Here is a 72,089-nt window from a genome sequence, read left to right on the forward strand (position 1 = left end):
TTTGGAAGTGTTCGATCATTTGTTTAAAAACTGAAGTATTGATATCCCATGGCACAGGATTACGTAAATATTTATCTTTCTCGCCACAAACTGGGACAGTACCAAAAAAAAAACTCTGCTCCAAGTCAGTTTGATAGACCACAACTTTAGCTGTGGAAATTAGTCCCTTAACAACTTTGATTCCACTGGACGCTAGAATTTTTCGTAACTAATATACCCCCTACACTTTCTACACACCTCCAATTCCTCTACTGCTTTCAGAGCTCTGAATCTGCAATACGCCTATTGTTGGAGAATTTTCCTGAACTTTGCTAATTGTCATGCAACTTTGCAGAAGCAGGAAAACAGGACACAGCTTGTATCTAATTTTAACCAATGGTCATAAAATGTAGACAGGGCAGCTAACCACAATCAACTGTCACAAGATGTACACAGAGTTCATGGCGAATGTGGGGAAGTGGGCAAAGAATATTCTGCTGAACCTTCTGCTTTGCAAATTGCTTGGGCAACCCAGACAGACGTTAGCAACGGGCGGATGTGGTACCTGGAGTGTGCATTGACTTGCAGCCTTATGCGAAGCTGACCTCGTACTGTGCATGGTGTATAGTCACGTAGGCAGTCCTGTGGTTATCTTGTGGTTTTATGTCTGATTGAGAAACAGTCTGCTCTGCCTCTGTTATACTATATAAGTCCACGGCGATCTGTAGCTCTTGGGAGTAGCACTAGACCACCTTCATGAAAGGTGTGCTTCCCATGATATCATGCAATAAAGTGTTTGTTCTCAACGTCTGAGTCCGGAGAATTTGTTCAACAATTTGGGTGGCACACTGGCGCAGTGGTTAGCACCGCAGCCTCACAGCTCCAGTGACCCGGGTTCAATTCTGGGTCCTGCCTGTATGTAGTTTGCAAGTTCTCCCTGTGTCTGCGTGGGTTTTCTCCGGGTGCTCTGGTTTCCTCCCACATGCCAAAGACTTGCAGGTTGATAGGTTAATTAGCCATTATAAATTGCCCCAAGTATAGGTAGGTGGTAGGGAAATAGAAGGACAGGTGGGGATGTGTTAGGAATATGGAATTAGTGTAGGATTAGTATATTTGGGTGGTTGATGGTCGGCACAGACTCGGTAGGCCGAAAGGCCGGTTTCAGTGCTGTATCTCTAAACTAAACTAAATTTGGCACAATCTGGATTTTCTCCAACAGATTTGGCGTAGTCGGCAGGATCCCTGAGTTCACGGGATCCAAAAGAACCTAGTGAAAAAACTAATTGACAGGATCAGAGGTAAGTCAACTTTTCTGCGACCCTAATGTCTCAATCACCCAGCCTGAGCCGGAAGTAAGAGGGCGACTGTGCCCCACGTGAAGGCCTGATAACTGGGAGAGGGGGACTAGAGGGGTCAAGGAAGAATTGGCTGAAACCTGATCAGAAAAGGCCTAAAATTGAGTAAGTTAAATCTCACACATGGGAAGTGTGTAATTCCGCGAAGGGAAGTTGAAAAAGGAGATCAGTGGAAACTCCAGTAAATTTAGGAATCTGGCATAGTCGGCTGGGCCGAATACCTGATCCCGTTGAGTATACGAAGGTAAGTCTCACAAATGGGAAGTGAGTAAAATACGGTGACAAGATATGGGAGGGAGATGCCTGGGGCTGTAACTAAATTACCAAATTGACCCAACAGGCACGTTTTCGGGGCTCCTGAGTACACCCGCTGATCTGCACCTCGAGAAAGACGCGGGTGACAAGAGTTGGAGAACGAAAATATCGTTGACCTGAGGAGCCAGGGGTGATCCGGTTAGCTGACCTTGAGAATTTAACATTAACTGCGCATGTTCTTCTCCTTGTGTGTGGTTCGTCTTTTGTTTGTGTTAATGTTGTTTACTCCATAGAAAGAACTCGTAAAATTAGAAGGTTTTGAGAAAGAAGAAGTAAGAATGGACTCAACAGCTTCCAAGAAGGAAGGGTTTCCCCCGGGGACAAGTAAACCATGTCCTCTGGAGAAAGGCGACCCACGTCCGTTTGCCCCATCGAAGGAGACGCAAAAGCGCCATGGTAAATACATGTTTTAAAGATATGTATGTTTTAGAGTAAAAACAAGTAACTGTGTCTTCGATTCGACTGTGAGAATGTCGGAAGCTTCCACAAATGAATTGAATATCTCGGATGTACAACTTGTGTTCTGTACAACTTGTGTTCTTTACAACTTGTGTTCTGCACAACTGACTGTCGTTAACTCTTTGTTGTCTGGCTTTAATGTTGAAAATTGAATTCTATTAAGTTCTTTGGAAATGAGTGAGTGTGAAAAGGGATTGTTGAGTGTGTTCATTTCGATTTAAGATAGTGCACCCAGGAATGGGATATAAAATTGAATTATATTTAAAGTTAAAGTTTTAATTTTAATTAGTTTTGCAACTGTGAAAAGGCAATGAACAATTTTCTAAGAGATAAGCTTCAGCCTTGAAGGTTTGAAGATGTCTGGCAGAAATCCAATTTGAAGTATACAACTCCTGCTTTAATTGGAGTTCCAGTTTAAAATCTGTTCTAGTTTTTGGAGTCTAAATTTGAAGACGTGTTTTACTGACTGTTATATTGTTTTAAGGGAAAGAAAGGATAGAAAAGGAGATAACGGGAAAGATTAAAGTTTGTGTAAGGACCTGGTGTTAAATCTTTTGTTGTAAGAATGTTAAATAACTTTTTCTTTAGTTTTTGGTTTTATTACAGTCATTTGAAAAGGCGCCTGAAGAAGGAGCAAGAAAATGACGTAATTTACTAATCTTTTAAAATAAGCACGTGCTATTCTGTTCTGTTGTGTGTAGTTGGTAATCATTATAAGTTAATAAGTCTGAATTGAATTAATACTGGTTAGGTTAATTGACCTGTTTAAGTTGAAGAACTGGAAATTTCATTTGTTGCAACAATGAACTTTCAAGTTTATTATGTCATGTTTTGGAGGAGTCTTAAGTTCCAGACAGAAGACTCACTCAAAGAACAAAGAACAAAGAACAAAGAAAATTACAGCACAGGAACAGGCCCTTCGGCCCACCAAGCCTACGCCGATCCAAATCCTCTATCTAAGCCTGTCGCCTATTATCTAAGGGTCTGTATCTCTGTACTTCCTGCCCATTCATGTATCTGTCCAGATACATCTTAAAAGATGCTATCGTGCCCGCGTCTACCACCTCCGCTGGCAATGCGTTCCATGCACCCCACCACCCTCTGCGTAAAGAATTCATATCACATCGGCAGTTTTGATTTTTAAATATTATTGCAGTGAATTGGAATTGGAATCATCTTTGTTGTAAAAATCCTTGGAATAGGAACCTCTTACAAAAGATACTAAAAAAAAAGCTTGGAAACAATTGGAGTTTAATTTTAAAATGCTGTCTTTCCTGAAGGAGATGCTTTCCTTTGAAGTTGAAAATGTTACACATGATTTTGTTGTTTTTTTTAAAACCCTAAGGATACCAAAAGGATTGAAAAAAAATTAAAATGGATAGTTCTTTTCGATCAGAAATAAAAAGGTTTCGTAAAGTGACCTAGCTGAGAATGTTTTGCTCCGCCCCCTTGGAGACAAACAAAGAACTTAACTCACTGCAGCTTTTTGCATTGCTGAGAGTCAAATTTATACATATTGGACATTGTTAAATTTTACATTTCTACATTGACAGATAGAATTGGACAAATTAACTCATTGGGCTCAGGGGCAGAGCCACAATGGATTCTTTTAAGCAGGTGACGGCAGGTCCCAAGGGCACATGAGAACTGATGCCACAACAAGAAATCCAGCAGCTTTGAGAATTTAAAACTTAATTTCAGACATCAAATATCATAGCATCTTTATCAATGAGACAAAATGCTTGAGAAGGAAAGATAGTTGCAAGCATTTCTGTCCTGAAAGTACAAAAAGTACAACCAAGTCTGGGCATAAGAAATTGGAATCAATAAACAAAATGTAACTGATATGAGTGGTTATTTAAAGCACTCAAAGGGAAATTTATCTGATATTTAAGAGGACAATCAAAGTTTTAGAAAATAACCAATCAGTGGTTTACTGTCTTGGACATTAGTAATGAGATCTGGTCCATACAGTTGGCACAAGAGTGTCAACATAAATTTGTGTTTAGGTTCAAGGGACAACAGTACATCTGGACGTGTCTCTCCCAGGGATTTAATAATAATCCATCGATATTCCACCTTTCTTCAGAAGATTAGAGTGAAAGTTAAGCTGAAAAGGTCACCGATAATGAAGGAAAAGGTTTCTTATTTGGGAATAGTAATAACACCGGGAAAGCATGAGACAGAACAAAAGTGAGTGCAGATAATCCTCGAACTCCCACTAGCGCAAGATATTAAAGCTCTAAGATAAAAAAAGGACAGTTCCTATTTAGGGTTGTGAGATTAAACAGACAAGAAGCACCAACCCCACGGTTCACCCCACATCCGAATTACCGACAAGTAAGGTTACAACCCAACAGCCACAAGTGACTGGTCTCCCTTGCCTTGCATTGACTACAGGACCAGAAAATGGACTTGCGATAATAAAAAAGTAATAAAATTACATATGTTAATGTAAGGCTTGAGTTGGTACCGGTAATATTGATTTTCTCAGATATCCAGCTACCTGACTGGTGCCCTGAGAAGACCCGAGAGTTGTACAGGGTATTACTATAACAATTGTTGAGACAGGTATTTGGTAATGAGAAAATGATAAGGGGAAAAGATTACATAAAATATAATGATATTTTACTCTATGTTATGGAAATTGGGAAAAGAGGTAATTGGAATAACATTGTCCATTGCCTGAGTGTAGTCCTGGAAAACCAGGTGATCATATGTCCTCATCCTATATATAAAACGGCTGAATCAAAATGTGGATTTAATGCCACTGTAAATTGCATGAGGGAAGCTAGGAAAGAATTGTCAGGACGAACCCATGTGGCCTATATGGGAAAGGGGAGATATTGCTTAACCACCACAGCGAAGGAATACCAGTATGGACATAAACGGACTTGTCTGGTGAGCAACAGTACATTTTGATTCAATCCACAAATACCAACCCGAGTAGGGAAGATGGAGTTGGTACAGATACATGAGCAAAAGACAGAAGCGATAACTGTGACAGAAAGTATTAAGGAAGATTTGACAAATTACCTCCGATAATATGAATATACTATTCAGCCATTGCCCACACGCTTGAGTAAAGAGAGATAGCAGCTGGAAGCCATTGCAATCTGGAACAACAGTCGAAGAAGCTACAAAATGAGATTGACGAGATTAATGATTCTACCTGGCAGGAGGACTTATGGAACTGGGGGTCAGACCTGCAGATACACCCCTGGTTTAGAATTATCTCCCATGTCCTGATAGTGGTTCTGGGTATCATGGTGTTAGATGTGACATACTTAATTTGGCAATTTAGAAAATTAATTAGGCAATGCAAGAGGATGTATGAACACAGGTTGGACAGCTACCCGAAAAGCAATTAGTGTTCGAACTTGCTCTGTAAAAGGAGCGACAATTAGTTATGCCATGAAAGGGTAATTGTATAACATTTTATATATTCTTAAAGTGAGCAAATGAATGATCAATGTAATTTATGAAATTTTATTATGTTTATACAATCGATTATGTGACAGTGATGCTTAACTGAGATGGTAATTGTACAAGCGTACCACCTTTTATGTTGTAAACAAGTATTTGAAGCCCCTGAAAAACTTATGCCTTTACAGAGCTCCCGCTGCCCCCTTGTGATATTCGCAGGCAACGTATTGAGTGCGACCCCTCCGGGTGTTGAAGGCTGTTTCTCGACAAATAGACCATTAAAGGCACCGAGGTGGGATCAAGGGAAGGATTCTTGGGTTGTAAAAGAGTCACGAGGGGACTGTGAGAACAGAATTTTAGACTTTTAAGAACAGAATATTATGGGGACATTTAAGCTGAGATTAATCAATCATGTATTGCCAGCTTGGCCTTGCGGCTGGTACAGCGCGATGGCAGGAAAATATATTATGCTTCAATGATTACTATAAGCCCCATACCTCTCCCCTCTTCTCATGATGATGCTGTGTTATCATGGTATGATAAAAGGAGGGATTGTTGGACAATGTACCTGAACTTTGCTGATTGTCATGCAACTTTGTAGAAGCAGAAAAACAGGACACAGCTTGTATCTAATTTTAACCAATGGTCATAAAATGTAGACAGAGCAGATAACCACAATCAACTTTCACAAGGTGTGGACAGAGTTCATGGCGAATGTGGGGAAGTGGGCAAAGAATATTCTGCTCAACCTTCTGCTTTGCAAATTGCTTGTGCAACCCAGACAGACGTTAGCAACGGGCGGATGTGGTACCTGGAGTGTGCATTGACTTGCAGCCTTATGCGGAGTTGACCTCGGACTGTGCATGGTGTATAGTCTCGTAGGCAGTCCTGTGGTTATCTTGTGGTTTTATGTGTGATTGAGAAACAGTCTGCTCTGCCTCTGTTATACTATATAAGTCATCGGCGATCTGTAGCTCTTGGGAGTAGCACTCGACCGCCTTTAGGAAAGGTGTGCTTCCCATGATATCATGCAATAAAGTGTTTGTTCTCAACGTCTGAGTCCGGAGAATTTGTTCAACAATTGGGCACAATCTGGATTTTCTCCAACACCTATTTTATTTCCTTATCCATTCCTCTATATCCCTTCACATCCAGGGTTCCCTGGAACTTTGCTCCAACCCTTCACCTTAACGGAAACATGTTGGCTCTGAACTCTCACTATTTCCTCTTTGAATGAATCCCACTAGTCTGATGTAGGATTTCCTACAAGTAGCTGCTCCCAGTCCCCTTTGGCCAGGTGCTGTTTTATCGGATTGAAATCGGCCTTTCCCCAATTCAGTACCTTTATTTCCAGTCCATCTTTGTCTTTTTCCATAACTACCTTAAATCTTGCAGAGTTAAGGTCACTATCCCTGAAATACTCCCCCACCGATACTTCTACCACTTGTTCGGCCTCATTGCCAAAGATTAGGTCCAGCACTGCCCCATGTCTTGGAGGACTTTCTTCGTACTGGCACAACAAGCTCTCCTGTATGCATTTTAAGTATTCGACCCACTTTGAGCCTTTGCACTAAGACTATCCCATTTGATATTGGGGAATTTGAAATCCCCTCCTATTATTACTCTATTATTTCACTCCTCTCTGAGATTTGCCTACATATCTGCTCCTCTGTCTCTCCCTGTTTATTTGGAGATCTGTAGTACACTCCCAGCCAGGTGATTGCCCCCTTTTCATTTTTAAGTTCTACCCACATGGCCTTATTTGAGGAACCTTCTAAGATATCATCCCTCCTTACCGCAGTAATTGACGCCTTGATCAAGTGTGCAATGCAAACTCTTCTTTTATTCCCTCATGTATCAGGCCTGAAGATTCTATACCCTGGAATATTGAGCTCCTAGTCCTGGCCCTCCCTCAACCATGTCTCTGAGACAGCAATAATACCATATTCTCATGTGTTAATTAACGCCCTCAATTCATCTGCCTTACTAGTCAGACTCCTTGTATTTAAATAGATGCAATCCAGCCTTGTCTTTTTCACTTGTGCCTTACCAGGTCTATATTTGCTGTGCCATCCAGTCTGATTCATTTTCTCTACTATATTTGACTGTGCATCACCCCTTACTGTACTTCCACTCTGTATCCCATTCAACTGCCAAATTAGTTTAACCAACACCGCCACCACACCACCCCCTCCCCCCGCCCCCATCACCACCACCACCACCACAAAAACCACTAGCAAACCTCCCAGCAAGGAAGTTGGTCCCATTCCGGTTCAGGTGCTACCTGAACTTGTCGAGGTCCCACTTTTGCCAGAAACAGACCCAGTGATTGAGGAAACTAAAGCCCTCCCTCTTGCCATGCATTCATCTGCTTTATCTTCTTATTCCTATACTCACTTGCACGTGGCACTGGGAATAATCCAGAGATTAGAACGTTTGAGTTTCTTTTTTTTAATCTGCTACGTAGTAGCCTAAATACTTGTTGCAGGACCTCATCCCTCTTTCTACCTATTTCGTTGGTACCAATGTGTACCACAACCTTTGACTGTTCACCCTTCCCCTTCAGAATTTCCTGCAGCCGTTCCATGACATCCTTGACGCTAGCACAAGGCAGGCAACATACCATCCTGGAGTCACGTTTGTGGCCACATAAACGACTGACTGTACCCCTTACGATAGAACCCCCTATGACTATAGTTCTCCTACTCCTTTTCCTCCATTCCTGTGCAGCTGAGCCACCCATGCTGCCATAGACCTGGCTCTTGCCTCTTTCCCCTGAGATGTTATCTCCTCCAACAGTATCCAAAGTGGGACATCTGTTAGATATGGAGATGGACCAAGGGGACTCCTGCACTACCTGACTAGTTCTTCTACCCTGCCTGGCGGTCACCCATTCCCTTTCTGGGTGAGCAGTCTTTGCCTGCAGTGTGACCACCTCCCCGTACGTGCTGTCCACGATGATCTCAGCCTCGCGGATGCTCCACAGTGTCCCCAGCAGCCGCTCCAGATCCGAAACGCAGATTTCCAGTAGCTGCAGCTGGAGACACTTGCAGCACACGTGTTCGCCCTGGGCAATGGAAGTGTCCCTGATTTCTCACATTGCACAGGAGGAGCACTCCAGGCTGCCGAGCTACATTGCCAAGACTTAGTCTTAATTTATACCCTTAAATTACCCAAAAATTAGAATATTTACTCGATGGACCTTGATTCCCTAAAAAAAACCGACCTACTATATTAAAAAAAACTGTAGACCTTTTCCTTTACCTTTACTTACGAACCCATCTATTTGAGGTTATTCTCTAACAACTGTTACTCACCAACTGTTGAGCATTGAAGAAACATTATTATCCAATACAATATTTAAAATGTGTTTTATTTTGGTTCAAGAATCAACATTCCACTTGATTCCAGGCCTTACCATATTTTGTTTGTCTATTCATTTGATTCCTCCAATAATCATCCCTCTGCCTTTGCCTCAGCTGTTGTTGCATTTTTAAATCCCCGCGGCCATACTCAAATATTTTCTCTCCTATTTGCTTGATATACGTCAGGTTAAAACAGTAACTGGATTCTCTTGCAACTCAAAGGAACTATTGCTAGTTGCGACAAAATTGTTGCCTATTTAAAGATAAATGCTGCTGAACTGATTTTACCCCACCTTTGCACATTTATATTGCAGATGGATGTTTAATTATGAATCCAAGGAAACGTTACAATCATGTTATTATTCCCAAACTATGAAATTGGCTAATTCCTTTCTTAATGAGTCCACTCATTAATTATTATGAGGATTAAGTAACGTTAGTCATTTTAAAATACGTCGCAAGAACCTCAAATTCCGCACAGGACAAAATCTGCCTCCTCCTTAATCTGATTATTGTTGTTGACCACTCTTTCTATTCTCTAGCTCATGAGTGGTGCGATCTGCACAAATTTTACATTTTCTTACCTTCTAAAATATCATAACCCCAAGTGACTACTGATGCTGAAGAATGTTATTATCTGTTAAAACTTCATTGACAATCCTCAGATTGAAAACTGACACCCCACCTGCTGATCACCTCACTCGATGACAGTTATTATCCTTTCACAGGTGAGCTGTTAATTCCTAAACTATTATCATGTCAGTACATACAATTAAAACAGCAGATTATGCACGCTGGCTTATTATTTGCCTCAGACACCCCTTTACTGTTGATAGGAAATGCACCGAATTATACTGATGTTTTTAAAATCTAAGTTTCCCAAATTCAAATAATGGTGTCATCAGTTGACAATATCTTCCATTTATTTATCTTAAAAAAAATGTTTTTCCTTAATATTCAGCAACCGCCTAGACGGTATTTCCATTAACATTTTTGAAAATTATGTAAGTTTGCATCCATTTAAACTCAGGGTGATTTTCATTTGAGTGCTTGGAATAGCAACTCATGTTAATTTATTTATTATTGATTTAAATGTCATAAACAATTATTTCCATGTTTCGTGGCTTCAGATGAATTCATCAGAGACACTAATGTCTACAGTTGTTATGGAACTGTCTGCAAATAATTACAAAGACTGTCTCTAGAAAGATAATAAATGGAAACAAATGTATGAATGAATTAATGACAATTCCTGAACTTTTTTTAAATAAATAAGGCCAAGCCTTCAGATCAAGATATCACCATGCTGTCATAAATGTTGCAAAAGTCTTGGAGTGCTGTAGTTGATTAATCTCTGTGACCATGTTGTCCCCTTATTACGAGAAACAAAGAACAAAAGGTCCATTCGGCTTGGAGCCAGATTAATTCATTCAATCCAGATATCTGTTGCAATTTAGAAACAGTAATTATCACAAAATCCTATTTATATTTCACAAAAAATGCCATACAGCAAATTGTTAAGTTGCTCGCAGAAAGGGTTAACTCTATTAGTTTAAAAGTGGTGAAGCAAATATTCTCTGGATGTAATGACATCCCACCTCTCTTTTAAAAGCAAACGACAAAGAAACACAAGTTCAAACCAATTCGAACCACTTTCTAATGAGGCAGAATCCTTAAAGGACAACATGCTTTATCCTTGAAAAATCCGCTCTGAGACATCCTTGACCCGAGCACCACGGAGGCAGCACACAATTCTGGAGCCTCGTTTGTGGCCACAGAAACGCCTGTCTGCACCCCTTACAATTGAATCTCTTATCACTATGACTCTCCCATTCTTTTTCCTGCCCTGCTGGACAGTAGAGCCTTCCGTGGTGCCACTAACTTGGCTGTTGCTGCTTTCCCCTGAGAGACCATGCCCCCAACAGTATCCAAAGTGGTATATCAGTTTGACAGGGGATGGCCACAGGGGACTCCTGTGCAACCTGCCTGCGCCTACGACTCCTCCTGGTGGACAGCCATTCCTCTTCTGCCTGTGCAGCCATCTCGCTAAACATGCTATCCCCTGCGTCCTCAGCACCATGGTCTTCACTGGATACAGGGGTGCGGTGTTTAAGGATTGGAGAATTACCAACGTTGTATCTCTGATTAAAATGGGAGCAAAGGATAGATTTAATAATCACAGGCCAGTCAGCCTAACCTCAGTAGGGGGCAAAATATTGGAAGCTATTCAGAGAGACAGGATAAACTGTCACTCAGATAGGCACAGGTTAATCAAGGATATTCATTATGGATTTGTTAAGCGAAGATCTTGCTTGACCAACTTGATCACATGTTTTGAAGCAGCAAGAAGGGAATGGAGGGATATGGGCCCCGGAAGTGCAGAAGCTGTTAGTTTAGGCGGGCATCAAGATCGGCGCACGCTTGGAGGGCCGAATGGCCTGTTCCTGTGCTGCACTGTTCTTTGTTCTTGTTTGTTCTTTGTTCAGTAACAAGGGTAGAGCAGCTGATGTGGTCAACATAGAATTTAGCAAGGCTTTTGACAAGGTGGCACATGGCAGACTGGTTTAAAAAAAATAAAAATCCACATGAGATTCAGGGAAATGCAGCAAGGTGGATACAAAATTGGTTCAGTGGCAGGAAACAAAGGGTAATTGTTGACGGGTGTTTAAGCGACAGGAAGGCTCTTTCCAGTGGCGTCCCGCAGAGCTCAGTACTGCGTCCCCTTCTTTTTGTGGTGTGTATTAATGATTTGGACGTTAATGTACGGATTATGATCTGTAAGTTTGCGGACGACATGAAGATTCGCCCTGTGTTAGATAGCGAGGTGAGTAACTTTAGGCTGCTGGAAGATAAAGATGGTCTGCTCAGATGGTCAGAAAAAGTGGTAAATGGAGTTCAACTTGGAGAAGTGTGAGGTGATGTATTTAGTGTGGTCAAACAAGGCAAAGGAATAGATGATTAATGAGAAAATACTGAGAAGTGAAAAGGAACTGTGGGACCTTGGAGTCAATGTCCACAGATCCCTGAAGGTAGCAGGACAGATCAATGAGGTGGTTCAGAAGGCATATGGAATCCTTTCCTTTATTAGCTGTGGTGCACTATATAAGAGCAGGGAGGTTATCCTGGAACTGTCTAACTCATTGGTTAAGCCATAACTTGAGTAACTGTGTGCAGTTCCAGTCACTTCATTACAGAAAGGATGTAATTGCTCTCGAGAGGGTACAAAGGAGATTTACGAGGATGTTGCCAGGACTGGAAAAATGCAGGTTAGAGGAAAGATTGGATAGACTGTGGTTATTCTCCTTGGAACAGAGAAGGCTGAGAGGAGATCTGATTGAAATGTAAAAATCTTGAGGAGCCTGGATAGAGCGGAGGTGAAGGATTTATTCACCAAAGCAGAGAGGTCAGTGACGAGGGGGTATAGCTTTAAACTGTTTGCTAGAAAAATAGAGGGGAGATGAGGAAAAAATCTTTTCACCCAGAGGGTGGTAGGGATCTGGACCTCACTGCCTGAAAGGGCAGTTGAGGCAGAGTCGCTCAACTCACTGAAAAGGAGTCTGGATATGCACCTCAGCTACCATAATCTGCAGGGCGAACTAAATGTTGGAAGGTGGGATTGGAATAGGTGGATCCTTTTTTGGCTGGCACAGACACGATGGGTCAAAGCGGCCTCTTTCTGTGCCTTAAACACTTTATGTTTCTATGATTCTATGGTTCTTGGAAGCTTAAAATAATAAATTATTCCTCTTTTCTGCTGATATTCGTTCTATGCTTTTGACCAATCTTTTACATCGTAATTCAAATGACATTTCATTCACAGGTCTTGTAGATCTATGTCCGGTTGTTCTCCTTAGGAATTCCCTTCCTTGAATGAAAAAAAGTTGGTCAGACTAATCAGAGCAAGATTCCACTCAACTTCACAACCAATCATTTCGTTTTAGCCTTTTTCAACGTCTGGCCCAAGTTACACTGTTGTATGATTTGGGGTTTTGAGGCTGAAAACACTTTTATTGAAAAATTCTCAGTTCTGAATTTTCAATTTATTACAATCGGGTCCTCAGTTGTGCCTGACCTAACAAGTTACAAATAACGGCTACTTATGAATCCAGTATAATTTATGAAACAAGATGCTATAAATACTGAACAAAAAAAGCACTGAAGACAACATGGAAGTTTCTTATCCTTCAAGGCCAGGATTCCTTGAATGTTGTCAGCACAGGCGCTCGCTTTGTTCTCCTGTCTCTGAATTAACAATACGTTGAGCTGTGTTTCAGAATAATTGCACCACAGACACCATTGTAAACTGTGCGAGCAAAAACTCTGAGTTTCCAACTTATGGGATTCCGATTCCATATTATGAAATCCTTTGAATTACCTCTTCCATTCATTTAACGTGAGTTTCATCTGCTGTTACTGCACCTCTGTAATTAGAGTGGTGTACGCTAAAAGCATGTCCATCTCTTATTTCCTAGGCTCCTAGAGTTAACATTTCATTGTGTGAACAAATATTACATCCTTGTAGATACAAAGCAGTTGTACAAGCAACGTTTCATCTTCTCATCAACAATGTCAACTATCATAAACAATTCACCTCAAAATTCCCAGGGTGCCAAAGCAATTAAGAATAAATGTGTCTCGTGAAATATCAGGAAAAATTTTGTTTTTAAATATAAATGTTTTCTTCTGCAGATATATTTAATTATTCAAGTCAGTCAGCATACTTATTAAAACTACATGGTTCTTGTTTAATGATAGGTATCATATCCATTTCAAGCCTCTTTCACAGCAGTTCCTTTAGGGAGCGCAATCACTCTCCGTCTGACCCCTTAACGAAGGTCCTCTCTTTCCCTTTGCTCACTACTCGTTATCTTTTTTGATTTCTGCTAATTTACATCCGATCCTCTTGCTCTCGACCCTCCTCTTCCCGTCAATGACAGCTCTATTGTTTGTCTTTACTCCTACAGGCCATTCTCATCTGGATCTCCAGCAGTTACCTCTTGGCCAGTAACCACTGAATCTTTAAGATGGTCTCAGTTCCATTGTTTATTAATTAATTTAATAATTGATGTAACTGCATATTTCACCACACTCTTTAACTGCTCTCTGAACTCGGACTGAGTGACCACATAAATAAATGTGTTTGTACAGCAATTTAAATTCCGCAGCATATATGCAACTTTTGCAAAAATATCGTAAGAATCATAATCCAAGAAATCACCAATACCAAAAATATACAACATATAAAGCAACCACAGAAATATGAAACTGCCAGATATGGTGAAGAGTAAAATCATAGAATTCCTTCTTCTCTCCATTTCAGAGTCACTGTGATGATCTTTCTTTCTCTGACCCCTCAGTCTCTGACGAACTCGACTGGTCACTAAAATGTGTCTTATAGTCAGAGCGTTCAGCAACAGAATTAAAATGAATGGCAATAATGGTGTTAAAGCTTTTTCAAACATTCTAAATCCAATCCATCGAGGGTCAGTAAAATAGCTTGGCTTATTCGAGCAGTGCCATTCGACATTGTCGATTACCCGTCTCGGTTTATATCTTAAGTAGGTGGGAATATTTTTTAGACAGAGCAGAATGCTGGTTGTTGTTAGAACCACATTCGCAGTTTTCTTCGTGCAATATTTTGATTTCAGCTTCTGGCAACAAATGGCGACAAATCGATCAAATGTGAAAGCGATGGTGAACCAGACGGAACAGTCGATGGCTGCACGGATCAGGACATAACGAGAGCGACACACAGAGGTGAGGTCCAGGAAATTTAATGGGAAATAATAATCATTCATTTTCCGGAGTATGATGTCAGCGATAATAACCAGTAGATCTGCCGTTGACATGGCCACCATGTAGCGGGTGGTGCAGCTGGAGAGTCCGCAATTTCCCTTCGACAGGATCACAATTGTCACTAAATTAACTGAAAGGAGAGAAGGGAAAATTGGTTGTAAATTACTGAAAAATATTCTCCGCTTCTCAACCTCGGCAGTTCCAGATTTAACAAATCCTGGACGGGGAGGTCCGGCACCCCGCTCAGCGAATGCTGGCCAGCAAGTTAAACATCGCAATGAGGAGCTAAAAAAGGGTAGATTGGAGACCTGCACACGGTCTCGAACCACTGCCACTGTAGAACCCATCCCGGACTCGAATCACTCCCTGGGGTCGAAGAAATTCCTCCCTTACTCGAACCAGTCCCTCGGATTGGAGGCACACATACGTCTTGGACCACTCCCTCTGATGTATAAATGAGTTATGTTAAAAAGGGAATTTACTGAGTCAATGCAAATGTGATCACAGTTTCGATTAGTTTAGAGTTTACAGATACAGCACTGAAACAGGCCCTTCAGTCCACCGAGTCTGTGCCGACCATCAACCACCCATTTATACTAATCCTACATTCCTACCACATCCCCACCTGTCCCTATATTTCCCTGCCACCTACCTATACTAGGGGAAGTTTATAATGGCCAATTAACCTATCAACCTGCAAGTCTTTGGCATTTGGTAGGAAACAGGAGCACCCAGAGGAAACCCACGCAGACACAGAGAGAACTTGCAGACTCCACACAGGCAGTACCCAGAATTGAACCCGGGTCGCTGGAGCTGTGAGGCGTCGGTGCTAACCACTGCACCGCTATGCCACCCTTATGAAAGCATCGGCTTTCATCTCTACAGGAATATCATTAAAATAAAAGTTTTATAATCACCTATTATAAAGGTGAACACATAAATAATGTGTACTCTTCTGGACTACACATGATAACAATATCCAGGGTAACCAGCAGGTTCACATATTCTTCACAAAAATAATACCATAACTGAGAGCTAATAGTTATTAAGATATGCTGTGGCTCTATTCTGCCGTTAAGAGAATGATGCGTGTTGAACTAATAGAGGCCTTCAACATTATATAGGGGTTAGAGAGGGAAAACGTAGATCCGATATTTCCACCTTTGCTCAGACAGAGAAGGAAGATAGTCGTGATCTAGTTGTGCCGAATGCCCAGTTTCTGTGCTGTAGAATCGGTAACATGTTTAATAACAAGTCATAGCCATCAGTGTTTCTCGTAATATTGAAGAGCATTATTTATTATTGCAGTCACTCATGACCAAAGGCCTCTCAGGGCCGTGCTCGGGAAGGAAATGAATCAGCACCTGATAGTGCTGGCAACAACTCAACTTAGAGTAAGAGTAAGATGGGGACCTGCATTGAATATAATGACAGATACTCCAGGAAATACATTGTCCCTAGTTTTGCGTGGTCCACACCATTTAGTCAGCCACAATCAGTGCAATTCTGGAGTGACAGAGACTCCCAGTTATGCATGAACGCTGAGGTCAGGTGCTCCACTCCAGTTAGTGTCCACACACAGTATAGTTCTACATTAACAGATAACTGCTGTAATCCTTCCCCTCTGAGATTTTCCTGCTTTGAGCTCTGATTCTACAGAACACAACATTCAACACAATACAATAACTTTACAATGCACAGTGCCTTGAGCTAGAAACAATTGAGACAACAGATTAAAACTGCACAGCTAATTCAGGAAAATGATGCAATTAAATTATTGAATGTGTGTCTGTGTAACTGTAACCGTTCGATCTCATGTAATATTATTATTCCCATGGTAAGGGAAGAAACCAGCTCATACGCAGATTTACAAAACTTCATTGGTTATAGATCCTTACCAAGAACACCAATTATAGCAAGGATCACAGAGAATATGTTCCGCACCCATTGCATTGGTCGGTGCATTTTCTGCTTGGAATGATCGGTCTGTTCGTGCTGCAGGTGATATCTTTGAAGTACATTCTGAGCTGACACATTCCCAGGGCATTAACTTTATAGCCTCCCGGATCGCCAAGGGCATACTGACGTTGCAACATTGTTCAAACAGTTTTTCTTAATCTTGAACAAACAGATGACGACAGTTCGGTTAATTCCCTCTTGATGGAATGTATTTTCCACGAAAATTGAATTGGACCCATCCCCACCCCCAAGACTGGACAAATCTGATCACAATAAGCAAATAATCATAACTGGAAGCTGTGTTAAACAGAAATCGAGGAAGTCCTACATAAATCTTCAGCCCGATCTTTAGATCTCATGTTGTTTTAGTGATTGCCTTCATTCTGCACGACTGTTCAGAAATTAAGTTCCTAACGTCAGAGAAGCCTGTAACGGATGTTCGTCTATACTTTGGATGCTCTCTTTATCTGTGCAATTCCGTTCAACAATTCATATATTCAAACAAAAAGGAACATGGAAAGGTTGCAATACAGCAGTTGGCCATTTGGTCTGTCTTGTCCGTGTCAGCTCTCTGCACGGGAAGCTCAGCTAATCTCACTCCCACATCTCCTCATCACTGACCTGCATTGTTTTTCTCTTCAGTTTTTTATTCAATTCACTTCTGATTGAATCTGTCTTCACCACTCTCTCGGCCACTTCATTTCATATCCTAAACACGTGCTGTGTAGAAATACGTTTCCCTCATGTCGCCATGAATTCTATTGCCAATCCGTACAACCTGTGTCCTTCGGTTTTCGGCACTTCTGCCAATGAGAGCAATTTCTCTGTGTCTACTCCGTTTAAACCGCCATGGTTTGGAAAAACTCTATCAAGCTTTCTCTCAATTTCCTCTTTAAGGAGAACAACCCGATTTTCTAATCTATCGGCATAAAATATCTGTTAGCCCTGGGATTTTCTCTTTGAACATTTTCGACACCCGCTGTGAAGACTACACATTGTTCCTCAAAGTTCGGTGCCTAGAACTGGACACAATGGTAGGAATGTCAATATCGTTCTGTCCCTCACACAGTCCAAGCTCCTCTGTTTCCCTTTTCAATCTCTTTATCTGATACATCGATGATTGTTTTTGTGTCAAACCCTTCTTTCACATTGAGTTTGAAACTTTAATCATAATGGAATTTAAATCTGTACCTCTTTCGCCTGAAAACGGTCCACCTGTGACAGTTCACTTCTCTTCCACGAATTCCCTCTCTCATTTTCAGTGGACGGATACTGCATAAATATTTACTATAATCCGCCAACTTCCACAGTTATCTTGACCACACTTCCTCCAACTCCACTTTGCATAAATAATAGCTTCCGTTCTCGCAGTTTCCTCATCCTTCTGTTTATCCCAACGATGCCATCTTCCATACGAGAGCTTCTGTAGCCTCTTCATTTCACATTAACCGTGCATTCCTCACATTAATTTTGCAGAGGCCTCAGCTGTAGCTGTTCCATCACCCGAGTGACTGTCCTCACCGCTTCCCTGCCTTCTAGAACCATGATATTAATTCACTTATTCTCACTTTCCATACCAACTTCCTCCACCTTCAACACATCATCCTCCTCCATTTCCACCATGTCCAACTAAAATCGCGAACAAAATATCTGCATTCACTCTTCAATCACACCCAAGCTGTCGTATGCTTGCCCGCAGCTCCTTTTTATGCAAGTGCAAGAGATGCAACAGTTTCCCTTTCACCTATGAAGATACAGTCTTTAGGAATAAAAGTGGGAGTAGGTCATTCAGCCCATAGATCATGTTCTGCATTCAATACCATAATGGCTGACCTGACCATGGCTGTAATTCCAATTTCCCGTCAGAGAACAGTAAATCTTCACTCCCTCTCAAATGAAAAGTCAGTCTAAACCAGCCTTGAATATATTCAATGGCCCAGACTCCACTGACTTCTGGGAAAATGAATTCCAAATGCGATGGAACTTTCAAGAGAAGCAATTCCTCCTCATCACGATTTTAATTGAGAGACCGCTTATTCATAAATGGTGGAGAATGTGCTGAGTTCAGAGCCGGGCAGGGCACCAATGTACCACAACGGTACATTAGACTGAGTTAGCAAGGTGAAGAGTGTTCCTTCTTGCTCCTTGGATGTGGGTATTGCTGGCGAGGCTGGGATTTGTTATCCATCTTTTGTTTTCCTTGGAAACGAGGTGGGGAGCCGCTTTCTTGAAACGCTGGACTCCATCAGCTTTCGGTACACCCGCAGTGCTACTAAAAAGGAAGTTACAGGATTTTGACACATAATGAAGAAAATGAAGACAATGAAGAAATGGCGATGTCGTTCCGACTCAGGATGTCTGTGGCATGGAGGGAACCTTCAGGTGTTCATGTTTCCATGCATCTGCCTCCTTTATCCTTTTAGGTGTTAGAGGTCTCATGCTTGAAAGGAGCTGTCAAAGACATTTTAGTAACTTCCTGCGGTGTGATATTGTATATGGTACACACAGCAGCCACTGTGTGCTGGTGGTGGAAGCAGTTAAGTGTTAGTATGGTGCATCAGATGTACATCAAGCAAACCCCTTTGCTTGGATCTTGCTGAGGCGCTTGAGTGTTTTTGGTGGTGGCACAGATCCAGGAAAGTGGAGTGCATTCCATTATTCCTGACTTATGCCTTGTAGATTGCGATGTAAATGTCAGTGGAGGAGTTATTTGCTGCATAAATCCCAGCGTCTGATCTTCTCTTGGAGCAACAACATTTATTTGTCTGGCCCAGTTATGATCAATGGCAACGCCTATGATATTGATAATGTGGCAACTCGGGAGTGACCACGATGATGAATATCAAGGGGTGGTGGTTATATTCTCTCTTGTTGGACATGGCCATTTCCTGGAAAATGTGTGATGCTATTTTTAGCTTCCTTTTATCAGCACAAGCCGGATGCAAACAATGCAAAAAATGTGATGTGCTTTTGCGTGAGTGAAGGAAGAAAGGTTCAATTTGTCCACCATTCAACCAGAGTAGACTTCATCTCATCCTGGCCTCAGTGTTTGACCGAATAATTGCAAGAGGCAAATTATAGGGTAGATGGAGGAAGTATAAACTGTCGTTGATTTATTTGTTGAAGCAAGCACGAGCTTCTTGATTGGCTTTGCTAATTTCGAATAGATACATTGTAATAATCAGGTGGGCGGCACAGTGGTGCAGTGGTTAGCACCGCAGCCTCACAGCTCCAGCGACCCGGGTTCAATCCTGGGTACTGCCTGTGTGGAGTTTGCAAGTTCTACCTATGTCTGCCTGGATTTCCTCCGGGTGCTCTGGTTTCCTCCCCCATGCCAAAGACTTGCAGGTTGATCGGTAACTTGGCCATTAGCAATTGCCCCCAATATAGGTAGGTGGTAGGGAAGTATAGGGACAGGTGGGGATGTGACAGGGATATGGAATTCGAGTAGGATTAGTATAAATGGGTGGTTGATGGTCGGCACAGACTCGGTGAGCCGAAGGGCCTGTTTCAGTGCTGTATCTCTAAACTAAGCTAAAACTAAACTAAAAACGAGGACAATTCGCAGGGTTGTATCATATATGGACAGGCGGAGGGGTCATTGGATCTGATACATGCTCTTTTATTCCCCGTTAATACTTCGTCAGATGTTGTCAAGGGGAGTACACAATATGGAGAGTTATGCTGCTATCCATCGAACCATTGGGCTTGCAAACCTTACTTTGGGGTATTAGATGGACCGTCTCTTCCCACCACATGGCGGGACGTCGTAGTAACAGTGGGAAATGCGGTGGTGCAGGGTCGGGGTAATGGGAGGCCTATCGTTACCTTCTTGTATATGGATCTGTAGCTTGAGGGTCCAGTTGGGAGGTGATGGAGGAAGATGCTAACAGCACAGCTCTGGCTCAGAGTTCTGAATGTGATTGACAACAGGTTGAAGGTGTTCCACGGAAAGTAAGTAATACAACTCCAGCCCGAGGAATTCATTGTATCTTCTGGGTTAGCTAAACACAGGAACAAGAAACCTTTAATCCCGAGGTCTATTCCAGTTGTCCATAAAGGCAAAGCTGCCACAGATTTCACATTCATGTCAAGCAGGAATCAAACACATGGACTCTCTGGTAAATCAGATTCAATCCTTTGTAAATACAAGCATTTGCCTGTTTCAATAATTTCGTTTCCATTGTTGGGAAGATCGATTTCTCCCTGACACCCTAATTTTACATTTTGTTCCCAAATATTTACGTGATTGCATGTTCCATTTCTCACAATATCAGGATGGATCAGTTCTACACTTACTAACTTGACATTCAACAAACCCCCACAAATCTACAATGCAAATCTACCAACAAAAGCATGTCCACCTCCTTCTGCCTCTCCTTCACATAAATTGCAATTATTGCAGATTTTTACTTTGTGGTGAGGAAGTTCCGTGTTGGTTTGAATTACCCTGAAGGCGTGACTGACAGCCTCATAGAATATTTCGTTCACCTGCCCTGCACAGGCCTGAAACCAGGTAAATCCCACGCCCTGACAGAGATCAACGAAGGAGCATAAAACATCCCAATTACAAGATCAGATCCTGGGAAGGCGCAAAATGCAGGACCATTCTGTTAATTTGGTAAACATGCCAAAGGACAAAGCAGGAGCCTGTCTTTCTTCCACATCGGTTTATTCACAGTGCTCCATGTGTACTCTGCTCTTTCCACAATTAGTATCAGCTGCTCTTAATCACAGTTAGAGCATACTCAATTGACAAATCATTTGCAACATTGGCTCATTCGCAGCATTTTGTTCGCAGTCCATCAATGTGTCCATTGTACATTATTATTTTTCTTGTGATTCCTGTTCGAATATACAAGCCACATGTGAGCGTTTCAGCTCCGTTTGTAGAACAGAACTGCTCTTCACATGTCCCGCATTGCATGAATGCACAACCTCTGAACTGTTGATTCAACTCTCACCCCGACATCTAACGCTGCGGCACTCACTCACATAGCGACACACAGAAACACACTTAAGGAAAGTACAGTTGAAAAGAATAGTGAACTTTTACAGCTTAGAAGCAAAATAATGCTTCATAATTCACATGGCTCATTCTCGAAAAGACATGTTGCAGACCTTATGAAAAATACGTCTTCACTCCTGAAGTGTAGCTTCGCTAATTTCAACAGCCAGATTCAGGTGCTGAAGTGGCTTTAAAGATTCTATTAAAGGGATAGAATTTCTGCAGGCCACAAACTTGGTTGCTTGTCGTCTCGTTACCACGTGGTCAGTTTACAGTACTTGTGGACTCGAAATGGAACAGGCTTGGAATCCTCACCATGTTACAGTCTCCAATTATTACGGCATATATTTTGCTGCCCTTTCTGCTGCCCTTTCTGCTGTTGCTGTCGTGTCTTTCTTCAGACAGCACTTAAAGAATAAAAAGAAACCAATATGGCTACCTTACTATGTGCATTATCACATTTCCCTTTCCCAAACATGATGTTGGAATTAGGCATATTATTTATTATCTGGCTTATTGCTTGATTACGGTCTTTGTTTCAGAAAGACCCATTCAGTTCAGGATTGCCTTTTGGATTGTCTCAGGATACGTGGAGGCGCCACTTCTTAATCTGGGATGTATCATATTGTCCTTGCGAGACAGTATGGCTGTTTAAAAATTCACTGATCAGGTCAGATGACCTTTGGTGGCCATCATTTGCGGCTCGTATGGTCCACTTTAAAAGAAAGGTCAGTTACAAAATGCGACACACTCAGTGAAATTCTATTTTAAAAGATATGAATTTGACATGGCTCTGCTGGGCATGGCAATAATATTAAAGTAATTCTGTCAAATTATATTAGTGCTAAAATATATTGAAAAAAAAAGAGACACAAATCCCATTGCACAGATCCTCCAATCTAAGCATGCTCCTGCAGTTATAGGACAGCTCACCAGTATCACTCGACTTGTGATGGTTCCTCTCCTCCTTTACGTATGCACTTTGCAGCATGCATTCCACTGCAATGAGGAAAGAAGTGGGTGAACCCAGACCGTACAGTATGGGGTGGTGGTGACCTGCAGCGAAATGGTCGCCGATCACAGCCATTACAATTTGCATTAACAAAGTGCTACACACATCCAAATAGAAATCTCAGAAGACAGAATAGAGCAGCTTAAAACAGCGTGACATCAAGAGCAAGTGGAAAAATAGAGAGAGTGCGAGATTGTTGAGCACGTAGTGAGAGATATCGACTTCCAGGCGAGTTTTGAAGACAAGAAGAGAGTTGAAATGATGGTGTGCTGGAATTTCCAATGCCCTGGGTACAGTTTATTGGGAAACACTTGGTTACGGCGCAGCAGAAACAGTGGTGCATGACAAATACTGTTCGACAACAGATGACAAGGGAGGAGTGGAATAAGTTCACAAGGATTTATATCTTGGCAGATTGTTGTGATTGACAGGGTGTCATCTACAATAGGATTGATATGGTCGTTCACTATTCTTCAAATTATTTCAGTGGAGCAATGAGGACAAGGGGAATTTGGTGGAAAGGTACGCGACAGGGATTGGGGTCTTATTCCTGGTCAGGATTTGAGCTGTGGCATTCAGGATACCTGTTGTTTAGGCTGTGCTCCTGATTTGGTCGTGGATAGACAAAAACTGGAGTCGGAGACAGGGCTGGTGGGATTGACCAGGAGCAGAGCCTGGTCATGTGACCCTGACTTACTGGAAGTTGGGGTAACTTGTGCTGGCTGCTGTTTGATTGGCTCCTGGCTTTGTGATTAGATTTCCTCCCTGGTTAGCATTCATGAGCTTTAGTGAACGTGGGCAGCAGCTGGTTCTGACAGCGGACACAGTGAGTATGATTCCTCCAAATAAATAGAGGAAACAATACGAGTGTAGAATGTGAGAGGTCAGCCAGGAGTGTGTTTGAACATTCAAATCTGGAGCTGGCAAAGACACTGATGAGTTTTCAGCAGCATTTGAGGTGAAACGGGGGACGAGGAATGGGTCATTGAGATGGCGCAGGCTTATGGTTGTAAGCTCATCCCGAGGTCAACCAAATGACCAAGGTTGCAAAAAAATATGGTTGCAAAAAATACGGATGTCTGCACATTGAATATGCACACGTTTAAAAACAAGGCCTAGGGGAATCTGCACAGTGAAAAGTTATCAGTTTAAAGAGACGGTCTCGGGACCAACGCCCACAGTGAATGGACACATTTTTAAAACAGGGACCGGAACAACCTGCAGAGTGAATTACCACAAGTTTAAACACTGGGCACCGTGGGGGAAATCTGCACAATGAATAGTCAGAAGTTTAAAAACAGGGCCGAGGGGAATCTGAACACAATAGACACAAGCTTAAGCAGAGGGCTCAGGAGCAACGTCCACAATAAATAGACACATGTTTAAAACAGAGCCAGGGGGTACCTGCACCATGAATGGTCACAAGTTTAAACACAGGGTCCGGGGGGAATCTGCACAGTGAATGATCGCAAGTTTAAACACAGGGCCCGGGGGATCCTGCTCAGTGCAAAGTCACAAGTTTAAACACAGGGCCCAGGGAGAACCTGCAAGGTGAATAGTCGCATGATTGAACACAGTCCCAAGGGGATACGGCACAGGAAATATTCACAAGTTTAAACACAGGGCCCGGGAAGAACGTAAACGGTGAATTTCACAAGTTTAAGCACCGGGCCTGGGGAATCCTGCACAGTGAATAGTCACAAGTTGCTACACAGTTCCCAGGGGATACTGCACAGTAAATAGTCACAAGTTTAAACACAGGTCCCAGGGGATACTGCACAGTAAATAGTCACAAGTTTAAACACAGGTCCCAGGGGATACTGCACAGCAAATAGTCACATGTTTAAACACAGGGCCTGGGGGATCTTGCACAGTGAATAGTCACAAGTTTAAACATAGGTCCCGGGGGAACGTGTATAGTGAACAGACACAATTTTAAACAGAGGGCCTGGGGGGATCCTGCTCAGTGATTTGTGTCAAGTTTAAACTTGAGCGGCACAGTGGTGCAGTGGTTAGCACCGCAGCCTCACAGCTCCAGGGACCCGGGTTCGATTCCGGGTACTGCCTGTGTGGAGTTTGCAAGTTTTCCCTGTGTCTGCGTGGGTTTTATCCGGGTACTCCGGTTTCCTCCCACAAGCCAAAAGACTTGCAGGTTGATAGGTTAATTGGCCATTATAAATTGTCACTAGTATAGGTAGGTGGTAGGGAAATATAGGGACAGGTGGGGATGTTTGGTAGGAATATGGGATTAGTGTAGCATTAGTATAAATGGGTGGCTGATGTTCGGCACAGACTCGGTGGGCCGAAGGGCCTGTTTCAGTGCTGGATCTCTAACACAGGGCCCGGGAGAACCGGAAGGATGAATAGTCACATGTTTGAACACAGGTCCCGAGGGGAATCTGCACAGTCAATAGTCACAAGTTTAAACACAGGGCCGGGGAGATCCCACATCGTGATTCGTGTCAAGTTTAAACACAGGGCCCGGGGATTTCCTGCATAGTGAATAGTCACAAGATTAAACACAGGGCGAGCGGGAATGCTGCACAGTGAATACTCACAAGATTAAACACAGGGCACGGGGGAACGCTGCACAGTGAATCTTCTTCTTCTTTGGCCTCCTTGTCTCGAGAGAAAATGGGTAAGCGCCTAATGGTGGTCAGTGTTGTGTGCAGCATCGCCTGGAGTGGCTACAAAGGCCAATTCTAGAGTGACAGACTCTTCTACAGGTGCTACAGATAAAATTGGCTGTCGGGGCTGTTACACAGTTGGCTCTCTCCTTGCGCTTCTGTCTTTCTTCCTGCCAACTGCTAAGTCTCTTCGACACGCCACGCTTTAGCCCCGCCTTTATGGCTGCCCGCCAGCTCTGGCGATCGCTGGCAACTGACTGCCACGACTTGTGATCAATGTCACAGGACTTCATGTCGCGTTTTCAGACGTCTTTAAAGCGGAGCCATGGACGGCCGGTGGGTCTGGTACCAGTGACGATCTCGCTGCAAAATGTGTCCTTGGGGATCCTGCCACCTTCCATGCGACTCACATGGCCAAGCCATCTCAAGCGCCGCTGGCTTAGTAGTGGGTATATGCTGGGGATGTTGGCCAACTCGAGGACTTCTGTGTTGGAGAGATGGTCCTGCCATCAAATGGCAAGGATTCTCCGGAGTTAGCGAAGATGGAATGAATTGACACGTCGCTCTTGGCTGACATACGTTGTCCAGGCCTCGCTGCCATAGAGCAAGGTACTGAGGACACAGGCTTGATACACTTGGACTTTTGTGTTCTGTGTCAGTGCGCCATTTTCCCACATTCTCTTGGCCAGTCTGGACATAGCAGAGGAAGCCTTTCCCATGCGCTTGTTTAATTCTGCATCGAGAGGCAGGTTACTGGTGATAGTTGAGCCGAGGTAGGTGAACTCTTGAACCACTTCCAGAGTGTGGTCGCCGACATTGATAGATGGGGCATTTCTGATGTCCTGTCCCATGATGTTCGTTTTCTTGAGGCTGATGGTTCGGCCAAATTCATTGCAGGCAGCCTCAAACCTGTCGACGAGTCTCTGCTGGCACTCTTCATTGTGAGATGTTAATGCAGCATCGTCAGCAAAGAGGAGTTCCCAGATGAGGAGTTTCTGTACTTTTGTCTTCGCTCTTAGACGGGCAACGTTGAATAACCTGCCACCTGATCTTGTGCGGAGGAACATTCCTTCTTCTGAGAATTTGAATGCATGTGGGAGAAGCAAGGAGAAGAAGATCCCAAACAGTGTAGATGCGGGAACACAGCCCTGTTTCACGGCACTCAGGATTGGAAAGGGGTCTGATGAGGTGCTGCTATGCTGAATTGTGCCTTTCATATTGTCAAGGAATGAAGTGATGCTGCTTTGGTGGGCATCCAATCTTTTCTAGTAGTCTGAAGAGACCACTTCTACTGACGAGGTCAAAAGCTTTGGTGAGATCAATGAAAGCAATGTAGAGGGGCATCTGTTGTTCATGGCATTTCTCCTGTAGCTGGCGAAGGGAGAACAGCATGTCAATGGTGGATCTCTCTGCTCGAAAGCCACACTGTGCCTCAGGATAGACACGCTCAGCCAGCTTCTCGAGCATGTTTAAAGCGACACGAGTGAAGACTTTCCCAACTATACTGAGCAGGGAGATTCCACGGTAGTTGTTGCATTCACCCTTGTTCTTATAGAGGTTGACGATATTGGCATCGCGCATGTCCTGTGGTACTGCTCCCTCATCCCAGCACAGGCAAAGCAGTTCGTAGAGCACTGCAAGTATAGCAGGCTTGGCACTCTTGATTATTTCAGGCTTAGTGCCGTCCTTCCCAGGGGCTTTTCCACTGGCTAGAGAATCAATTGCATCACTGAGTTCCGTTTGTGTTGGCTGTACGTCCAGCTCATCCATGACTGGCAAAGTCAGGGCTGCATTGAGGACGGTCTCAGTGACAGCATTTTCCCTGGAGTACAGTTCTACGTAGTGTTCCACCCACCGTTCCATTTGCATGCGTTGGTCAGTGATTGTGTCCCCTGATTTAGACTTGAGGGGGGCAATCTTCTTGACGGTTATCCCAAAAGCTCTCTTAATGCCATTTGATATTCCCTGTGTCAGAGGCCAGCTGAATATGACTGCATAGGTGTTGCCAGCAGTCATTTGCGCAGCGCCTGGCTGTTCTTTGTGCAGCGCTTCTGGCAGCGTTAATGCTATGGATGTTACCTCGCTGGGGGCTTTCTTGTAGTACATCAGTGCAATGTGCTTATCGGCTAAGACAGGTTCCAGCTCTTCAATGTGAGATTGAAACCAGTCTGCATTCCGCTTCACACAGTTGCCATAGGTGGTCATTGCTGAATCATAGATGGCGTCTCTGATGTGGGCCCAATGGTACCTGCATCCCCTGTGGGAGTGTTGTGGAGGGAATTTTCAAGTGAATTTAGAAACTTGAGTAACAGCTATGGATGTGAAATTCTGCTTGTGGTGATGCGTGGGTAGCCCTTCTGCTTGGAGTGATGCAGCTTCTTTGGTTTGAGTATATCCTTGTTGCACACCAGGGAGTGGTCGGTGTCGCAGTCCACACTTTGGAAGTGTGATTTGAACACTGTTTAAAGAGGCTCGCCTTCTGACGATGAGGTCCAGCTGGTGCCAACGACGTTGTCTTGGGTGCCTCCAAGAAACCTGGTGAGAGGGTTCAGTGTGAATGAATGAGTTGGTGATGCAGAGGTTATGATCGGTATACAACTCAAGCAGTCTCTATCCATTCTCATTCATCCTTCCAATGCCATTTCGCCCAAGGCAGGAAGGCCACGAGTCATGGTGGGCCCCAACCATGGCATTAAAGTTCCCCAGAAGGAACAGGTGTCCGGTGTTGGGGATGCTACTAATGATATTATGGAGTTCCGTGCATTACTCTCCAGCAGATTGTGATTTTTGTGATTGGTCGGGTTACTGAAATACCCGTATCCACCAGCAGAGGGCGGCCATTATTAGAATTGAAAACAGATAATGCTGGATACACTTAACAGGTCAGGTATCATCTGTGGAGAGAGACATCGAACTAGCTTTGCACGTTAATGCGATTTCTTCAGAAATACATAATATAAGAGATAAACTACTTTTAGCAAATACAGAACCAGGGAAAAGGGGGTCTGGAGAGAATGAAATAGTTAGGGTTTTTGTTAAGATGGAGGCATGTGTGATTAAATGAACCCCACCCTCATTAATCTCTCTTATCTATGCCCCTGTGATCGACAGCACTTCAATCTCTCAACCCTGACATTGTCATTCAACCGACTGACAATGGAATCGCTGCTGTTATTTGCTGAAAAGACCAATACCTTGGGAAGCCTAAACACTAACACTCTGACATATCATCCCACCTCCCTCTGGATCATGACCCCACCACTGAACATCATGTCATCCTTTCCCATATTATCATTGAACTTATCTCCTCTTGAGATCTTCACCTCACAGCCTGCAACCGCACTGTCTACCAACCTCACACAGCCCCCTCTAAATCTTTCCGAACATCAACTAACAAGGCTACCTCAATAGACTTAACATTTCAACCTGTTCCTTTCCGATGGATCTTAATTCTTCCTATCACAACACTACTTTCTTCGCTTTTCTTCTTCTGCTGCCATCCACGATTTTAGCTATTCTGGTTTCCTGTTCAGAACAGTCTCCTTTTCGCCATTGGCAACCAGTCCAACACTGTAAACAGGACAGTTAGACTCGTACAGCTCCACAGGGCAGCACAGTGGCGCAGTGGTTAGCACAGCTCCAGCGACCTGGGTTCAATTCTGGATGCTGCCTGTGTGGAGTTTACAAGTTCTCCCTGTGTCTGCGTGGATTTCCTCCGGGTGCTCCGGTTACCTCCCACAGCCATAATACTTGCAGGCTGATTGGTAAACTGGCCATTATAAATTGTCCCTAGTATCGGTAGGTGGTAGGGAAATATAGGGACAGGTGAGGATGTGGTAGAAATATGGGATTAGTGTAGGATTAGTATAAATGGGTGGTTAATGGTCGGCACAGACTCGGTGGGCCGAAGGGCCTGTTTCAGTCCTGTATCTCTAAATCAAAAAAAACACTCTATATTTACATCTATCACCAAGATGTCCATTCCCTGTAAACTTCTCTCTCTCTCTCCTCATCATGTAATTCTGCTAAACCTCTATCTCTCACCAGGACAATCAATCCTTTTAAAACTCAATCCATTCAAGAAATTCGGATCCCGACAACTCTATCCAGAATCAGGATGGCCAGTCCCTCAACACTTACATCTCTTACCAGGATGTTCAAACCATCTACAACTTAACCCATTCAAAATATTCAGGTCTCTACTTTCCCATCGCACACCGGGATGTCCAGTCGCTTTACAGTTCATCTTTCACCAGGATATGTCTTCCACCTACACCTGTATCTCTTACCAGGACGTGCAGACTCTCTGCTTCGCTATCCCTCGCCTCGCCATCCATTCCTTTGACACCTTTATCTCCCACCAGCCCATGGCATCTTGTTTAGCTACACTGATGACTGTTTCCGTGTAGTTTCCTGACCTCGTTCTCAACTGAAAGGAATTAAATTTGCTTCTATCTGCCAGCCCTACCGTACCTTTACACGACCCATCTCCAATTCGATTCCTCGAATTCCTATCGCCATAACTGAGGACAGGTAGGTAGCTCACAACGTCAATTTATAGCCACCAACTCAGAGACCTCCCTTGATATGCTCCCCGACCTCCCACATCCTGCTTCGTGCCAGGTCAATAATTTGTTCTCCAGGCATCTACGTCTCTGTTAAATCAGTACCAACGATGCCACCTTCCACGTCATTGTTTCCGAATTGGCTTCTGTCTTTGTTCAACTGAAGAGTTCCCTTCTTTAGGCACATAACCTGCAATTCCACCCTCATCCCTCCTCGCCACCACCAGAGCCATGATCCGGTTCGCCTTGTCCTCACGTGCCACAGCAACACCTACACATTCAACAGTTTTCTGCAATTTCGACCATCAAATGCAAAATTCCCTCCCCTCCCCTTTCAACAATCCAAAGGCACTAATCCCTCTGTGAAGCTCTAGTTTAATCCTCTGTCAATCCCAGAATCACTCCTGTTCCCACAAAAACATCTCATGCAACTGTCGAATGATGCCACATACTTTTCTCTCCTCCCTTTTCACAGAGAGCCTCCCAAACATTCCTTCTTGATGTAACAGGTACATAATTGTACTTCTTCCAACTGAGTGCATGGTATTCGTTACTCACAGTACAGTCTGCTTTTCAGAGACCAAACTGAGGATAGGTAGGTAGATTGTTTGAGGCGTCAATGAACACGTCAACTTTCTATTGGCACTTTTCAGCCTGAAAAGCGCTCCTATGTTTTTGAATAGCGGGTATTGGTAATGGATGCGCAAGGTGAATTGCAGGAGGTGTGGGTTCATGCTCGGTGTGGGGATCCCTTATCGACACACAACAGGAGCAGTTACCCTGTGATCAACCTTCCTCTTTCCGACCACAGTGGGGGATGACAAGCGCACTTCTCCTCTTTGACAGATATTTCATATTTCCATCCTACTGCCCTGTGACAGCAGCCAGACCTGGAGACCACACTGAGGGATGGCTCTGTCGAGCCAGTCACTGCACTGTCATCGTGCAGGCCGAATTGGAGACCACACCGAGAGCTGACCATGTGGTCCCTGTCATTGCACGGTGATACAGAGAGTAACAAGAGATGTCTGAGAACAAGTGATTAAACATCGGATGTATTGAAATGTTACCCACACTCCTTCCTCTCATCCTTGCACCCACGAACATCATTCTTCTCTTGGATTTAGCTCAGATCTCCACTATACTTGGACAGAGAAAATCCTTCACATGCTGTGATGGCCCTAAAGATATTAACAAAACAATCTGCACAAATTGACATGGATAAACATTTGACTAATATTATGTTAACAAATTCCACTCAAATGAATATTCATTCATGTGCCACCCAACAGTGTTTCCTTGAAGGCTTTGTGTTTTTTAATTCTAGAGCTGCCCCTTTGACTTTAGCGTGGTGGACGCTTGCTGCAGTTGTAAAAATGGCACTGCAGATACTTACAACCTGCATTTTCGGCAGTGCGACCGAGAGTGGCGACTGAATGCAGGTTGGTGCATCTCGACTAACTTGGTGGTGCCTGCATGGGCATCGAATGAGGGTCTGTCAAGGGCGTAGATGCACTTCCCTCTTGAAAGAGGACACCGTCTGCAGCTCCCATAGCACCAGTCTGCACCCATGGGGCTGTACATTATCTCTCACTGATCAGCATGACAGAAAACTAAAGGATATCAGTGATCCGACCAAAGCTCCTCTCCATTCGAACCACTAAATCTGTCAATGCTGCCTCTCTACTTTTCGTGGCTGGAAGGGATTGTAGAAATCAATGCCCCAACAGCAGCAGGTTAGGCTTTAATCAAATCTGGCCTGTGTGGGTTGGTGCATGTTTGTGTGTGTGTGTGTGTGTGCGTTTGTATATCTGTCTGGCTCAGTGCCTGGGGTCTGATTGTTGTGTGTGTGAGTGTGTGTTTGTATATCTGTCTGGCTCAGTGCCTGGGGTCTCATTGTTGTGTGTGTTTGTGTGTGTGTTTGTGTGTTTGTGTGTTTGTGTGTGTGTCTGTATGTATGAACATAGACCATTACAGCACAGTACATGCCCTCCGGCCCTCGATGTTGCGCCGACCTGTGAAACCATCTGACCAACACGATAGAACATAGAACATTACAGCGCAGTACAGGCCCTATGTCTTGGTATATCTGTCTTGCTCAGAGCCTGGGTTCTGACTGGTGCGATTGTGTGTGTGTGTGTGTGTGTGTGTGTGTGCGCGCATGTGTGTGTGTGTCTGTGTGTGTGTGTGTGTGTTGTTTGCATCTGTCTATCTCAGTTTACATATGTATATTTGTATATCTGTCTGGCTCATAGCTGGGGGTCTGTTCGGTGTGTTTGTCTCTCTGTGTGTCTATGTGTATGTGGTTGTATATCTGTCTGGCTCAGTGCCTGGAGTCTGATAAGAGTGTGTGTGTGTGCGTTTGTGTATATGTGTGTCTGTGTTTATGTGTATCTGTTTCCATATCTGTCTGGCTCAGTGCCGATGGTCTGATTAGTGTGTGTATGGTGATTATTTGTCTGTCTGTCTATGTTTGTGTGTGTGTGTGCGTGTGTCTATGTGTGTGTATGCGTACGTGTGTGTGTGTATGCGTGCGTATGTCTGTTTGTATATCTGTCTGGCTTAGTGCCTGAGGTCTGATCGGTGTGCATCTGTGGGCGTGTGGTGTGTGTCTGTGCTTGTATATCGGTCTCGCTCAGTGCATGGGGTCTGATCAGTGTGTGTGTGTGTGTGTGTGTGTGTGTGTGTGTGTGTCTGTCTGTCTGGCTCAGTGCTTGTGGTCTGATCTGTGTTTGTGTGCGCGTGTGTGTTTGTGTGTGTGTGCCTGTCTGTCTCTCTTTGTGAGTGTGTGTTTGTACATCTGTCCGTTTCAGTGCCTGTGTTCTGATCGGTGTGTATGTGTTTGTGTCTGTCTCTGTTTGTGTCTCAGTGTTTGTATAACTGTCTGCCTCAATGTCGGGGGTCTGATTGGTGTGTGTCTGTGGGTGTGTAGTGTATTTCTCTCTTTGTGTGCATTTATTTGCATATCGCTCCAGCTCAGTGCCTGGGGTCTGATCAGTGCTTGTGTCTATTTGTGTGTGTGTATGTATACCTGTCTGGCTCAGTGCTTGTGGTCTGATTGGTGTGTGCCTGTGCGTGTGTGTGTGTGTTGATGTATGTCTGTGTGCTGTGTGTTTGTGTCTGTCTGTCTCTTTGTGAGTGTGTGTTTGCATATCGCTCTAGCTCAGTGCCTGGAGTCTGATCAGTGCATGTGTCGGTGTGTATATATCCGTCTGGCTCAGTGCTTGTGGTGTGATCGGTGTGTGTATGTTTGTGTCTTTCTCTGTTTGTGTCCAAGTGTTTGTATAACTGCCGGGGGTCTGATTGGTGTGTGTCTGTGGGTGTGTGGTGTCTGCCTCAGTTTGTGTGCATTTATTTGTATATCGCTCCAGCTCAGTGCCTGGAGTCTGATCAGTGCTTGTGTGTGTTTGCTTGTGTGTGTTTGTGTGTGCGTGTGTGCGTGTGTACACCTGTCTGGCTCAGTGCTTGTAGTCTGATCGATGTGTGCATGTGCGTGTGCGTGTGTGTTAGTGTATGTGTGTGTATGCTGTGTGTTTGTGTCTATCTGTCTCTCTTTGTGAGTGTGTGTTTGTATATCGCTCCAGCTCAGTGCCTGGAGTCTGATCAGTGAATGAGTGTGTGTGTATATCTGTCTGGCTCAGTGCTTGTGGTGTGATCGGTGTGTGTATGTGTGTAGGAGCAGGAGTAGGCCATTCGGCCCTTCGAGCCTGCTCCGCCATTCAATATGAACTTGGCTGATCACCTAACTCAGTAGTCTGTTCCCGCTTTTGCCCCATATCCTTTGAACCCCTTAAACCCAAGAGCTCTATCTAATTCATTCTTGAAAACATACTGCTTTCTGTGGTAGCGAATTCCACAGGCTCACCACTCTCTGGGTGAAGAAATGTCTCCTCCTTTCAGTCCTGAAAGGTTAACCCCGTATACTTAGACGATGACCGCTGGTTCTGGACTCCCCCACCATCGGAACATCATTCCTATATCTACCTTGTCAAGCGCTGTTAGAATTTTATTGGTTTCTATGAAATCCCCCCTCAATCTTCTGAACTCCAGCGAATATAATCTTAACCCACTCAATCTCTCCTCATACGTCAGTCTTGCCATCCCAGGAATCAATCTGGTAAACTTTCGCACCACTCCCTCGATAGCAAGAACATTCTTCCTCAGAAAGGAAGACCAAAACAGCACACAATATTCCAGGTGTGGTCTCACCAAGCCCCTGTATAATTGCAGCAAGACATCCCTGCTCCTGTACTGGAATCCTCTCGCTATGAAGGCCAACATACAATTTGCAGTTTTTGTCACCTGTTGGACCTGCATGCTTGCCTTCAGCGACTGATGTACGAGAACACACAGGACTCATTTCATAATCCCCTCTCTCAGTTTATAGCCATTCAGATAATAATCTGCCTTCCTGTTTTTGCTGCCAAAGTGCATAACCTCACTCTTATCCACATTATACTGCATCCACCATGCATTTGCCCACTCAATCAACTCTCACCCAGTTTTGTGTCATCTGCAAATTTGGAGATATTCCATTTAATTCCCTCATCTAAATCATAAATATATATTGTGATCAGCTGGGGTCCTCGCACCGATCCCTGAGGTACCCCACTTGTCACTGCCTGCCACTCGGAAAAGGACCCATTTATCCCGACTCCTTTTTTGCTGTCTGCCTACCAATTTTCTACCCATCGCAATACAATACCCCCAATCACATGCGCTTTAATTTTACTTGCTAATCTTTTATGTGGGACTTTTTCAAATGTCTTCTGAAAGTCCAAATACACCACATACACTGGCTCCCCCTCATCATCTCTACTAGTTACATCCTTGGAGAATTCTAGTAGATTTGTCAAGCATGATTTCCCTTTCGTAAATCCATGCTGACTCTGGCCGATTCTACCACTGTTCTCCAAGTGCCCTGCTATAAAATCTTCAATAATGGAATCTAGAATTTTCCCCACTACCGATGTCAGGCTGACTGGTCTATAATACCCTGCTTTCTCTAGACCTCCCTTTTTCAATAGTGGAGTTCCATTAGCTACCCTCCAATCTGTGGGAACTGCTCCCGAATCTACAGAATCTTGGAAGATGACCTCCAATGCATCCACCATTTCTAGGCACTTCCTTAAGTACTCTGGGATTCAGACCATCAGGCCCTGGGAATTTATCAGTCTTCAATCCCACCAATTTCCCAACACCATTTCTCTACTAATACCGATTTCCTTCAGTTCCCATCTTCCACTAAGCCCTGTGTTCCCTAACATTTCTGGTACGATATTAGTGGCCTCCTTTGTGAAGACAGAACCAAAGTATACATTTAGTTCGTCAGCCTTTTCTTTGTTCCCCATCATAGATTACATGCTTCTGACTGTAAGGGAACTACATTTGTCTTCACTAATCCTTTTATCTTCACATACCTATAGAAACCTTTACTGTCAGTTTTTATGTTCCCCACAAGCTTGCTCTCGTACTCTATTTTCCCTTCTTAATCAATCCCTTGATCCTCCTTTGCTGAATTCTAAACTGCTCCCAATCCTAAGGTTTGTTGTTTTTTTCCAGCGAATTTATCTGCATCTTCAGTGGATCTAATGCTTTCTCTAATTTCCCTTGCAAGCCATTGGTTGGCTACCTTTCCCGTTTTACTTTTGCACCAGACAGAAATAAACAATTGTTGCAGTCCATCCATGCGCACTTTGAATGTTTGCCTTTGCCTTTCCACCATCATCCCTATACGTAACGTTTCCCAATCCATCAGAGCCAACTCACACCTCATACCTTCATAGCTTCCTTTACTAAGATTCAGGGCCCTAGTCTCAGAGTCAACTATGTCACTCCCCATCTTGATGAAGAATTCCATCATATTATGGTCGTTCTTCCCCATGGGGTCTCTCACAACCAGATTGTCAAATATTCCTCTGTCATTACACAATACCTAGTCTAGGATGGCCTCTTCTCCAGTTGGTTCCTCAACGTATTGGTCCAGAAAACCATTCCGTATATACTCCAAGAATTCCTCCTCTACGGTATTGTGACTGATTTGATTTGCCCACTCTAGAGGCTGATTAAAGACACCCGAAAATACAAATGTTCCTGCATTGCATGCGTCTCTAATTTCCTGTTTAGTGCCAATCCGAACATCACCACAACAGTTTGGGGATCCAGATACAACCCCCACTAACGTTTTCTGCTCCTTAGATTTTCTCAGCTCTACCCATACACATTCCATATCGTCAGAGCTAATATCCTTCCTCATTATTGCATTAAAAACCTCTTTAACCAGCAATGCAACTCGAAAGCCTTTTGCTTTTTGTCTGTCCTTCCAAAATACTGAATACCCTTGGATGTTCATTTCCCATCCCTGATCACCTTGCAGCCATGTCTCCATAATCCCGACTGTATCATACTCGTTTATATCTATTTGCGCGATTCATTCATCCACTATATTTTGAATGTTCCACGCGTTAAGGCACACAGTCTTAAGGCTTGTCTTTTTAACATTATTTTGCCCCTTTCCACTATTTTTCACTGCGGCCTTGTTTGATTCTGGCCCTTGAATTCTCTGCCTTTCACTTTTCCTATCCCCCTTACTGTCTTTTGTCCTTGTCTTTGATCATCCCTCCTCTGACTCTTTGCAAAAGTTCCCCTCCCTCCGTGTGTGTGTGTGTGTGTGTGTATCTCTGTTTGTGTGTGTGCGTTTGTATATCTGACTGGCTCAGAATCTGGGGTATGATCGGTGTGTGTGTGTGTGTTTGTGTGTGTGTATGATTATCTTTGTCTGGCTGTGTATGTGGTTGTATATCTGTCTCGCTCAGTGCCTGGGGTCTGATCAGTGTGTGTTTGCCTGTGTGTGTGTTTTATCAACATCCTTGCTGGTGGATTTGCCAGTGCTGTTGGGGTGGGAGGGGGGCTGTTGGGGTTAAACTAATTTGGCAGCGCAATGGTATAAGACTGGAGGTACAGTCGGGGTGATGCACAGTCAAATAAAGAAGTAAATCTAAGTCAGTTTGGAAGGCAGAGCAAATACAGACCTGTTAAGGCGCGAGCGAATAATGCAAGGATGGATTGCATCTATCTTTTTAATGCGAGGAGTCTTACTAGCAAGGCAGATGATTTGAGGGCGTTAATTAACACATGAGATTATGATATTAATGCAATCACAGAAACATATTTGTGGGAAGGGCAGGACTGGCAGCTCAGTATTCAAGGGTACAGAATCTTCAGGTGAGACAGAAGAGGGGGTAAAAGAGGAGGCACTGTTGATCAAAGAGTCAATTACTGCAGTAAGGAGCGATGATATCTTAGAGGGATCCTCCAATGAGGGCATATGGGTAGTAATTCAAAACAGAAAAAGGGGAATCACTTGGCTGGGAGTGTACTACAGGCCTCCAAACAGTCAGAGAGAGATAGAGAGCAGATACGTAGGCAAATCTGAGGCAGGTGTAGCACTGATAGGGCTATAGTAGGGGAGTTCATGTTCCCCCAATATTACCTGGGATATTCTTTGTGCAAAAGGCTTAATGTGGGCAGAATTCTTAAAAATGCATACAGGAGAGTTTGTTGAGCCAGTATGTAGAACGTCCGACAAGACAAAGGGCAGTACTGGACCTAATCCTAGGGAATGAAGCAGGATAAGTAATAGAAGTATCAGTGGGGGAACATTTCGGGCTTAGTGGTCATAACTCTGTAAGATTTTAGATAGCTATGGAAAAAGGTCAGGAGGGACCGGAAATAAAAGCACCGAATGGGGGAAGGCAAATATCAATATGAAAAACAGGGTCTGGCTAAAGTGGACTGGGAGCACCTACTTGAAGGAAAGTCTACATCAGGCCATTGGGAGTCATTCAGGGAGGAAATAGTGAGAGTTCAGAGCCAGCACGTACCCGTAAAGATGAAGGGTAGGTCTAACAAGTCCAGGGAACTCTGGATGTCAAAGGATCTCAAGGATTGGATGAGGAAAAAAGGGGTCTTGTGGCATATTTCGAGCGCAGAAAACAGTGGAAGCCATAGAGGAGAATAGCAACATGGAAAATAGGAACAGGAGTAGGCCATTCGGCCCCCCGAGCCTGTAGAATGTGTAGGGGGGTGTACTTAAAAAAATAATTAGAAGAGCGTAGAGGGGACATAAAAAACACTGTTGGGCAAGATAAAGGAAAGCCCCAAGACGTTTTTAAGGATATTCAGTGCGAGAGGATAACTAGGGAAAGATTAGGCCCATTAGGGACCAAAGTGTCAATCTGTGTGTAGAGCCGGGGGACACAGGTATGGTTTTAAATGATTACTTTTCATCTGTTTTGACTATGGAGAAGGAGGATGTAGGCATAGACATCAGGGAGGGGATTGTGATCTACTTGTACAGATTAGCATTGTAACGGAGGAAGTATTAGCTGTTTTAGTGGGATTTAACGTGGATAAATCCCCAGGCCCAGACGAAATGCATCCCAGGCTGTTATATAAGGCAAGGGAGGAGTTATCAGAGGCCATGACACAAATCTTACAATCATCTCTGGAAACAGGAGAGTTGCCAGAGGACAGGAGGCCACTGAATGTGGTACCATTATTCAAGAAGGGGAGAAGGGATCTAACAGATAATTACATCAGTGGTATGGAAACTATTGGGAAAAAATTCTGAGGGACAGGGTTAATCTTCACTTGGAGAGGTAGAGATTAATCAGCGAAAGACAGCATGGCTTTGACAGAGGATTTTCCTGTCCAACAAACTTGATTGAAATTTTTTGAGGAGGTGACTAGATGTGTAGATGAGGATCCAGCAGATTATGTAGTCTACATGAACTTCAGTAAGGCTTTTGATAAGATCCCGCATAGGAGATTGGTGAAGAAGGTAAGAGCCCATGGGTTCCAGGGTAATTTGGCAAATTTGATCCAAATTTGGCTTAGTGGCAGGAGGCAGAGGCTTAAGGCCGAGGGTTGTTTTTGGGAGTGCAGGCGTGTGACCAGTGTTGCACCGCAGGGATTGGTGCTGGTACCCTTGTTGTTTGTAGTGTACATTAATGATTCAGACGTGAATACAGGAAATATGATTAGTAAGCTTGCAAATGGCACTAAAATTGATGACATTGTAAATAATGAAAGAGGAAAGCCTTAGATTACAGGACGATACAGATGTGCTGGTGAGGTGGACGGAGCAGTGGCAAATGGAGCTTAATCCTGAAAAGGTGATGCATAGGAGGGCTAACAAGGCAAGGAACTATAAAATGGATGGTAGGACCCTAGGAAATAGATGATCAGAGGGACCTTGGTGTACTTGTCCATCGATCACTGAAGGCAGCAGCAAATTTAGATAAGGTGGTTCGGAAGGCACATGGGATACTTGCTTTTTTTAGCTGAAGCATAGAATATAAGAGCAGGGAGGTTATGATGGAGCTGTATAAAATGTAATTTAGGCCATAGTTAGGGTGCTGTGTACAGTTCTAGTCTCCACACTATCGGAAGGATGTGATTGCACTGGAGAGATTGCAGAGGGGATTCACCAGGATGTTGCCTGTGCTAGAGCATTTCAGATATGAAGAGAGACTGAAAAGGCTAGGGTTGTTTTCCATAGAGCAGAGAAGGCTGTGGGGGGACCTGATTGAGGTATACAATATTCTGAGGGCATTTATAGGTTAAATGGGAAGAAACTTATTCCTTTAGCTGAGGGATCAATAACCAGGGGGCATAGATTTAAAGTAAGGGGCAGGGAGTTTAGAGGGGATTTGAGGGAACGAATCTGAACTCGCTGGAGTCTGGAACGCACTGTCTGAAAATGTGGCAGAGGCAGGATCCCTCACGACATTTAAGAATTATGTAGATGAGCATTTGAAACGCCATAGCATACAATGGTCCGGGCCAAGTGCTGGAAAATGAAATTAGAATAGTTACGTGCTTGATGGCTGGCACAGACACGTTGGGCCGAAGGACCTGTTTTTGTGCTGTATAACTCTATGACTCTATGATTGACCACCGCACAGTCCCTCTGGAGACAAAGTCCTGTCATTACATTGAGGTATACCCACCATTGTGCTGTCTGGCACTGCCACCATGCTATATGGCATAGATTGCAAACGAATGTAGCAACTCAAAACTGGGTATCCATGAGGCGCTTTGTGCCATCAGCAACAGCAGAATTATATTCAACCACAATATGTAGCTTCATGGCACGGCATATCCCCCACTCTACCATTACCATCAAGCCGCAGGATCAACCCTGGTTCAATGAGAGTGTAGGAGGGCTTCCCAGAAGCAGCACCAAGCATTCCTAAAAATGAGGTGTCAGCCTGGTGATGATACAACACAGAACTACTTGCATGCCCAGCAGAGGAAGCAACATGTGATAGACAGAGTTAAACAATTCCACAACACAAAGATCAGCTCCCAACCCGATGCATTCCCCACGAGTATTGCTAACCATCCTGACTCCCAGGCTATCTCCAAGAGGCTTTAAAAATTCAGCCTGTTGAATCAGGCAAGGCTTCCAGCCACATGACCACCAGAGAAATTAACTTGTAGAGAAAACAGGTAAGTCCTTTGGTCGATGAACTCCATTTTTCCCACAGTTCATATAAAACTCCTCACCACCCCCCTCCCACAAGCTTTGTGGACGCTCTTCAACCTACAAGCTAACAGTTAAAAAACTCATTATTGATACTGACCCCACTCACTTGCCTGGATGAGTGCAGGTCCAATAAAACTGAAACAGATCTGCAGTCCTGCCACATCCAGTCGCGAATGCTGATGGACAAATGATCAACTAACAGGAGGAAGAGGTTCCACAAATATCCACATCCTCACTGATAGTGGAGCCCAGCACATCAGTGCAAAAGACAAGTCTGCAATATTTACATCCATCTTCAGCCAGAAGTGCAGAGTAGATGATTCATCTCTGCCTCATGCTGAGGTCGCCAGCATCACAGATGTCAGTCTTCAGCCAATCTTATTTACTCCACCTGATATCAAGAAATAGTGAAGGCACCGGATACTGCAAATGCTCTGGGCCCTGACAATATTCTGGCAATAGTACTGATAACTTGTGTTCCAGAGCTAGCCATACGCCGAACCAGGCTGTTGCATTACGGTTGCAACATTGACATCTACCTGGCGATGTGGAAAGTTGCCCTGGTATGTCCGGTGCACAAAAAGCAGGACAAATCCAAACTGGCCTTATCAGACTACTCTCGATCATCAGCAAAGTGATGGGAGGGGTGATCAATCGTGTTTTCAAGCAGCATTTGATCAGCAACTATATGCTCACTGACGCTCAGTTTAGTTTCCGCCAGGCCCACTCAGCTCCTAATCTCATCACAGCCTTGGTCCAAGCATGGGCAAAAGAGCTGAATGCTAGATGCGAGGGGAGTGTGACTGCTCTTGACATCACGGCAACATTTGACTGAGCATGGCATTAAGGAGCCTCAGCAAAACTGTAACCAAAGGACATCAGAGGGAACGCTCTCCACTGGTTAGAGTAGTATCTAGCACAAAGGAAGTTGGTTGTGGTTGTTGGAGGTCAATTATCTCAGCACCAGGACATCAGTGCAGGAGTTCCTCAGGGCAGTGTGCTCGGCTCAACCATCTTCAGCTGCTTCATCAATGACCTTCCCTCCATTATAAGGCCAGAAGTGGGGATATTTTCTGATGATTGTCCAATGTTCAACCCCATTTGTGACTCATAATATACTAAAGCAGCCTGTGTTCATATGCAGCAAGACATGGACAACATCAAGCCTTGTGCTAATGAGTTGCAAGTGACATTCGCACCAGACAAGTGCTAGTCAGTGACCATCTCAAACAAGAGGTAATCTAACCGTTTCCCCTTGATGTTCACTGGTATTAGAATTGTTGAATCCCCCACTATAAATACCCAGTGGGTAACCGTTGACCAGAAACTGAACTGGACCAGCCAGGTAAACACTGTGGCTACAGACACAAGTCAGATGTTAGGCATTCTGCCGCAAGTAACTCATATCCTGTTTCCCCAGTGCCTGTCCACGATCTACAAGGCACATGTCAGGAGTATGATGGAATACTCTACACTTGCCTGAATGCGTGCTGTTCCAACAACACACAAGAATCTCAACACCATCCAGGAAAGCAGTCCGCTTGATTGGCACCCTATTCACAACCTCCAGCATTCACTCCCTCCACCACCGACACACAGTGGAAGCAGCGTGTATCAAGAACAATGCACACTGTGGCAACACACCAAGCACCTACCAAAGCCGCTACCCATATTACCTAGAAGAACAAGGGCAGCAGATGCATAATGAACACCACCACCTTAATATTCCCCTCCAAGCCGCTCACCATCCTGACTAAGAACAAGACCGTCGTTCCTTCACTGTCGCTGGATTAAAATTCTGGCACTCCCTTCCCTACAGCACTGTAGGTGTACCTACACCCCAAGGGCTGCAGCAATTAAAGAAGGCAACTCACACCATCGCAAAGGCAATCAAGTATGGTCAATAAATGCTGGTCTCGCCAGGGACGCCCACTCCCCATGAATGAATAATAACAACAAAAAATCTCTCCTGCCCTCCGTCCTATCACACATCTTAATTTTATTTCTGCTTGCCGCCTTCTTTTCACTTTGTAAAAAAAACTATTACATTTCTAACCTTTTCCAGTTCTGATGAAAGGTCACAGACCTGAAATGCTAACTCTGTCTCCACAGATGCTGTCAGATCTGCTGAGTGTTTCCAGCACTTTCTGATTGAAGGTCAGTGTTTATTAGGTTGCCTGAGTGTCACATTATTAACAGGGATCCCAGAAAATGACAGTATTGGAAGAGAGATCCTCAGATCTCTACTTTCATGCTGCATTCTCTTAAGTATTTGAAAAAGTCTGAGGAGATCTTGCATGTGCAACATAATTTATCTAGGTTCTTTGCTGAGTATCAGTGCTTACTGCAATTTCCTTGGTTAGTCCTACCATTTCTCAGTATGTTCATGTGTAAGTGCCACTGTTTTCAGGATCGATTAGCTCCTCACAGATACAAGAGATTGACCCAAATATCTTCAATCCCCACCATTCTGTGCGTGTGTTTCAAGTTTCTCTGACAACCAGTTGCTGTCAACACCCATGGCTCATACTGAAATTGTCAGTCTGTGATTTCTGCAAAACACACCTCAGGGGGACAAGTCTATCATAGTGGGAAAGGACCGGACATATCCTCAGAAACCAAAGAGCGGGTGGCAGTGTTGTGGGGGCTTTACCTTGTTTCAAATCATTTTTGTCTAGATTGACAATGCAGTATGTGGAATTATTTTATTAAATGTCCATTTCTGGGGAGTTTTTGTTTCATTCTATGTGAGATCCAGAGGAATTAATCATTTGAACATTTTCTATCTGTGATAACTCGATCGTGGCGGCTCAGCTGTGCTCATTTATTGATCTGTTTTAAGTTCTTCAGACTCTTTTCATTATCCAGATCTACTTTCGCTCCCAGAGAAATCAGGCTGACATTAAATGTTATTTATTGGGGCACAGTGGACAGTTTATTGAAGCAACTGTCTACCTTCAGATCCCCTCTTTGAATTGAATCACAGCAAGTTAACTACTGATATTGACACAGGCTGCATTTCCAGTGATCGGATCACAGCGAGTTAACACTTTACATTAACACAGGCTCAATCCTCCTGATTGTATTTGATTCTTAACAGTATTCCTACTTCATTAACCTATACAGGCAACATCTCATGGGTTCTTCTATTTTAAATTAAAACCACAGCGAGAATTGATGCTTTGGTGCATCTGACGTTGCTGATTGATTTGGACTCAGAGTGATTTATCATGACCTGTTGATATTGTGTGTTATACATTTGGAAATTGTACACAGATTACAGATATTCTGTGCTGTGATTCAGTTTTTGTGATAAGAGGTACGTTTATTTGCAGACACTAAGCTGTCAAATATTTCCAATGAATTAGTGCTATTGCCCAGAAATGCTTCCCCCGATACTTTGTCCTTTTGGAATTTAAACAACGTAATTTCAAATTCCGAGTTTTAATATGCTGCTGCAGTATCTTGACATTACAGAGCAGCAGGCAAGAAAAACGGAAGCAGAGAAATCACCACAACGCCAGGTGCTTCCTCTCAGTTCAACAGAACAGAAAAACACGCAGTGACTGTTCCGAGGCTCTGCAGACTGTGAGCTGCTTTTTACATATTTCGGCAATGGAAAGCCGTTCTTGACTCCAAGTGATCACCTTCCAGAAAACAGATTCCTTTGTTTTAGAGGAAACACATCACATCCCTCCCTGTATAGTTCAACGATGGTGAATATTCACAACTTATGATGACCAGTCAGTGACTCAGTGTGTTCTGCGTCTCTCGACAGTCTCAATTAGAGATCACATTTCCTCAAATGTTTGGCAGTTTTCCCAATAAAGCTGCACAGTCCTTATATGGAGTGCAGCAGTTTTGAGAGGAATGTCTCAGATACACTCTGCTGTTCTACAGTGGGCAAATACAGCAAAACTGAGCAGAAAAGCAGTGATTGCTGTATTGCTGGTAATGGTGGTAATGGTAATCGAGGTGGCTGCCCTCGGCAACAAGTCAACATTTGACCAAGTGTGTGCCGAAGGAGATTACTTTCCTGATCCCATGATATTCCCTTTTGCCACTCTCTACGAAGTTATTTATCTATTGTGTGTATGTATTTACATTCAATTGCAACCTCACCACATTTCTCCATGACATCAACTTCTTTAAAAAGTCAAAATATTGCAGATGCTGGTAATCTAAAACATGATCTGAAAATGTTGGAACTACGTAGTAGTCGAGGCAGCATTTTGAGAAAGAGAAACAGACTTAACCCTTCCCTGCTGGAGAATTTTCTTCAGTACCAGAAAATGATGTGCTGTTACAGTGTTTCAGTAAGCACAGAGGCTGGGAATAGAGGAACGGAGGAAGGAAATAAAGAGAGAAACTGTGCTGGGGTGGAAGGCAGTAGTGATTAAATGAAGAACAGAATCATTACCAACACCTGCTGTCAAAAACAAATGGGTGGCAATAGTTCCCACGTGTTTATTTTTGAAGTTGATGCTGAGTCAGAAAAATTGAAACAATGTAGGAGGCTGAATACAGAGGGTTCATCTGTGAGTGGGACAGCGAATTATAATGGCAAGTGAATGGAAGCTACTGGATATAATGGAAGAACTCAGCAAAGCAATTGCAGAATGTATGCTTCATCTCCATGGTGTCGAGGACAATTGTTAAGAATTAATGCATTGATTAAACAAAAACAAAAATACAAATAAATCACTGTTTGTGGTCCTGACAGTTGAAGGAGAGAAGGTGAAAGGGCAGGTCATGCATCACCAACACTTGCCTGGGAAGGTGACATTGGAAGAGTAGTGGGTGTTTTGAGTGAAGGAAGAGTGGGTCAAGCTGTACCTTCAGAATGCTGAAAATGGAGTAGAGGATGTCTGGTGGCAGCATTGTGGTGAAGTTGGCAGAAGTGATGGAGGATATTTCATTGAATGTAGAGTCTGGTGGAGTGACAGTTGAGGGTAAGGGCAACTTCATTATAGTTAAGGAAGGATGGAAGGAATGATTGTGGAACTGGAATGGAGAGGTTCAAAGGCCCTTTCAGCCACGGTGGCAAAGAGCTAAATACACTTCATTCTGAAGCACACTTCTAACTGGAGAAGAGTAAAGGAGAAGGTGGAAAACAAGATCAACAACTTCTTATTGATGAGGTGCCCTTACTTAGTTAAAATTTCATGTCATATTATCAAACACAATTTGATAGCGAGCAGCGTTAACAGATATTATGGCAGATGACCAAATGCTTCATCAAGGTGGTAAGTTTTAAGCAGCATCTTAAAGGAGGAAAAAGATGTAGAGAGGCAGAGGTTTATGGAGAGAATTCCAGAATTTCGGATCTTGGCAGATGAAAATAAGACCACCAGCGGTGGAGCAATTAAATTTGGGAATGCTCAGGTATCAGGAATTGAAGGAGGGCAAAAATCTTATAAGGCTGAAAGAGATTACAAAGATAGGGAGAGAAGAGCTCATGGGAGATTATAAAATAAACGTGGGAATTTCAATACTGTTAAGGTGCATGACCAGAAGCGAATGCGAGTGCAGAGGTGATGGATGTACGTCTCCTTGCGAGAGTTGTATATCGGCAGCAGGGGTTTGGATGCCCTCAGGATGACTGAGGATGCAAACAGGGAGGTTGGCCAGGAATGCATTGGAATACTCAATTCTAGAGGTGAAGATGGGGAATTAAATGCTGCACTCTCTGGATGAAAAATGAATTGTCAGTTAAAGGAAAAGAGAAAGAAGAGATTCATTACAAATTCCAAATCAAGAATATAATCTCAAACCAAATAGAAAGCAGAGTGTACAGGGAGAATTGGAAAAGAATACAAGACAGACAAAGGGAAAGCATAGAAAAGATTAGCAGCTAACAGTAAAGGGGATCAGAAATCTTGTAAAACAGTTACAAGTAAAAATAATGGAACGGTGCAGTCGATTATGGAGAAGTAAATAAATATTCCTGTCGAGGCAGAGGGCGTGACTGAGGTACAGAATGAGTAATTTGCAACTGCCTTCAAAAAAGAAGAGGCTGAAATTAATGCCCTAATCGAGGATAGGGATGTAGAGATCCTGCATAGGATAAAATAGATGGGAACGCGTTAGAATTAGAATTAGAACATTACAGCGCAGTACAGGCCCTTCGGCCCTCGATATTGCACCGACCTGTGAAACCATCTGACCTACACTATTCCATTTTCATCCATATGTCTATCCAACGACAACTTAAATGCCCTTAAAGTTGGCGAGTCTACTACTGTTGCAGGCAGGGCGTTCCACGCCCCTACTTCTCTCTGAGTAAAGAAACTACCTCTGACATCTGTCCTATATCTATCACCCCTCAACTTAAAGCTATGTCCCCTCGTGTTTGCCATCACCATCCGAGGAAAAAGACTCTCACTATCCACCCTATCTAACCCTCTGATTATCTTATATGTCTCTATTAAGTCACCTCTCCTCCTCCTTCTCTCCAACGAAAACAACCTCAAGTCCCTCAGCCTTTCCTCGTAAGACCTTCCCTCCATACCAGGCAACATCCTAGTAACTCTCCTCAGCGCCCTTTCCATAGCTTCCACTTCCTTCCTATAATGCGGTGACCAGAACTGCACGCAATACTCCAGGTGCGGTCTCACTAGAGTTTTGTACAGCTGCAGCATGACCTCGTGGCTCCGAAACTCGATCCCCCTACTAATAAAAGCTAACACACCATATGCCTTCTTAACAGCCCTATTAACCTAGGTTGCAACCTTCAGGGATTTATGCACCTGGACACCAAGATCTCTCTGTTCATCTACACTACCAAGAATCTTCCCATTAGCCCAGTACTCTGCATTCCTGTTACTCCTTCCAAAGTGAATCACCTCGCACTTTTCCGTATTAAACTCCATTTGCCATCTCTCAGCCCAGCTCTGCAGCCTATCTATGTCCCTCTGTACCCTACAACATCCTTCGGCACTATCCACAACTCCACCGACCTTAGTGTCATCCGCAAATTTACTAACCCACCCTTCTACACCCTCTTCCAGGTCAATTATAAAAATGACAAACAGTAGCCCCAAAACAGATCCTTGCGGTACACCACTAGTAACTAAACTCCAGGATGAACATTTGCCATCAACCACCACCTTGCTAAACAGTTTGTGACTAAATGTCGACAACACCCCTGGTCCAGATGGGAAGCATTCTGGGAGATAAAGGAAGCTGGGTTGGAGATAAGATCAGCTCTGATCGCAATGTTTCAATCCTCCTTGCATATCGCACTGGGGCCAAAGGACTGGAATTTGGCAAATGTTAGACTCCCTTTTCAAAACGAGAGGAGAAGGTAAACCTTGTGACTGCACGCTCATCTGTCTAACCACAGTGAAGGTTGAGAGAACTACTAGAGGCCTTCATCAACGACAAAATTAATTCTTACTTGCAGAAGCATGGGGTAAGATGAGAAAACCATCTCGGATTTGTTGAAGGCCAATTGCGTGTAACTTAGCTGATTGAGTTCTTTAATCAAGTAAGAGACTGAAGTAGGCCTTGTGTATGTGGGTATCCAATGCTGGCGAAGTACCTCATGACAGACTTATTCAGAAAATGGGAATGCATATTATTAAAGGGACGATGTCACCTCGAGTAGTCGATAGGGTAAGAGATAGGAGGTAGGGAACAGTGGTGAATGGATGTTCTTCTGACAGGCGAGAGTGGCTGTTGCCGGGGGTTGGTCTTAAGACGACAGTTTTTTCTTTCTAAATGCAAATTACATAGACTTGGGTTTAGAATGTATAATTTTTACATTTGTGGATGGTAAAAAACATGGCTCTGCATTAAATCGTGAATATTATTATCGCAGACTTCAGGGTAGACATTCTGCTGAAATGGGCAGATAAACGGGAGATGCAACTTATTGTGGTCAAGTCAGAAGTGATGTTCATTGTGAAAACATCATGTCAATATCACATAAATAGTACCATTTTCAGGAGGTGAAAGAACAGAGGGACAGGGGAACGCATGTTCATAAATCTTTAAGGATTTCAGGGCAAGTAGAGAAGCTGATTGAGAAAATGTACGAGATATTTGCTTCGAAAATGGGGTTATTCAATTCAAACATAACGGGCATCAAATTACTACTTTATAGATCAATTGTTATGACTCAGCTGGCGTCCTGTGTGCAATTCCGGGCATGATTACCTTGGAAGAATTTCAAGGCCCTGCAAAACGTACCAATGAGGATTATCAAAAAGGCACCACGGGTGAGGGAATTCATTTACATGGAGAGAATTCAGGAGCTTGGATTTTTCTTATTGGAGCAGGGAAAGTTCAGTGGGATAGAAACATAGAAAATAGGAGCAGGAGTAGGCCATTCGGCACTTCGAACTTGCTCTGCCATTCAATATGATCATGGCTGATCATCCAACTCAGTAACCAGTTCCCGCTTTCGGCCCATGCCCTTTGAACCCTTTAGACCCAAGAGCAGTATCTCACTCCTTCTTGAAAAGCATACAATGTTTCGGCCTCAACTGCTTTCAGTGGTAACGAATTCCACAGGCTCACCACTCTCTGGGTGAAGAAATTTCTCCTTAACTCTGTCCTGAAAGGTTTACCTGTATCCTTAGACTGAGACCCCTGGTTCTGGACTTCCCCAACATCGGGAACATCCTTCCTGCATCTACCCTGTCAAGTCCTGTTAGAATTTTGTAGGCTTCCATGAGATCCCTCCTCACTCCTCTGAACTCCAGCAAATATAATCCTAACCGACTCAATCTCTCCTCATACGTCAGTCCCGCCATCCCAGATCTAACAGAGTTCAAAATAATGAGGGGTTACGGTAGAGTAAGAATGCGGAAATTATTTCCTCTCATAAATACGTTTGTTATCAGAGATCATGGCCATGATTTTACTGGCCCCCAGAGGCGTGATGGGAAGCCGGGAGGGGTGGGGAGGGGGCACGGAGAAAAGCGGTGTGTGACAAGGGACTTGGCAGGATGGAGATCCCATCGCCTCACCGTCTTTCAGTTATCCTGGAGGTAGGATAGGCCGACAACAGCCTTCTCGCCCAGTGGCAGATTGAGGATCTTCAGTGGCCAATTAAGGGACAATTATGGGATCTTACCAGCAGCGATGTCCTCCACCATATGGCGAGGACACCTTGTAAAACGAAGCATTCTCCCTGTGGCCTTGTGGGTGGGGCGGGGCGTTGCCTCCTTCATGGCCAATTTGTGACGCACAGAGCACCCCCACCAGGTATCAGTTCATTCCCCGGGACCTCCCTCCTCCTGCACCACATGAAAACCACCCAGGCCCTCTCACCGGGGCCTTGCGTACTGGCTCTGGTGACCCTGCCTCACCTACCTCTTCTCTGCAGTTCCAGAGATGGGCCTGGGTCCGAGACCTTCTGTAGAACCGGCAGAATAACTAGAAAGGTAGTGAAGAGACATTTCTTCACACTGAGGCTTGTTTAGATCTGGAAAGCACGACCCGAAAGAGTGATGAATTCAGATTCCAGAGGAATTTATGAAGACAATGAAACAAGTGCTTGCAATGGAATAATTTGCAGGTTTACGAGAAAAAGCTACATATGTGACAATAAATTAGACGGCTCTTTCAAAGGGAATACTCTGACTAAAGTAGCCGAATGGCATTTCCTGTGCATCTATGAATCTATGATCTGGACGCCAGATCAGTGATTCATTTACTTTTCACACAGTCACACGTCATTATCCTCACAGGATAGGCTGGTAGTTGGAACCAAGGTTCATTTTATCCATTAATGGTCACATTTCGTCTCATTGGTGTATTTTACCAGCTTGTAATTCACGGTTCACACAAGTCAAAATCTATTGGTTATTTGGAAGGAAACATTTGTTTCTGTAGAAAATTCTGTCAAAGAATTAATTTCCACAACGGCCAAAGTTTCAGAAGCTGCTGTAAGGAGCTCTTAGTGTCTGAGAACAGCGTTCGGTTAATGTTCTGTTCTCATCGCTGTACCCAGCGCCAGAACGATGATGCGAACCTTCCTGACCCTGTCTGTACTGCAGCTTTTGAACTGTAAGTTACAGATTACTGAATGCATTATGTTATTTACTAATACACTGATTATTATTACAAGATATATATTATTAATCTAATTATCATCTTTAATACAGAACGAATTCAGGGGATGTAGAAAGTAAATAATGCTTTATACATTTTAATTTTCTTGTGTAGAGTTTAATGAAATATCGGCACTTGTTTATTGCCTTCTACCAGCCGCTCGTACAGAGCAGACAGGCGTTGAAAATCTCATGGGTCGATTTAAGCAGGGTCTGTTAGAAAAAGAGACACTTCGCTGTTCGAATAGAATATGTCAGTGTCTGAGATCAATTTACGGAAAACAGATCTATTTTGTTTACAGTTGTCATTCATTGGGATGGTATGAAATGGATACTGTGTAATATAATTTGTAGTAGTTTCATTTACTACAAATTTTGGATTGAATGTTTCAATATTAAGTTCTTTCAACTACAAATAGGAATAAACTTCCATTTATATAAAAATGCCTAGCGCTTATATAGCGCATTTTACGACGTCAGGACGTCCCAAAGGGCTTTTCTGTCAATTCAATATTGTTTTGTAGTGTTGTTCATACTGTAATATAGGAAACGTGGCTGCTAATTTACACAGAGCAAGAGCCGACAAACAGAAATGTGATAATGACCAGAATGCTTTTTTTGTGTGTGACATGTTGATTGAGGGATCAACGTTCGCCAGAGCACTGGGGATAATTTCCCTGCCCTTCCTCCAAATAGTGTACCTGAAAGGGCCGACAGAGCCTCGGTTTAACTTCTCCTCCGATGGAAAGGACTTGGGCAGTGCAGCACACCCTCAGTACTGCATTGGAGTGGCAGCCGAGATTCTGTGCTCAAGTCTCTGGAATTGGACTTGAACCCACCCTCTCCTGACTCAGAGGCGAGAGTGCTACCAATTGAGCTATTGCTAACAGTAATATTGTTTTGGTTACAGCAAACGAGTTTGGAATATTCTACATCTAATTAACAGGTATTTTAAATTCCCAGTTGAATTTGTGTCGAACACAAAGACTGCGGGAGTTTGTTTTATATTTCCCCCTGTGTTTCTTATACTGACACAGCCAGCTGGAATTGAAATTCTAATCTGAGTATTTGAAGCGAGTCTGATAGAAGTAGAGCGCCGTCTTTGTTTGAATCGGGTGTATCAGAGTCAGGTGTAAGTTATCTCACTGAGTGTAGATCACCAGTCAAAACTACATCGACTGCCGCCATGAACCGCCACACACATTTCTGTCACAGATGTTTCTCAACACAAGTGTTGTCTGCTCTCCTAGTGATACAGTTCATGAAACTAAATATTTTAAAATAATTTGTTCAATGTTGAAGTGTTACCTTCAATGTATAATAACCACTCAACTGGAGGTGGAACCAATATTTTTCAATTCGTTTTCATGATTAGTATAATTATCAAGAGCACTCTGCAAAAAATGATGTTACTAAAAGTTCCTAAATCGTTGGGGAATTTGTTCTGTATTATTGATCAGTTAGTGATGATCTTCAAAATTAGTATCTTTTATATTAAATTAATTATTCTATTGCCTCCATTTTTTTGTACAGTGCCTGAAGATAGTTAAGTTTTCCCAATCACATATTTTCACACAGTGTCATGTTGTGTGTAAAGAGTTAGCGATATTGTTCCTTTTGATTGTTCCAACGGCTTGATATTTGTTGTTTTATTCCATTGATGATTCCATTCTCTTTCTCACTATTTCCCGTGTGTGTTTGGTTACATTTATTAATCTCTGTCTGTTACAAACTTTATTGGTTTTCTGACAGGCCAGCTTAGTCCCAGTGTTATCAGATACTTTATGTGTTTAACGAATTGTATTTCCGTGAATATTAACTAATTGGATCGTAAAAGCCAGTTTTGTGGATTATTTAAAGAAAATTGTATTCAAGCCACAGAAAAGATAAACAATGAATTGCACATGACTCCCTTTATCCTTTTCTCCAATCGCTAGTTGCTCAGAATCATTTTTAAAAAGCAGGCATGCTTTATGACAAAAAACATTGTGATTCATTGCTATCATATGAAGCGAATATTGAAATAGTTTATCTCATTTGTAGAATTCACGTTGAATACGAATCTTGGGCTGTTGGTTTGATTTTACATTCCATCAATATAAAATTAGAAATAGAATTAGAACATTACAGCGCAGTACAGGCCCTTCGGCCCTCGATGTTGCGCCGACCTGTGATACTATCTGACCTACACGATTCCATTTTCATCCATATGTCTATCCAATGACCACTTAAATGCCCTTAAAGTTGGCGAGTCTACTACTGTTGTAGGCAGGGCGTTCCACACCCCTACTACTCTCTGTGTGAAGAAACTACCTCTGACATCTGTCCTATATCTATCACCCCTCAACTTAAAGCTATGTCCCCTCGTGTTTGCCATCACCATCCGAGGAAAAAGACTCTCACTATCCACCCTATCCAACCCTCTGATTATCTTATATGTCTCTATTAAGTCACCTCTCCTCCTCCTTCTCTCCAACGAAAACAACCTCAAGTCCCTCAGCCTTTCCTCATGAGACCTTCCCTCCATAACAGGCAACATCCTAGTAAATCTCCTCTGCACCCTTTCCATAGCTTACACATCCTTCCGATAATGTGGTGACCAGAACTGCACGCAATACTCCAGGTGCGGTCTCACCAGAGTTTTGTACAGCTGCAGCATGACCTCGTGGCTCCGAAACTCGATCCCACTACTAATAAAAGCTAACAAACCATATGCCTTCTTAACAGCCCTATTAACCTAGGTAGCAACCTTCAGGGAACAATTATCCATTCTTTCGCCCTCAGAAAACATTGTTTTTATCATATCTTGCATCTGATTAACACGTCTTCTAAATTGCCAGTTGGGACATGTGCAAAACTTTGATTTAAATGCAAAATTGAAAACAAATACTGTGGCAATTTGTTTTATTTGTTCCTCTGCGGCTCTTGTACCAACACAACTGACTGAAGTTGAAATTCTAAGCAGATTATTTAAACACAGCAATCCAGCAGTAGAAAGTGATCACAGTGAGAATAGAAGGTCTTGGGTTTTGGGTTCGATGGTAATGCAGGGATTATAGAACAGCAGTCAAAGCTAAATCTACTGCTGACTGAAGCCATGCGGGCATTTCTGTCACAGTTATTTCACAGTAGAAGTGCTGTATGACCCTGTGTGATATACTGAGTGGAACTGAAATGATTTAAATAGTTTGTTCCACGTTCGAGTGTTGTACATGATCTATAAATATTGTATAATGTATTAACTGTAGGCCGAACCAATATTATTTCAATTAGCATTAGTTATTACTGTCATTGTGAAGTGCCGTTCCCAATGATAATGTTAATGAATATTCCAAAATCTCCGGACGATTTTCCATTTGTTATTGTTTACTTAATGATGACCTTGAACTTTAGAACTTTGTATTATAAATTCTCAACTTATTTCACATATTCATATGAACAGCGTCAAGTAATAATTAATGTGACACAGTCTCCTTCCACATGCTCCTTTTATGTAAAGCATCGTGAAGTGTTTAATGAGATATCATGAATAGTCTCCTTCCACCTGCTCGATAATTTTGCGCAGTTTTTCGGTCGATGATTCGATTCAGTTTCTCACTGTTTCCAGTGCGGGTTTGGTTACATTTGTTATTGTCTATCGACAGCAAATGCAGGTTCACGACAGGGAAACGCTCCCTTAATGTTATTACAGACTTCCATGATTAATTTTCTTTTGGTTTTGTGAAAGGGATTGCATTCTAAAATTCTGATTTTTAAGGTAATTTGAGAATATTTTCTGCAAGCCATCGAACAGAGAGAAAGTATGAAATCTATCTGACACCCTGAAACTTTTTTTTAGCTATTGGCCCCAGATCAAAATCAATTTCTGGGGAATGTGCATATTTATTTTGATTTGTAATTTATTGAAATCGTACAAGTGAATATTGAAACAGTTTCCTTAATTTATAAAATTGTCATTGAATACATTCTGTCCTGTTTGATTTTAAGTTCATCAAATTCAAATAAGGAACTGTTATCCATTTTTTTCGCCAACAGCAAAAACGAATCTAATATTTGTCATCTAATTAATATTTAATTGCATTTCCAGAGATAATTTGAGTTAAATTTTGTTTTATTACCAAAATCGAACAGAAATGCGGCAAGAGTCGGTTTTATGTTGTTTCCTGTGGCTCTCGGATGGACGCAGCAGACAGGAGTTAAAATTCTAATCAGACGTTTAAAACGGAGACTCCTGGAAGTAGAAAGTAGTCAGTGTTACAACCGAGTGTATGGGAGTCAGAACTGTAGAATACCGGGATCTTCATCCAGTCGACCCATCCCACATTGAGATTTCTGTCCCCGGAATTTCTCAGTGAAGTGCCATCAGCTGGAGAGAATTAGATTAAATAGTTTGTGCAGCATTTGGAATATTCAGAAAGGACAATAAATATTGTATAATATATTAGCTGGAGGTGGAATCCATATTGCTTCATTTGTACTGATTATTAATAGAGTTATCAATTACACCCTCCAAAAATTATGCTACTGGTTTCGGGGGATTTGGCGTATGAACAATCTTATTTCGTCACCGACAATCTTCAAAACTATGTCTTTTGACATTAAATCATGATTTCGATTTCATACATTTATATGCATGGTGTTGTGTAATAATTAGTGTTTCTCAGTCTCTTTCTACATGATTCATACATTTGATGTAGTATTTAATATCCAGACGTATTTCTGAATCTCTTTCCACATGTCCCATACTTTGTATATGGTGCGATGCAGTGTTTAATGAAAGATCCGGAGTTGTTTCCCAATCTCTGGGAAAAGGTGGGAAACTTGAGCTGGGGCAGTAGATCATCCATGATCTTATCGAACGGCGGAGTAGTCCGGGTAGGCAGCATGGCCTAATCCTACTCCTATTGAATACTTTAATGTCCTTCTACATGTGCCATACTCTTGTCACCTTGTGGAACATATCCTGAATTTGTTTAAATTCAACAGAGAGTGCCCAGAGCAATTTGTCTCGGTCCTGCAAATGTTCGATGCGTCTTTGGTTATTTCGAACCGTGGTAACGTTTCTTCAGGCACTAGTTGATGTGTTATGGAGATAGATGGCTAAACGTTACTGATAATAGTATTGACACACAGAATCCGGATTGTTTGATATGAGTTCCTTCTGTCCGGTGCTTTACTTGTGAGTGTAATCTACAATAACTGTAATTCTATCGATTAATTTGCTTCTGAAATCCACAAGAGCTCATTTAATTGTGGAAGTAGTTCAAATAGTTTGATATAATATAGTTATTTTGATTCTTGACCCATCTAATAATCTGCCGTTCGAAGCATGCACTCATAAACTCTCTGCATTGACTGTATTTTGTATCCCCTAAACCACCGCTGTCCCTGGTTTTGTAACTCATTCAAGAGTTTAAATTCTGGGCTTTGAATATCCCACGTTTGTCCTGTTTCAGTTCACCTCCTTTGAGTTTATTGTTATTTATTATTAATATTTCTATATTACTGCTTGTAGTAATATGGTACAATGGTAAGTTAACTTATGTATAAAATGTTAAAATAACTTAACAGTTTTGCACCAAACCCATTAGGCTAAACATCAGGAAGGTAACGGTGCGAACACTGAAATCTAAGGCGTTGGGATCCAGGAGTCAGTGACAGCGGAACTGTCCATACCAGGATAACAGCAGCAGAGTTTTAGATCAGCTGAAGTTTACCTAGGGTAGGAGGCCGACCAGAAGAGTGTTGGAATAGTGGGTATTTTCTCTGCATATATCGGAGATTTGAAAAACGTACACAGAAATGCATTCAAACTTTTTCAAGAACAATAATGAAAGCAGTTAGAAACTGCGAGGAGGGATCTGAGAGCAAAATGGAGGAATCAGCAGAAATGAGGAGTAGTGCAGATAAATGGAAAAATAGTAATGATTGAGAAAGGGAATTGACTGAACATTTCTCTGAGACAGTAAGAGATAAACTGGCCGAATAGACAAGTATGGGAATCTCGGTTACAATTATTTAGATTCATTTTCTGGATACGAGCTCGCTGACCAGGCAGTATTTACTGAATAACCCGAGTTCGCCAGACAGGATGGCGGGTTGTTTTCTTGAACCACTGTCGTCATGATGGCGATGTTGTCCTCCACCCATGTATTGTCTATCCCTAGTTTATCTAAGAGGGTGTTCGTGGGCTTTCTCCTTGAACCACTGGATTATCTGGAGAAATAAATCCCACGTGACATGGATGGTTACAGGCTGAAATGATAAATGCATGAAGAGTAGGGGAAATGACTGCGTGGATTGAAGAAGATTCACGGACTCTACAGGAACACTGAGACTGGAACCGTTTTTCAGTAAATACTGAAAGATTATTCCACTCACCCACCCCCCCACCCCCCCGCGTCTGTCATTGGGTCACTGGAAAAGGGGAATTTGTGGGAACTGACTATTATCAGGGAAAGTTAGTAGGAATGCTAAGGCTCCAGGACTGGGAGGAAGTCACACACTCTTTACATTCCAGAATTAGGATCATTAAGAGACCAGTGAGATATAGTTGGGAAACAGTAACGCATTCAAAATTACTCGGGAAGCACAGCTGAGGACAGGAATCGGTGTCCCGTTGTCTATAATATATCACCGAAGTAAACAAAGAGACAATAATACATGGGAGATATAATTTCACCAGGGATTTGGGGAACAGGTCAACACACCGCCTGTAGTATATAATTTTAGTTTAGTTTAGAGATACAGCACTGAAACAGGCCCTTCGGCCCACCGAGTCTGTGCCGACCATCAACCACCCATTTATACTAATCCGACTCTAATCCCATATTCCTACCACATCCTCACCTATCCCTACATTCCCCTACCACCTACTTATACTAGGGGCAATTTATAATGCTCAATTTACCTACCAACCTGCAAGTCTTCTGGCAGGAAACCGGAGCACCCGGAGAAAACTCACACAGACACAGGGAGAACTTGCAAACGCCACACAGGCAGTACCCAGAATTGAACCCGGGTTGCTGGAGCTGTGAGGCTGCGGTGCAAACCACTGCATCACTGTGCCACCCCATGTTGAGAATAGAAAAACACCTGGAGATCTGTGAGACACATTGTGATCAGGGGGATTGGGATCAGGTCAACACACCGTCTGTAGTATATAATGTTGAGAATAGAAAAACACCTGGAGATCTGTGAGACACATTGTGATCAGGGGGATTGGGTTCAGGTCAACCGAGTAACTGAATTTTTGAAAAGCAGAAACACTTAACCAGTAAACGGGGGGACCATTGATCGAACATCATTAATATGTAAAAGAACAGGGCACGTCGGCGATGGCAGGTTACAAGAGAATCAGAACTGCAGGAGCTTAGTGAGAAACAGTCAGCACGGAGTTAGGAGGCTGACAGACCGTTAATCTTGTTTTGTTTCGTTTGAGGAAGCTATGTAATTTATTGAACGACAGAATAGCCCAATTACACGTTTACAGATACTTTGAAAGTTACAGGTGGAAGAATTTGCAGCAAATTGAAAGGCATTGAAATCTACCGCAGGATCGGAAAATCTTTAACTTGTGTTGCCATCCCTTCTCGAACTTTAGATCGGAAAGCTGAATTCACTGACAGTGCCATCAGTGTGGGTTTAAAAGGGTATCCATCACTACCCTCTTCTCAGGGTATCTACATACGGGTCATCAATGATCAGAGCACCATCAGCACAAATTTACAGGGCGATTGGGAATGGGAGTGGGACTAATTAGACAGCTCTGACGAAGAGACAGCATAGGCACCATGGGCCGAATGGCGTCCCTCTGTGCTGTTTCATTGTAAGATTCTATAAGGGAGAGGACCATCACCATCGCCTTCTCAGGCACCTTCACACTGGTAATACATGCAGCCCACCCACCGTCAGCACAAGGAGAGAGTGTATCCGGATGTCAGTTTGTGTATATGTGAAAACAATTCTGGATATATTTTATCCCATTACCAATATTAATGTGTTGCAGGAACTGTATTTTCTGTTTTAAGGAATAAAATCACAGATCCCGATATAATTTCTTCTGCAAGGCACGGTAATAATGACCCTGCAGTTAGTTGTATTTGTGTTTTTTCTTTCTGACAGTTTCATTCATTTCTTGCCCTAGTGAACTCTAATTGTTAACTTCTCATTTCAGGCAGACCTGGGAACAGTAAGGCTGACCCGTCAGGTAATCGCCCTTTATTTTCACACTATCTGCTATCTCTCTGCTCTAATCCATCCCATTAAATATGAAGCTTGGGCGAAAATCTCAGCATTTTCTTTGATCACGGATTAACCCGCTGCCCAGTTGAGAGTCAGAAAGGGAGGGTGTCCCTCATACTGTGACTGAAGATCTTTAATTTTAGCTGAGAGATGACTGCTGCCTTCATGCAGAGGGACAATAACTGAGGGTGTCTGAAGAGCAGAGTGTGAACGATCAGCTCCACTGACACTGCTGCCGGTCCAAAGGTCCAGCTAACCAATCTGCACTGACATCAAGATCACATCACCATCCAGCCCTGTCTTCATTGGCTGTACTGGGTGCGGGTGCAATTTCCTCTGCTCTTTCCTGGTGCTGGGATCTCACTGTGTTCGTCCAATGAGTTCTGAGCGCGTGAACATGTGCTCATTACAGCCACGCCCATCTCCCCACTTCTGCAGGTTCGAACTATTCTGAGCCTGTCCCCACCCAGTTCTCATTGGAGCCGCTGTGTTGATGGGGATATCCGGCTGTCTCCCGATTCCCTGCTCGTTTTCACCGTGTGTTAGTATTTCCCTTCCCTTTTTTCGTGTGTAATATATACTCCGATTTTTATTAGTGTTCTGAGTGCAGACTGATATTCCTGTCAATTCATACCTGGTGAATGGGGAGGGTCTGTGCACTGGGAACCTGTGGGTTTAACACACGAGAACCGCTTGATATTTCTGATATTTTAAAGAGACGGAGAGGCTGAGACTGGTGAATGGGGAGGGTCCGGGCGCTGGGAACCTGTGGGTTTAACACACTATAACTGCTTGATGATATTTCTGATATTTTACAGAGATGGTGAAGTTGAGACTGGTGAATGGGGGCAGTCGGTGCGCTGGGAGAGTGGAGATTCACTACAGGGGGCAGTGGGGGACTGTGAATGACTATCTCTGGGACCTGCCGGATGCTGCTGTTGTGTGTCGGGAGCTGGGCTGCGGGACCGCGGTCTCTGCACCGGGCCGGGCTCACTTTGGGGAAGGGTCCGGACCCATTTTGACGTTGTTTGTAGAGTGTGGCGGGACCGAGGCCGCTCTGCGGGAATGTAAGTCAGCTCAATGGGATCACTATCCCGACCTACACTCCTCTGATGCTGGCGTCATCTGCTCAGGTAAAAATCTTTCTCAGTCTCTCATCTCCCGCCGTGGCTGATAGATTCTGTGAAGAAGTGAAAGCAAAACAATCCGGGACGGTCCATACCCGGAAAGTCAGGTGATAATAATTCCAGTAATCTCTGGTTAGAATTAATGTTAATATTAGGATCACTGTTTAAAATTATATCATTAGTATTATATTTAATAAGCATTGTCCACCGGGAGCAGCCAATACCTGATACTCAGCACACTTACAATGCAGACAGTGCAGTTTCCATTGAGATTTTCCCTAGATCCGCAGTGAATGATCTGAATGGCTGGAAATGTCACAATCTCAATCCAACTCTCCATTCATCAACCCAGCAGCCGCTGCCGGGCATGTACTGTCAGCCCGGCTGTCCACCTGCAATGATCGCTTGGCCTCAGATCTGATATATCACACAGATTGTGAAGCTGAGACTGGGGAGCAGGGAAGGGAGGGAGGGAGGGAGGGAGGTTCCTCAGCCTCGGGGAGCTGAAGTAATGGGTCCGCAGTTATTGTGGGAATCACAAAGATAACTGTTCTGTAAGATCCCGCAGCTGCTTGCGCATTGCCATTTACATTTTGGCAAATATTGAGAAAGTGTAATGCACAGAATATTAAACAAAAGAGATAACATAGTTCAGGAAGCAGTTGCAACGATTAAACTCAACACCATTGAACTATTGGAAGAAAAGCGCCGAGTTTTCCTGAAATCCTGACCAGTTACTGTCAGGAGGATAGTGATCGACTTCAAGAAGACAAAGAGAAGCTGGTGAAATGGACGGACAGGTGGCAGATGAAATTTAATTCAGAGAAGTGGGAACCTTTACATTCTGGTTGGAACAAGGAGGAGAGGCAATATCACAGAATCACTGAACTGTTACAGTGCCGAAGGGGGCGATTCGGTCCATCATGTCTGCATGGGCCCTCTGAAAGAGAAATTCACTCAGTTCCATTCCCCTGCCTTCTCTCTATAACTCTGCATATTCTTCCTTTTCATATACTGTCTAATTCCCTTTTGAATGCTTCAATTGAACCTGCCTCACCACGTTCTCAGCCAGACATTCCAGATCTTAAATACTTCCTGCATGAAAAAAGATTTTCCTCATGTCACTTTCGCTTTTTTTACCAAATGCATTAAATCTGTACCCTCTCCTTCTTGGTCCTTTCACCAGTGGAAACAATTTCTCTCTATCTATTCTGTCCAGGACCCTCAGTGTTTTGAATATCTCTATCAAATCACCTCTCAGCCTTCTCTTCTCCAAGGAAAACAGTCCTAACTTCTCCAATCTATCTTGATAACTGAAATTCCTCATCCCTGGAACCATTTTCATGAAACGTCTCTGTATTCTCTCCAATGCACTCACATCTTTCCTCAAGTGCGGCGCCCAGAACTGGATGCAATACTCCAGCTGATGCCGAACTAGTGTCTCATACAAGTTCAACTTAATTCCTTGCTCTTGCACTCTATGCACCTATTAATAAAGCCCAGGGCCGTGTATGCTTTATTTAACGCTCTCTCAACCTAGCCTGCCACCGTCAATGACTTTTGCACTATTAAACCAAGGTCCCTCTGCTCCTGTAACCCCTTCAGAATTGAACCCTTCATTTGATATTTTATCTTCATGTCAGTCCGACCAAAATGAATCACTTCACATTTCTCTGCATTGAACTTCATCCGCCAACTGCCTGCCCATTCCACCAAATTGTCAATGTCCTTTTGAAGATCTGTACTATCCTCCTCACAGTTCACGATGCTTCCAAGTTTTGTATAATCTGCAAACTTTGAAATTGTGCCCTGTACACCAAGGTTTAGTTCATTTATATATATATAGACAGGGACCTGAAGATTGAAGGATACATGGCATTTAGGAAGGGCAGGAAGCTAGGAATAGGTGGAGGGGTAGCTCTGTTAATTAATGATGGTCTTAGCGCAATGGTGAGGGATGATCTAAGTTCAGGAGACCAGGATGTAGAAGCTGTTCGGGTAGAGATGAAAAATCATTAAGGCAAGAATTTGCTTGTCAGAAGTGGTGTACAGACCACCTGACATTAACCACACTGTGAGGCGGGTTATAAATGAAGAAATGAAGGGCAGCCTGTCTGAACGGTACAGTGATAATTAGGGGCGGAGTTTCGCCTAAATTTAGACTGGAAAAGTCAGATGGGCAGAGATAGCCTAGATGAGGACTGCAAAGAATATTTTCGGGATAATTTCTTGGAACAATACCTTGTGGAGCCAACCAGAGAGTAGGATATACGAGACCTGGTATTGTGCAATGAGGTAGGAATAATTAATGACCTCACAGTTAAGGTGCCCCTAGGTAGCAGCGATCATGATATGATTGAATTTTACATTCAGTTTGAGGGAGAGTAGAGTGGGTCCAAGACTAATATTTTAAACTTAAATAAGGGCAATTATGAGGACATGAATGCAGAGCTAGCTAAAGTGAATTGGCAAATCAGGTTACGGGATAGGTCAATAGAGCTTCAGTGGCAGACATTTAAGGGAATATTTCAGAATACACAATTTCTCATATTTCAACGAGAAAGAAACATTCCAAGAGTGGGTCCCACCATCCGTGGTTAAGTAAAACAGCCAAAGGTCGTATCAAACTTAAAGAAAAAGCTTGTAATTGCGCAAAGATGGGAGGCAGGTCAAAAGATTGGACAGAATATTTTTAAAACACAAAGGATGACAAAAACATTGATAAGTCAGGTAGCATTAGAGGACGAGAGAAGGCTAGATAGATATATAAGGACAGAGAGTAAGAGTTTATATATATATATATATATATATATACACATTTAAAAAAAAAGAAAAGAGGTAATGAAGTGAGCGTTGAACTTATAAAATGTGAGTCTGGGGAGTTAATAATGGAAAATAAGGAGATGACAGATGAATTGAACAGATATTTGGCATCGGTCTTCACTATTGAGTACAAAAGTAACATCCCAGTTTTAGCTGTAAGTCGGGAAATGGAAGGGACGGAGGAACTCAAGAAAATTGCAAACACCAGGGAAAAGGTACTGAGCAAATTGTTGGAGCTGCAGGCTGACAGGTCCCCGGGACCTGCTGGACTTCATCCTCGGGTGTTAAAAGAAGTGGCAAGTGAGGTAGTTGATGCGTTAATTTGAATTTTCCAACATTCCCTCCATTCGGGGAAGGTTCATTTAGATTGGAAAATAGCGAATGCAACTCCTTTAGTCAGAAAGGGAGGGAAACAGCAAGCAAGAAACTATAGGCCAATTAGTTTAACACCTGCCTTAGGGAAAATGTTACAAGCTATTATTAAAGATGTTATGGCGGGGCATTTAGAAACATTCAAGGTAATCAGGCATAGTCAACATGGATTTGTGAAAGGCAGATCATGTGTAACCAATTGATTGAAGTTCTTTGAGGGAGTTACATGTGCTGTTGGTAAAGGGGAATTGGTCGATGTATTGTACTTAGATTTCCAGAAGGCTTTTGATAAGGTGCCACATCAAAGGCTATTGCTGAAAATAAAAGTTCATGGTGTAGGGGGTAACGTATAAACATGGATGGAAGATTGGTTAGTTCACAGGAAACATAGAGTTGGCATGAATGGGTCATTTTTTGGTTGACAAGAAGTAACGAGTGGTGTGCCATAGGGATCTGTGCTGGGGCCTCAACGTTTCACAATTCATAGAAATGACTTAGATGCAGGGACCGACGGTATGCTTGCTAAATTTGCTAATGACACAAAGTTAGGTAAGAATGTAACTTGTGAAGAGGACATAAGGAGTCTGCAAACAGATATAATTAGGTTAATTGAGTGGGCAAAGACCTGGCAAATGGAGTATAATGTGTGAAAGTGTGAAATTGCCCACTTTGGCAGCACGAATAGAAGGGAAGCATATTATCTAAATGGTGAGAGATTGCAGAGCTCTGAGATACAGAGGGATATGGGTGTCCTAGTGCATGAAACGCGAAACGTTCGTATGCAGGTACAGCACGTAATTAAGAAAGCTAAGAGAATGTTATAATTTATCACGAGTGGAATTGAATACAAATGTAGGGAGGCTATGCTTCAGCGACACAGGGTATTTGTGAGACCACATCTGGAATATTGTGTACAGTAGTAGTCTCCTTATTTAAGGAATGATGTAAATGCGTTGGAGGCAGTACAGAGAAGGTTTACTAGTCTAATATCTGGAATGGGTGAACTGTTATACGAGGAAAGATTTGACAGGCTAGGCTTGCATCCTTTGGAATTTAGGAGAGTAAGAGGCGGCATGATGGAAACATATAAAATCCTGAGGGGACTTGACAGGGTTGTTGTGAAAAAGATGTTTACCCTTGTGTGGGAATCTCGAACTAGGGGTCACTGTTTAAAAATAAGGGGTCGCCCATTTAAGACAGAGATGAGGAGAATTTCTTTGTTTCAGTCGGTCGTGACTCTTTGGAATTCTCTTCCTCAAAAGGCAGTGGAAGCAGAGTCTTTGATTTTTTTAAAGGCAGAGGTAAGTAGATTCTTGATAACCAAGGGGGTGGAAGGTTATCGGGAGTAGGTGGAAATGTGGAGTCATCAGTTCAACCATAAACGTATTGAATGGTGGATCAGGCTCGAGGGGTTGAGTGGCCTACTCCTGGTCCTGATTTGTATGTTCACACATATCTTCATATATAACAGGGTATATCTAATACATCCTCTTTATTAATTTTAAACCCCTATAGTATCTGAATTACCTACTTTTTCACTATTGCCTGTGGTATATCTTCCTTCTTGGCAAAGAAAGACGCCATGAATTCAGTTAATACCTCAACTATGCCCGCTACCTCCATATGTAAATCCACTTTCTGATCCCTAATCGGCCCCACTCCTCCTTTTACCACCCTTTTACTATTTCTCTGTCTGGAGAAAACTTTGGGATTTATTTTAATGCTAGCTGCCATTCTCTTTTCAAGGGTACAATTATAAAGTGACTGCAGCCAAGAATGACCTGGGAGTATTTCTGATCAAATCGTTGAAGGCAGCATGGCAGGATGAGAAAGTGGTTAATAAGTCAAAGGGATGCCTTTTTAAATAGAGGCATCGAGCACAAATGTTATTTAGTTATTATGAACATTTGTGAAACACTGGGTTCACCTCAACTGGCGTATTGTGTCCAATTCTGGACACGACACATCAGAAGAATGTGAATGCATTAGAATGGGTGTAGAAAGGATTTACAAGGAAGGTTCAAGGGATCAAAGACTTCACTTCCATTGATAGGTTGTAGAAGTTGTGGTTGCACTCCATAGAACAGAGAAGGCTGCGAGGAAATTTGATAGAGGTGTTCAAAATAATGAGGGGTCTAGACAGAGTAGATAGAGGAAGTGATCCTCTTGGCAGAAAGGTCAATAACCAGAGGCCATTGTTATAAGGTGGATGGCAAAAGAACCAACTGGGACATGAGGAAAACCGTATTTACATAGTGAGTGGTTAGGATTTGGAATGCTCTGCCTGCGAGTCTGATGGAGACAGATTCCATTGTGTCCTTCAAAATGGAAGTGTTCAAGCACCCGAAGAGAAAAACTTTGCATGGCTATGGAGAAAGGGCAGAAGCATAGGACTAGTGATGTGCTCTTACAGATAACCAGCATGGACACAACGGGCTGAATGGCCTCCTTCTGTGTTGTAAACATTCTATGATTATATGCTGACTGCTGCATCTTGCTGGTCACAAACTGACTGTCCAGTTTGTAAACTTAAAACTGTGAATGTGGTTTCAAGGTAATTAGTTGCATACGAAGGGCTTTGAAGGGTGATCATGACAGACTGAAGCAAACTGGCTACAAAACGGTCAACAAAGTGTGGGTTAAAGGCAGTTATTCAGACTGACAAAAGGTGAGAAGTATTGTGTGACAATCCATGTCAATGCGTTGGCACTGTGCAAAAGCGTTCAATTATGTGGTCCATTCCGAAGATTACGGCACACAACATTGAGAAGCGGCTGAGCACACTGCACAAAGCAAAAGTTAAGGGCCCGGTAACACCCCAGCTGTAGTGCTGAAGATGAGTGCTCTAAAACTAGCGACAACTCTAGCCAAGCTGATCCAGTACAGTTACAGAAGTTGCAGCACTAGGATTCAACTGATATGGTGTAAAGTTGCTCAGTTACACACTGCCTAGAAAAGTAGGGAAACTCTGACTAGTTAGCACCCAATCAACCTACTCCCAATCAACACCAAATCTTTCCTTGTGCTGGGTGTGACTCCCCTTTCAACGTATCTCTCATAAACAAACCTCAATTTTCTTTTGTATTTTCTAGAGCTTTGGTAATCTGTATTGCTATTTTATTGATTTTTATATCTGTACCCCTAAGTCCCATTGCTCCTCGATGCAATTTAGGTTATCATTGTCCAAGGAATATGGGTTCTCAGTCTTCCTACCCAAATGTGTCAGTGTACATTTATCTGCATTAAAATTCATTTACAATTTCGTTAACGTAAAGTATTTTTCTCACAATCTGCCTTTGCATTAACTATTGCTCCAAGTAGATGTCATTAGTGAATATTACAATTGTACGTCCCTTTTCTGACTCGAAATCATTTATGTTAAATATGAACAACAGTACTCCTAGCACCAGTTCTTGTCACACAATACTTCTTGCCCAGTTCTAACTGCTGATACAGTGCGTGTTTCTCAGTTACAGTGACGGCGACTGGGGAAGTTATAAATAAATAAAGGAACATTTTAAACATGATAGTTCTGTCACATTATGAGCAGTAGTGATACAGGAAATCCAGCATAATCAGTTTTGAACAGAATCTGAGAACGAATGTTGCCAGATCTGTGATTAATCAGATGCGAATTGAAATGTAAATATTTATATTATTGTGATTATTAAAGTATTATGCTAATTATGATATAATATGCTTATTAAGATCACAGATATCCTAGACTAACATCCGGAGACACTCCATGCTCAGGCAGACTGGAGATCCAGTACGTTGAAAACTGGGGAACAGTGTGTGACCTTGACTGGGATTTGAAAGACGCCAATGGGGTCTGTAGTCAGCTTCAGTGTGGAGTCGTCGTGTCTGTGCCAAGATATGCCCATTTTGGAGAGGGTACTGGGCTCGTACGCACTGATATCTTTGAATGCACTGGAAACGAGTCCAGTTTATTGGACTGCCGTCTTTTTCAAGGAACTCAGCAGGAGTGCAGCCACAGGAACGATGCCAGTGTGATCTGTTCCGGTGAGTACAGACTTACCTAAAAGCAGACAACTTCCTGCTTAATATTTGGAAAACTGAGGAAAGTGGCATTACCATGTTGCCGTCTGAAAGGTTCATATCTAGACTAGTCATTATAGTTTACTATTACTTTAAAGGTCTGGTGTAACGTGATACAAAATACCCGCAATTACTGGTAAACAAGATGGTTCTAAATCTTAACAATTATTCTGCAAGAAGCAGAATTTTCGCAAGTTTGTTTACCACTGCACCGAATGTATATTTAGAATTGAATATTGGCTGCAACAGTTGGGAGTTGACTAAATGAATATGCACTGGCCTATTTCGATACTTTAATTTAAACACCACGAATGATCCGACATTACAATAGCCTTCTGACCCTCCATGACCACGTTATTATTCTTATCATACAACATTGAAACAGGTCCTTCGGTCCACCGAGTCTCTGCCGACCAACAACCACCCATTTATACTAATCCTACATTACCTACCATTCTCCGAGCACCTACCCACATTGGGGGTAATTTACAATGGTCAACTTACTTTCGAACTGCAAGTCTTTCACAGTGGGATGAAACCAGAGCACGAGGCAGAATTCCACGCATTCACAGGGAGAACGTGCAAACTCCGCACAGACAGTACCCAGAACAGAACCCAGGTCACTGGAGCTGTGATGCAAACCACTGATCCACTGTGCCCACGTTAACACTTACTGAACGGCAGGGTATAAAAGAGCGGCTGTACTCCAGCACTGCTCAGTGTAATCAGGCCAGAAGTGAAAGATTACAAAGTTATTTTATAGAATGTGTGCATTTTACCCGCTAAATATGACAGGACCGGACACATATCCACATTATCAGTACAGAGCTTTCAGTTGCACCAGCCTGTTCGATCATTCAGTTAGATCATACCTGATATGCTCTTCAAGTCTCTTTACCTGGCTTTGAACCAGATTCCTTGATACTCCGAGCTTCCAAAAATCTATCAATATTAGTCTTGAAAATTTAGATTAGATGTAACATCCACAACTCTTTACTTTGGACGTTGTTAGGGAATGTTCCAGATTTCCACTGTTTTTATAGAACAATGTGTTTCCTAATTGTTCTTTGAGGCCCAACTATCTTCTGGTGCTTCGTCAGTTACCTTCCCACCATCAAAATGTCAGAAGTTAGGCTTTTTGCTGAGAATTGCATGGTCTTTAGTTCCATTCACAATTCCTTGGATTAAGAAACAGTTCATGCCCAATTACATCAAGAATCCGGACATTATTTAGACTTGGGCTGATAGGTAGAAAGTAACACACTCACCACCTCCGTGTCAGGTCATGACTATTTCCAACAAGAGAGACATCAACATCTCCCCTAGCTATTATAATCAGTGAATTCACTACCACCATCAAATCCTACTGGGTGTTGTCATTGACAAGAAACTGAACTAGACCATTCACAATAATGTAGTGGCGAGTGGAGCAGGTCAGATGATCGGCATTCTGTGGCAAGTAGCTCACCTGCAGAATTCCCAAAGACTTTCCAGCAGCTGGAGGACATAGGCTGGGAATGTGAAAGGACATGACTCTTATAAATTTCAGGGAACCCAGCCACAGTTTGTGTAATCCTTCTTCATAATGAGGGGAGGCAATGGCGTGGTGCTAATGTCACTGGACTAGCAATCCAGAGTTCCAGGCTACTTCTGGAGACGCTGGTTCAATACCCACCATCGCAGCTCGTGGAATTTAAATTCAGTTAATAAATCTGGAATTAAAAACTAGTCTCAGTAATGGCAACCATAAAACCATTGTCGATTGTTATTAAAAAAAAATCTTGTTTAGTCATATCCTTAGGGGATGAAATCTGCCATTGTTACCTGGTCTGGCCTACCTGTGACCAGAGACCTACAGCAATGCTGTTGACTCTTAACTGTCCTCTTACATAGCCCAGTTGTGAAAGGTAACGAGGCATGAACAATGAATGCTGGCCTTGCCTGCGACACCTACATCAAATGAATGAATAAAAAACAGAAACATTTGAAGCCAAAGAATCATTCTAGCATCTTTTATGCTGCACACTCTCCTTGGTCAACATATCCTTCCCAACGCATATTGCCCATAGCTTAACATTGCACCAGTTTTCTTTAGCTGTAGCATCATTTCTACCCCCTTGTATTCCATTCCACTAGATATAAAGCACAGCATTCCATTGGCTGTTTTGCTTTCCGTTCCTGTACTTGCCCATGACCCTGAAGTCTCTTTTCAATGTGCTGCGTCCGGCTTTTCACCATTTAGAAAGTACTGTAATCTTTTTAAGTCCAAATTGGACACCTCACACTCACCAATATTGAAATAGTCATGGAATAGTTTTTTTTTTTGTTAAGTTATGCTTAAAATATACATGATTACAATCTGGCTGATGGTTTCTTTTAATGGCAATACTGAGTATGTCAATTATGTGTGGCTTTCTATTCAGTCATCTAAATCAATAATAAATATGGTGAATAGTTGAGGTTCCTGTGGGACGGCGCCATCACATCCTGCCAGTTAGAGGATCTGCCCATTATCCCTGCTGTCTATCTCCTGTCACGAAACTAACGTCCTAAGTAGGTCAATAATTTTCCCTAAATTCTATGAGCTTCAACTTTAGCCAACAATCAGTTACGAGGGATTTTGTTGAGTGCTTTCTGGAAGTTCATCTGAATAACATCCATTGAAGTTCCCCTGTCCTCTACTTTAGTTACCTCCACAAAATATTTGATCAGGTTCATCAAGCATGATCTACCTTTTACAAATCCACGCTGGCTCTCTCTAATTAGCTGTAACTTTTCAAGGTGATCAGATACTCCATCTTTAAATGTGCACTCTAGCAATTTCCTGACAACAGCTGTTAGGCTAAACAATCTGTAATTCCCTCGGTTCACTCGATAACCTTCTTTAAATAGCAGTGTGACAATTGCTATTTTCTAATTGCTGACCCAGCAGTTTGCTCTCTATCATTAACAAAGTGATGGAAGGTGTTGTTTACAGCGCTATCAAGCAGTACTTACCAATAAACTACTCACTGACGCTCAGTTTGTGTTTGTTCAGACCACTCAGCTTCAGACCTCAACACACCCTTTGTACAAACATGTATGATACAGCTGTATTCCAGCTGAGAGTGACTGCCCTGAATGTCAGGGCAGCATTTGGCTGACTGCGGCAACAAAAAACCTTAATAAAAGTTGTGTCCATGCAAATACTGATGCAAAGTAATTATGTATAATTCCTGCCATTTCCTTATTTTCATTTATAATATCACAACTGTCATTGTAATGAGACCACATTGCTTTTAATGACAATATATTTCTGAAGTTATTGTAAAAGTTTTGTAGCTCTTGCGGTCTGTTTTGTCATCCTTTGCTATTCTTTGTATCTTTGCCATTCACGAAGATCTGTGCATTTATTTTTTGCATTTTTGCATGTTTGTGGTCTCTTTTATATTATGATGTTACTGTGTCTTGCATGCCAGTCCATAACAGATGAGGTTGAGTTTGGAATTGGACCATTCAATGCGGTGGTCTTTAAGTTGAGCTTGCTTGATGGCAAGCTGTGTCAGGCACGCTATGGAGAGCGATAAATACCATATTGTCCCTCTAACAGTGACCTGCTCCTCAGTGAATATCTGGCTTTCTCGACTCAAGAAACGCACCATCACCTACTGTGCAGCCAACTTACCATGACCAGAACAGCAGTATGGATTGACTTGCCACGATGCACAATAGCTGACCAATCAGTGACAAGAACAATGGCGTGCACTGTCTGATCATGGAATATAATTAAATGACCATTACAGCCAGAACAGGAACATGTAATGACCTATCAGTGGTATGATTCTGCCCACATTTCCGTTCTGCACTACATATAAACCGACAGCTTCCACTAGTTCCAATTATTTCTCCAGTATTTCTGACAGTATTTCTAACAACTCTTTTTTCAAGAAAGCAACCACTGTTTTCAGTGCAAATGCACGTAACGTAAAACCGTAAATTGGTTTTACTCAAATGTTGCATCTTCAGTATTCCCTTCCCCTGTAGTGCCTAGATATGCTACAATTACAACTGTGCTCTACCCCCTCACCCCGCCACCCACCAGCCTCCCCTCACCCAGTTACTAGATTAAGGTTCCTGTAACAACCCTATTTATCCTTTATTCTAGGACCCTGATCCCAACCGGATTCAGGTGAATCGCATTCCAACACAGCAGTTCTTTAATATCCCAGTACAGGTGCCAGGGTCCCATGAAATGTAACACCTCTTTCCAACAACATAACCTTCAACTACGTGTTCATCTCCCGAATCGTTTCTTTTCCGATGCCAATGTGCAAGCGGCTTGCAAAATAATCTAGAGATTATAATCCTTGAGATATTCTTTTATATTTCAGCTCCTGGTACTCTCTGAAAATAACCTCTTGCCTACTCTTTCCTATGCTGTTGGTCCCGACATGGTCCACAACGACTAGATATTTCCACTGTATTCTTGCAATCTGATCTGAGATATCCCTCACTTCGCACAAGTTGGGCAAATATTGTGTGGGACTCTTAATGCCCTAATTATTGAATCACTTAAAAGTATCACATTATGCTCCACTCCTCCTCCTTTTGAACAGCTTCCTATCCCAATATATCATGCTCAACATTCTGGCTGTTCTTCTGACAGTCTTCATCCTTATCCTCACAAATAGCCAGTACATTGTTCCTGTTGGATAAATTCACTTTCTGTATATCCTCGTTCTCCATTACATCTGGAGTTGAATTACTGTGCACTATAAGCTGCAACAAACTCATCCTGATCCTACCGCTCTCCACAAGGAGTGACTGAAATCTGCAGCAAACTGTCCAATACTCCTATAATAAAAGCAAAATAATGCGGATGCTGGAAATCTGAAATAAAAACAAGAAATGCTGGAATCACTCAGCAGGTCTGGCAGCATCTGTGGAAAGAGAAGCAGAGTTAACGTTTCGGGTCAGTGACCCTTCTTCAGAATTGACAAATATTA

Source organism: Heterodontus francisci, unplaced genomic scaffold (assembly GCF_036365525.1).
Source record: "Heterodontus francisci isolate sHetFra1 unplaced genomic scaffold, sHetFra1.hap1 HAP1_SCAFFOLD_99, whole genome shotgun sequence".
Classification (NCBI taxonomy): Eukaryota; Metazoa; Chordata; class Chondrichthyes; order Heterodontiformes; family Heterodontidae; genus Heterodontus; species Heterodontus francisci.